Source organism: Balaenoptera physalus (genome assembly GCF_965194825.1).
Source record: "Balaenoptera physalus genome assembly, chromosome: 15".
Classification (NCBI taxonomy): Eukaryota; Metazoa; Chordata; class Mammalia; order Artiodactyla; family Balaenopteridae; genus Balaenoptera; species Balaenoptera physalus.
The window spans coordinates 93,111,946-93,184,034 of record NC_138894.1 but is presented as its reverse complement, the minus strand read 5'-3'; the positions used below and the strand labels follow the sequence as shown (position 1 = coordinate 93,184,034).

The 72,089-nt window shown below is 38.0% G+C and overlaps 1 long non-coding RNA gene across 1 annotated transcript; it reads left to right on the top strand.

Moving 5' to 3' along the window:
* The first annotated feature begins 41,620 nt into the window (after positions 1-41,620).
* Positions 41,621-61,426, top strand: LOC309644135. Its single transcript, XR_014254265.1, has 2 exons — positions 41,621-56,184; positions 56,685-61,426. It is a non-coding gene; the product is annotated as an uncharacterized lncRNA (long non-coding RNA).
* The last annotated feature ends 10,663 nt before the right edge of the window (positions 61,427-72,089 follow it).

The window sequence follows — 72,089 nt, the reverse complement described above, 5'->3', positions numbered from 1 at the left end:
TTAATCTGAACTAGACCCACTGAAGTTCATTAAGGTCCTAGAATGTTCTAGATTCTCTTTGACTCCAGTCCTTCCCACCTGCTAACCCATCTGCCTGAAGCTCTGCTTCCTCAACTCACTTTCACCAAACTAACTCTTACTTAAGATTAAAATCACTTTCTCTAAGAAGTCTACTGCAGCCTCTTGAGTCTGGCTCAGGTGCCCCTGCTGTATTCCTTTAGGAACCTTATCTCAGTGCTCCTCACCCTCTATGTGCTAACAAATACTCCTTCAACAGGCCAGGAGACTTTAACTGGGGAGTAACCTAGAAAATGCCAAACATTTGATTCTACAAGGTAACAGTTAGCACAATACATCATCTCAAATTGATGAGAACAGCGAAGGCAGGTGAGGATCTGGCTTCTATTGTTTAGTTATTTCATAAAAACACAGTTAATTTCGTAAGCAAATTTTTTGCTAAAAAGAGGCTGGATCTTGGATAGTCAAAAGGACTACACATTGTGTGATGAGCCCCCAAAGCACGAGGACAGAACCCTCACACGTGTCATTTTCACTGGTGAGGTAACGGTCTCAATCAAAGGAGAAGCTGGTGATTCTCATGTGACTTGAATTTCATTGCTGCTTTCCTTACATGAGGCAAAAAATTACCAGCAATGAACTAGCTTTCCTTTCTATTTAAATCACTTTACTGTAAAATGTTTCAATTTCTGATCTAAGTTATTATCTCATAGTACTTAGATAAACTTTCTGTCTTACATTGTTTTCCTTAAAAATGTACCTCTCACAATACCAAGTATCAAATTATCTCAATTTCTCTCTGAGGTGATTAGGCTTTTGGTAAGTTCCTGAAGTGTTTATTCCAAACTATTAAAAACCCACCCTGAAGTTACATCTCTGAGTGAGACATCTGCCTTAGAGAATAACAGTATTCCAGGCCTTTTGCCCATTTGCGGCTCACTGCCCAAGGAGCGAGAGGAAGGAAATGTGCCTCTTACCTAAGCATCATGCCCCCCACCCCATATTCTGACTTATTCCTCTACTTGGCTGAGAATTACTGACCATTCCCATCAGGATTGGATTGAACCATGTATAAAATAGATCTACTGTTAAAAAGAGAATTAGGTGAAATCATTGACACATAGAGCATTTTAAACATATTTTAGATGAATTCTATTATATGGACAAAGTGTTTTAGAGTTTTCTAAAGTCTTTCTCCAGACTAAGATATCTCCAGAGACATCTTGATTAGAAAAAGAGGAAGATACTTTAAAAATCTTTTATGATGGGGATTGTTAAAAAAAAAAAATCTCTTTTTGTTTCCTTATTTCAAGTCACCGTTTTTTTTAAGATCAATAATACCCATTATGATGGGCTTCTACTCTTTGGAATTTGCAAAGAAACCAGTTGGGAGAAGGTTCTCAGGTCTTATAATCTTATCCAACTTACAAGTTCACCTGCTGCATAATATCGTAAGATTCTGCACCCCCAGAGATGTGTAGTTTGCATTTGGAGCCATTTTCTTTAATAGGTCGACTGAGACACACACACACACACACACACACACAAAAAACATGAGAGCTGTGAGTTCAGTTTTATTTGAGGACTTTCTGAGGACTATAGCCTGGGAGACAGCCTCTCAGATAGCTCTGAGGAACTGCTCCAAAGAGGTAAGGGGGGATGTCAGTGTATATGTGATTTTGGTAAAGGTGGTACTGTACATGCAATCAAGCACACATCTGGATAGAAGGTTGTTATTAGTCACAAAGAAAAGATGTCCCTATTAATGATTTTAGTGTTTATCTAGGTATGGGAAGATGCAAGAAATAGGGTTCATAAAATTTACTCCTGAAAATATCTAACTATCTGAAGGCCTGTTCTGCCAGGTTTTTTTCCAGGGCACAGAGTGCCTCATTCCTGATCTCCACCCTGAACTCCTTTCGGGGTGTGTTAAGATCAGTGACTGCAGTGGCTAATGACTCAGTCTTTGTAGAGACAGATGGTGAGAGATTCTTTAGTTGCCAAATTAATAAGTGGAGCTACCTTTATGGTCAGATTTGAGGATTACAATCCTATTGATGCAAGTGGAAGATGATTTCTTGCCTGCTGTTATGTTTAATACACACAACTGATGCATTTTTTAAAGAAACATTTCCAGGCTCTTAGGTGCTTAATGCTCCAAACCATGTGAAGAATATGAAGGAAGAATCCACAAAGTTGCTAATATTTGTGACCAATGCGGTGATGAAATTGCATTCCCCAAGGATCTTTCTGCTAATGTAGCTGAGCTAGGAAAGGTCTAAGGCCAATCACATAAGGCGGATCAATGGCTCTTTCATCAGAGGGACCCCAGCTGCTGGCCCCAGAGTGCACCCTACATCTAGCCCCCGATCTTCCAACTGCCCAGGGCTGACAGGGGGAAGGAAGGGCTATTGCCGACATGAGTGATTTGAGCTGAAGAATCTAAGCCTTTAGATAACCGTAGTTCACATTTCATTTCAATTATTTGTGTGTGTGTGTGTTTTCTTTTTGTTGCATTTTTTTCCCTTGTGAAGAAACTTGCCATGTGGTATTTAAGGTGACCTAACTCTGGCGCCGAGAACGTTCAGTGTGGTTTGTCTTCCCGCCCACGCACAACTCGCCTTGCAGACTTGACGGGGATAGATCAGCCCCGCAGAGGAGCAAACAAAAAACCAAAAATACCCTCCTCCAAAAAATACCCCACGGTGTGAAACTCTTTCTGAGAAAGAGTGGCCCGTTTCCTTAAAACAGAAAAAAAATTAACAAAAATAGATTTTTCTTAAGATTCTTATTTACTCAGATGATATCAATTCTGTTTCTAGCACAGCACAACTGACTGTAGTGGCTGCCCAGAGATTTTTAGAAAGTCTGATGGCTGAGAATGCAACGGGGTTTTGCTGTGAGTGACTTGTGCTTCTCACGTTGCTTATTAGAAGGTAAGTGCGTAATTATACGGCACCCTCCCAGAAGAGCAATAAACTTTATGGGGGAATTTATAAAACAGTATGTTTACATCAACGGTGCTATACAAGTAACAAATAATAATAACACTGTGAAGAAAATTAGCTCCTTAGATGCATCACATTTAATATGTAGCTCTGTATAATTAATATCCTGGCAGTTTAATGTGTTACTCATTTTCTTTTTTTCCCTCCCCTTTGCTAGGAAGAAAGAAACAGAATTTGTTTAATTTAATATGGCGTTTTCACAGTAGTATACAGCCAAAATGTCTCATTCTGGATTAATCTAATTTCCTATCCCATAACTTTGAAACTGGCCACTGGTTTATTAATGTACAGTAGGCCCACTTAGGTGATGTGTAAACATCATTCCCTCCTCACTGTTACCTTTCACCTCCCTGCCGACCGTCCTGCTAGACACCCCACAATGCAAAGACAAAGAATTATTTGGCTCAAAATGTCAAGTGTGCTGAGGCTGAGAAAGCCTGAATTAGCTCATTGATCTTTACAACCATCCTCAAAGGCAGGGGTTATTATTATTCCCCTCATTTTGTGCACGAAAAAACTTGCGCACAGAGGATGCAAGAGATTTATCCAAGATGAAATTGCATAGTGCTAAGTTGAGGACTCCAGGCTTGACCTCAGGTCTTCAGCGTCTAAGTCCCCGGGCACCTGCCGTAGCCCTCTCCTTTCACAAGGGCTTTTACATTGAGAACTTGGCATTGGTTGCAGCACACACATATGTGCTGTACAAAAGTGTGTGTGCGTGTGTGTGTGTGTGTGTGTGCACATGCACAGGTATTGATATTTTCCTGACATCCAGAAATTGGTTCCTAGGAGCCAGACATGTCTGACTCCAGGCAAAACTGAAGAAAGCCACATCCGCCTCTGGCCCTGCCCTCCTAATGCCCCGGATGAAGCAGCCCCTATAGAGTCCACCCCACTGTGCATCATTTCCTGTGCTCATCCTCTGGCCTGTGATGACGGTGGCGCCCTCCTCTCTCAGCGCCACCACCCATGTTAAAGATGCTCTCACCTTTTCACTGGAGCATTACGTTGCCGGAACACACAGAGAAAGGGCCCTTCCTCTTCACTATTCAGCTGTCACCGTCACCACTTCATAAACAGTGAAAAGGCAGTGACTCAGACCACAGGTGCCAGTTTGGCCTGGGTGATCGTCAAATGGACCCATCCCAGCTTATTTAGGGTGCCTAAAGGCAGGCCCGATGCCAACACGCCCTGCGAGTTCCAGGAGGGAGAAGGGCAGGAAAAGTGCATGAGGAGTGGAGCTGGGCTTGGTGACATCCAGGTGTAAGTGACTTGGGGGGAGGACTCAGGAAGGAGGAATTCCTGGCTCGGAATCAGTAGGTGATTTATGCGCGGTGCTCCTAGCACATAGTGGTAGCCCTTCTCCTGCAACCTCTAGGGGCAGAACACCTGGCTCTGCCATGGTGGATGCCGACCTTGGCATCGCCACTCCCGCTGTGAAGACAAGGGAGCATCTGGACACTCCCAAGTGTGCTTCGTAGTTTGAGTCATACCGCATAGCAACTGGCTTGTTGGTCCAATCCCTGCTAAGGATGAAAGGCTGCTTCTCTCATGCAGTCACTTAGTGTAGTCAAGGAACCTTCACGTGTGGTTCTGGGCCACATCCTGAATCCCTAGTGGTTCAATAAGGGTGTGGTGATGGACACCTGAAAGTAATTTTATGAATTTTAATAAACCTAATAAGAGCCATTCTATAGCATCCAAACCACAAAACTTACCATGTGCCCTTTATGTGCCAGGCACTGTGTTTGGCTCTGGAAACATTCAAGCATCGTCTTTGAGCCCAGGACATTCAGAGGAGGCAACCAGTTACACAAACCAGTTACACGATCACTTGAGACATAATAATAAGATGATATATGTGATGCTTTAAAAGAAGAGAGGCAAGAATGTCTATCACTTGGAATTTGGGACAGGAGATTTGGAGTTGGTAGCAGAGAACATGAATCACAAATTGTACGTAACATAAGGACTCCAAGTTGTGTGACTCGGAAACAGATATTCTTGACATCCTCAGTGGGGAACATTCGAGGGCATTATGCTCACCATATTCATTCCTGGTCTTTGCATCTATGCCTTTATCTTAATTCCATGCTTATCATTCCAGCTATTCATCTTTCAACATTATTTTATGACACAACATTACCCTGGCTCTCGAGTTCTTGCATGCGCTGATATGATATTCTTTAGACCTGCCTCAAATGTCAACTCCTCCAGGAAGCTTTCTTGGTTCCCTCCGGGATCATGTAGACTACACAGGAAGACCATAAATATTTACTTTCACCTTTTTAATGCACACATCATTTTGTATCTTTTATTATATTATAAGAATTAGGTTTATTGTTGTACAACCTGTTTCATCCAGTTCACATTGTTATCAATCATCAGAAAAATATTTATGTTCAGGAAAATGACAAACAAGCCGAAGTTAGTTTTTGGATCCATCTTCAGTGAGAGCTCACCAAAGTCTTCCATTATCTCCATAGGACACCTGCCCTGTCCCCACCCCACCACATTAACACCTTGGGCTGCCAGAGCATCCTGAATATGCACCTGCCATAGCCCTTTCCACTCCGCAGCTTATTTTCTTTTGCTGTTCACTCTCTGATGAGACTTGAGTCCTGAGGAACAGGGACTGAATCTTGTTTGCTCAGCACCTTGTATGGGACAGGATCAATAGGGGAAACTTAGCCTTTGTGTTCAACTCAACTACACGTAGGTATCTGTTAATCATTTGAGCAAGGGCTCTGAGGCACCAGCACAAAATTCGGTGCTCATCAGCTTGGGCCATTCTACTATTTATCGTAGGCAGGAAAGCAGTGAGAGACTCAAAACCAATCAAGTCCAATCCAAATGAAACCTTATTAGGTTCAAGTTATGCATTACACTGAAACATTCTCACCATGAGTACATTTGGCTTGTACATAAAAAGTTTGTTTGTGTTTCATTTTTTAACTGAAACTTAATGCCATCCAAACTTTAACCATGAATTGACTCTCATCTTGGTACCAAAAGTCCAGCTGAGCAATTAGCATTTGAAGAAGTTCCTGTGAGGAGGGACCCATGAATGATGGCTTCAGAGCCCTGCAATCTTGCCCTCCTATCAGGTTAAACCCCAGGACCACTGTGCACACGGACCTCATTAGAGAGTCCTGGCAGGACTGTCTTCCCTGAGTTACCTATGAAACTCATGATACTTTTTTAGGGTGCTTTTGTAAATAATCACTATACAGAAGGCATTTTTGTCTGGTTTATGAAATGTTCATGATGACATTGCTATAGTAGCCAAGGTAGTGAGTACAACATAATGATGGGAACAATGGACCAGAGTCATGGAAACTGCTCATAGTGACTTACACAAGGGCTAACCTGTGTGAACCTGAGAAAAGGCACGTAACCTCTCTAAGCTTCAGTGCCTTCCTGATCACAAGATGGCAATCAGAATTACCTCTGTTGTTGTGAAAACCGAGTGAAAATACTGTGCATGACCAGCATGAATTAAAAATAACTTTTTAGTATGCTTTTGCTCAATGTCAGTCTGCATTATCCTTTTAGTCACTATTTGGTAGCAGATAATAAAGTGAGATGGAAAATGCCATTTTCTCTTTTGGCTGTTTTGAGGCACAGAGCTAATATCTAATCCTTAATATTCAATCCTTAATATTTAATCACAGTAGTTATGTGAATTTGAATGTCTGTGGCATGTATTTTCTCTTGCTATCACATTATTCTTGTTTTTATTTTACATTTAGATTTTTGAAGCCAATATTTTAGCCAGACAACATATTTTAGAAGTAGGTAAAACATATTCTAGAAATAAGTAAGCACACAGTTTATTTTATATAAACAGAAAATATACATTTCCTGTCATTTAGGACTTACAGTATTGTTAGAGTGGGAAAATACATATAAAGTAAAAGTAAAATTATACGTGTGTGTATGTACACACACACAGAGTGCTGACCTGGCAAATGTAACATCTGCTTCTCCAAAACCAAAAACCCCTCATTTGTAGGTTTTGCCAATTTCCATGGTGTAAATACTCCTATGATGGCTCATTTCAAGCTACCAATAGTTTAAGAACCAGTGTGCACAGTTCCTGAAGCATGAACTGGCTCCAGTGGATAGATGCTAAATTGACACGGACTCAAAGAGGAAAGTAAATTCAGAAAAGAGAAGTTCCATATCTATGGACTAAAATAGCCTGGGAGGTACCAGAGAGCACGGACAATCTGAGCCAGGTCTAAAAGATTCGTAACCTTTGGAAAACACCAAAAACGGTGAAAAAAGCTCTAGCATCTATGTGTAGCCAGCTCCTTCATTCATTATACATTAATTAGTTAATTAAAAACATCTTTTTGAATTATAACTGGATGCCAGACACTTATTATAGGGTTTAAATACACGGAATTATAATCATAGGTGTCAGAGAGATGTGTACTATAAAGCAGTGTTGGAGACACAGTGCTAGGCTGTGCACAAGTGATCACTGGGGGGAGCACTTAACCCAGCCTGGAGGGCGAGGTCAGGGAAGGCTTCCTGGAGGCAGTGACTGAGTCTTAAAGGCTGAAGAGAATCCTCACCAGGCTGAGGCAGCAAGAGAAGAGGGTTTAAGTGAAATCAAAGGGAGAGGGAACGTAGAAGGTGGAAAGCTACAAGCAGATCCAGGTTTGGGGTGCATAACTTGCATGGTGGCAGGCAGGAGGAAGAAGTGTGGCCAGGATCTGGGACAACGTGGATTCTCAAGGAGGTGGTGGTCCTGTTAAGGGTTCTGCAGTTTCTGCTGAAAGCCCTGGCACACGTCTGCTGTGATTTGAGCAGATGTTGAGAATTGCATCTTATGTAGATCACGTGAACAAATGGACCATTATGTGTCGGTTTTGAATGGCTAAGAGCAGGGGTAATGAGATCCCTTCAAGGTCATTGTCATCATCCAGGCACGATGTGATGGGAGCATAAACAATGCACTCGAACTTGGGATGGAAAAGGATCTATTATGGATTTTGTGCAATTCATAAATTGCCTTTACTTTCATCTTTTTTACTTAGCTTAGATTATAAGCCAAATAATATCATTATCTGTAAGTTTAGGCTCAGATTTTCATTTTTCATTAGTTAGCTAGTTCTGAACTATCTTATTTCAATAAATGTCTGTTTATTCATGTTATAGACTCATGTAATAGTCTCGTAGATGTCTTAACCAGGAAGGCACTGAGTGTGCGTTAATTTATAGATAATTTATGATAGAACATACCTATTTTCCAATTTTTTTCTTTTATATTAAACACATTTATCACTAGAGTCATTTTTGTGTCCATTAGATAAAAGAATAATTTAAAATTTCTCCAAATGGTTATTAATCTTTGTTGGGAAGTGTCTCCTACAGTTGGGTCAGTAGAGGAAAAGGCAAGATTAATTATAAAATTACTTCAGCTCTAGAAAACTTAATATGCCTGGAGCTTAGAAGGTTGAAATATAATCTTTTTGATGACCAACAATTAGATAGATTTTTCTGTCTCTACAAATACAATAGAGTAACAGATCTAAAACGACAGACAAATAAGAAAAATCACCATTACTAGAGTCTAAAGAGGGAAATAATATATATATATATATTTTAATGTCTTGGCAAAGCCATATCTCTGGGTTAATTTTACTACTGAAAGTCCCTGAGAAGAATGCATTGTCTTTGCAAAAAACATTGTCCTAAAATTTAAATTAAAATATATTTAAATGATATTGAAAACACTTGAGAGTCATTTGGGTTCGCATTTAATATACAATAATTAGAATTTCCCATCCAAAGTACATTTTCCCCTCTAATGCTTTATGGAATGCATGATTGATTTCCTTTTTGTTAATATAATCAAATAATTTTGTTTTAAAGTGTGTTTTTCATTATAAAATTAATGTAACCACATTACAGGACAGTTGTAAACCACAGAGACTTAGACTTAGACTTGAGTGTCCACTGTAGAATATTGTCCCAGCAAAACAACTGAAGCAGCTGAATGTCCAACAGTGGAAAGATGGTTAAAAAATCTAGAAGAGGATATGATCTGACAACTAAAATAATGAAGCAGATCTCAACATAAAGGTATATATTGACATAGAGTGTCAGTGTCAAGTACAGAAATCGAGTAACAAAACAATCTACATAACATGGTGTCATTTATGTAAACACATAATATGTGTTATAAATGCACTCAAAAGGGACTTCAAGAACAAGCATATCAAACTGTTGAAAGAAGTTGCCTCTAGGATGTGTGTCTATGTGTGTTTGTGCATCTGTCAAGAGGTGGGAATAAATTTAGGGACGGTAATCAAGAGACTTAATTTTATCTGCTATGTTTAAAAATTGCATTATTATATTGTGTGTTGGTTTCATGAATAATAATAGAAAATAAAAGAGAGTAGAAAAGGGAAAAGACTGTTGGGAGGCTCATGATTCCACCACTGTTACACAAAACCCACTAAAATTTCATATATTTCTTCCAGTCTTTTTCTCACTCAAAAAAAATATATACATATATACATATATACAATTATAGTGTATATAAAATTTTCCTCATTTTTTCATTCAATGTTTTAGTATATTGTTACATAGTTTCCATAACTGGGAATGTGCCATAATTCTTGTAACAATTCTTTTTGTGGATATTTAGTTTATGTCTTATATTCTACTACTGATGATTAACATCTTGCATATAGTTTGATCCCTTATTATCGCCAGGCAGCAGCTAGAGACAGATGTGACTTCCTTTGCTTCTAAGAAAGTGGCTTTATTTTTTTTTTAATTAATTTATTTATTTTTGGCTGTGTTGGGTCTTCGTTTCTGCGCGAGGGCTTTCTCTAGTTGCGGCGAGCGGGGGCCACTCTTCATCGCGGTGCGCGGGCCTCTCACTGTTGCGGCCTCTCTTGTTGCGGAGCACAGGCTCCCGACGCGCAGGCTCAGTAGTTGTGGCTCACAGGCCCAGTTGCTCCGCGGCATGTGGGATCTTCCCAGACTAGGGCTCGAACCTATGTCCCCTGCATTGGCAGGCGGATTCTCAACCGCTGCACCACCAGGGAAGCCCTGATCCCTTATTTTGAAGAGTTTCTTTAGGATTTTCTGAACTATAATTAGGTCAAAAGTCATGTGCATTTTTTGTGGTTTTTCATTCTGTATTTCATGAGGAATGTCACTTGTGCTAAAGTCAAAGCTCAACAGAAACATTTTATGAGCTGTGGCTTGTTTCAGATCCTTAAGCAAATCCAGTTAACTTTTTTGTTTTTGTTTGGTTTGCTGAGGAATAGATTGATGCTTAGCCAAATGCCAACAACATAGGAGGACGTCAAATCTGAGGTGGTGGAACCAGAGTCAGGACCCCCCATTAATAAGTGTACTGCTTCTGCAAGTGGCTGCAGGCTATTAGGTGCCTTATACAGTGCTTTATGGAGAGTAGTCAATGTTCAATGTCTATGTATTGAACTAAATTGAAGAGAAATGAGAAATTGGAGTCAAATCCCAGCTAAAACATACAGATGATGGATGCCACGGCAGCCCAGGTGGCATCGGACCAGGCTGCGTGGAGTCATGTGGACAGCAGCTCCCATCCCACAGGCACCTCTCAGGTCATCAGAAAGACTCAGCAGTCGGAGCTGTGCATCTGGCCATGGTTCTAAAGCACCCAAGCGTGACGGTCCATGCTCCATTCAGGTCAAGTCACAATGAGCTCACCAATCTGTGCATCTATGTCAGACTGTCTGTAAGAGGATAGAGCTCTGTGTCCTGCATTAGAACATATCAATGCATCCATTCTATTGTTCATGAGCCAGCTGCCCTACTCCCTTCACAAGCTTTTTTTTTTTTTTTTTAATATTTATAGATTCACAGGAAGCTGCAAAACTTAGTACAGAGAGATCCTGTGTACACTTCACCCAATGATTTCTCCCAATGGTTACGTATTGCATAATTTTAGTACAGTATCCAACATAAGATTTGATATTGGTACAATGTGTCTGTATAGGTCTATGCCATTTTATCCACATGTGTAGATTTGTATGATCACCAGCCCAGTCAAGATTCAGAATTATTCCATCACCACAGAGATTTCCCTCATGATACATTTTTATAGTCCTATCCCTTAAGCCCCCTTCTATCACATACACAGCCTCTAAATCCTGGCAAAGACTAATCGGTTTTCCATCTCTATAAGTTTATCATTTTGAGAATATAAATGCAATCACACAGTATGTGACCTTTTCTCACACAGAGATTGACTTTTCTCACTGAGCATACTACACTTGAGATCCATTCAACTTCATGTGTGTAAATAGTCACTTCCTTTTTCTTGCTGGGTAATAGTCCACTATATGGATATACCACTTTGTTAACCATCTACTTATTATTCAAGGGCTTCGGATTGTTTCCCAGTTTTGGCTATTACAAATAAAGCTGCTATGAACAATCACATTCAGGTTTTTATGCTGACATGTTTTTACATCTCAATAAATATCCAAAATACTACTTGTTCAAATGGTAAGTACATGTTTAGTTTTCTTAAAAAATAAAATAAAAAGGCAAACTGTCTTCAGAGTGGCTGCATCATTTTATATACTTACCAGCGATATGAGAGATTCCGTTTCTCTATATCCTTACCAGCATTTGGTATTGTCACTATTTTTTTATTTTATGTGTTCTAATAGCTGTGTAGGGATAGCTCTTCTGGGTATTAGTTTTCATTTCCCTAATGGCTAGTGTTGTTCAAAAGATGTTGAACATCTTTTAATATTATTGCTTGCTATCACTGACAGGTATCCTCATGTCTTTTGCCCATTTTCAAATTGAATTGTATTTTTTTCTTCTGTTAGGTTTTGAGTTCTTAATATGGTCTAAATATGATGCCATTGTCAGATATGGTTTGCACATATTTTCTCCCAGTCTGCAATTTGCCTTTTTATCCTTTTCATAGGGTCTTTCACAGAACAAATACTTTTAATCTTAGTGAGATCAATTTATTTATTTTCCCTGTTATGGATTATGCATTTGATGTCACATCCATGAATACTTCACCAAGCCCAGGTCCTGAAGACTTTCTCCTATGTTTTCTGCTAAAAGATTTACAGTTCTACATTTAACATTTAACGATGACCCATTCTGTATAACAAGGTTTAAATCAAGGGATTGTTTGTTTTCTTTGCCCATAGATATCCAGTTGCTCCAGCACCATTTACTGAAAGAATATTTTTCCTTCATTGAATTACTTTTACACCTTTGTCAAAAATTAGTTGGCTGTACTTGTGTGGGGCTATTTTTATGTACTCTATTCTGTTCCAAAGATTTTTATGTCTACCCTCCAGAAATACTACACTGTCCTGATTAGTGTAACTATATCATGAATCTTGAAATTGGAAGAGTGCTTCCTCCCAATTTTCTCTTCTTTTTTCAAAATTGTTTATTCTAATTCCTTTGTTTTTCCATATAAATTTTAGATTAATCATGTCTATCTTATAAGTAATCTTGCTGGGATTACAATAGGAATTGCACTAAACCTATATGTCAACTTGGGGAAAATTGATAACTTTACTGTTAAGCCTACCAATCCAACTATATACCTAATTCTTTTCACATATTGTAGAATATATTTGTTAATATTTTGTTAAGAATTTTTGCATCTGTATTCATGAGGGATATTGTTCTGTAGTTTTCTTTTTTGTGCTGTCTGAGCCTGGTTTTGGCATTGGGATAATACTGGCTTTGTAGAATGAGTGGGAAGTACTCCCTCCTCATCTATTTTGTGTAGAATTTTGTGTTAATTTTTTAAACTTCCATTAGAATTCTGCAGTGAAACCATCTGGACCTAGAAATTGCTTGTTTGGAAGATTCTAATTTATGTATTAATTTTCATTAATAGTCACAGAGCCATTCAAATTATTGGTCTCATATTGAAAAAGTTGGGATAGTTTACAGTTTTCAAAATTTGTATATTTCATTTAAATTATCAAATTTATTTGTGTAAAGTTGACAGTAATATTCCCTTTTTATCTTTTTGATGTGTACAGCGTCTGTAGTGACATCCTATGTTTTATTCCTGATGGTAGTGATTTGTGTCTTCTCTCTTTTCTTTGTCAGCCTAGCTAGAGACAAGTCAATTTTATTGATCTTTTTAAAGAACCAGTTTTTTTTCGCCATAAATTTTCTCTGTGTTTCAGTTTTGTGTATCTGTTTTCTGTATTATGTTTCTGTTTTCACTTTCATTGATTCTAATTTTATCTTTATTCCTTCCTTCTTTCTTCTTGCTTTGAGTTTATTTGCCCTTCTTTTTTTAGTTTTTAGAAGTGGGAGCTTAGATTATTGATTTAAGACATTCTCTTTTCTAATAGAAGTTTTTAGTGCTATAATTTTTCCTCTCAGGCCTGCTTTAGCTGTATCCCACAAATTTCCATATACTATATTTTCATTTTCATTCAGCTTATTGCATTATTTTATCTCCCTTGAAGCTTCCCCTTTGCCATATAAATTATTTATTAGAGTGTTGTTTAATTTCTGAGCATATGGAGATTCTCCTGTTGTATTACTGTTATTGATCTCTACTTCAGTTTGATTATAGTCAGAGAACCCATACGTGACTTCAATTATTTTAAATTTATTCAGATTTATTTTATGGATGGCCTAGCATATTTTCTATCTTTTTATATGCTCTGTGGGCACTTGAAAAGAATGTTTATTCTGCTATAGTTGGGTGGAGTGTTCATAACATCTCAATTAGATTCTGGTGGTTGATTGTCTTTTTGAGTTGTCTATATCCTTGTTGATTTTCTGTTTAGTTTTCCTATCAGTTATTGAGAGAGGAGTGTTGAAATCTCCCACGATAATCTTTGAATTGTTGATTTTCAGTTACGTTCACATTATTTTGCAAATCACCACAGAGTTGGTGGCTTAAACAACGGAAGTTTATTTCTCACAGTTCCGGTTGCTGGGAAGTCCAAAATCAAGGTGCTCGACTATTCTGCTCCTGACGAGAACACTCTTCCTGGTTTGCAGATAACATCTATCTGCCCCTTCATATGGTGGAGAGAAGAGAGAAGCAAGTTCACTTTTCTATTCTGATAAGATCACTAATGCCATCTTGACAGATCCGCCCTCATGACCTAATTACAACTCAAAGTCATCTTCTCCAAATACCATGACATTGGGGATTAGGGTTTCAACATATGAATTTTGGAGCAAACACAAACATGCATTTCATAACACTTTTTTATCATTACAGAATGTCTCTCTATATATCTGATAATTTGCTTTAATGTGTATTTCATCTTATATTAATGAAACCACTCCTGGTTTCTTTTGATTAATATTTGCCTGGTATATCATTTTTCATCCTTTTGCATTTAACATATCTACATCATTGTATTTAAAGTGAGTTTCCTATAGATAGCATATTGTTAGGCCATGATTTTGTTGTGTTTTGTTAGTTCAATTTTTTTAAACTATTTTTCCATTCTCTGTCTTTTAAATGGTATTTTTGGGCCATTTACATTTAAATGATTTTTGATTTGTTTGTTTTGCTGTTTGTTCCCTCTATTTTTCACATCTCCGTATTCTTTTTTCTGCCTTCCTGTGAGTTACTTGAACATATTTTAGAATTTCATTTTGAACATATTTTAGAATTTCATTTTGTAATGTGCTTCAGTTTATAAAAATTTGTATAGTTCTTAATGTTCGCTCTAAGTATAACCATATTATAACTTATCACAGTCTCCTAGTGCTAACATTTTACCAGTCTGAGGAAAGTGTAGAACTCTTACATCCCTTAAACTCCATTTACCATCTCCCCTTTATAATAATTGTCATAAATATTTCCTTTATATACATACTTTAGAAAATTTCAGAGGAGAAGGAATTCTATTACATTTACCAATATATTTGGTCTTTCCATGTTCTTTCTTCCTGATGCTCCAAGTTAACTTCTTTTATCACATGTTTTCTATTTGTTAGGGAATTTCTTGCAGCCATTCTTTTAGAGCAGATCTGCTGGTGATAAGTTCTCTGAGTTTCCTTTATCTGAGAATGTCTTCTCTTTTCCTTCATTTCTGAAGTATATTTTCATTGAATACAGAATTCTGAGTTGGCAGTTCTTTCTCTCAGCACTTGTAATATGCTGTGCCATTTCCTCCTGGCCTCCACAGTTCATGCTGAGAAATCCACTCTCACTGGAATTGTTTTTTCCATGTAGGTCATGTGTCATCTCTCCCCTGTCAATTTCAAAGATTTTTTTCCTTTGTTTTCAGTTTCCAAAAGCCTAATTATTGGGTGTTTTGGTGTGGATTTCTATAGGTTTATATTATTTGTGGTTTGTCCAACTTCTTGCAACTGTAGATTTATGTTTATTTCTATATTTGGGTTCAGTCACTATTTATTTGAATACTCTTTTAGTTCCATGAATATGTGATCTTCTGTTATAGTCCTACATATTCCTGATATGTGTTCCTTTTTTTTTTTTTCAGTCTACTTTGTTCTCTGTTGTTAGAATTGGGCAATTTGTGTTGTCCATCTTTAAGTTTATTGATTATTCTGTCCTCCCTAGTGTGCTGTTATAACCCATCTATTGAGTTTTTTATTTTGGCTACTGAAATTTTTTTTAGCTCTGTAATTTCCATTTGGTTCTTCTTTACAGCATCTATTTATTTGCTGAGATTGTCTACATTTGTGTTCATTTTAACTGTATTCATAATTACTTGGTGAAGCATTTTCATAATTGCTTTAAAATACTTGTCAGATCTTTCTAACAACTGCATCATCTTGGTTTTAGTGTCTTATGATTGTCTTTTCTCATTCAATTTTAGATCTTCCTATTTCATAGGATGAAAAATGATTTTCTTTTGAAGCCTGGACATTTTGGGCATTACAGTTTAAAACTCTGAATCTTAGTTATATGTTAGGTTTTAGCAGGCCTCCTATTACAGAATCTTGGTTGGTGAAAGGGGCTGTGCCCCACCACTGTCAGGTGGATGTGGAAGTCCAGGTTTTACTAAGCCTCAGTTGACATCCAGTGAGGGGGGCTTCCTTGTTACCACTGGGTGAGAATGAGAGTTCATTCTCCAGTAGGTCTCTGTGATACCACCTTGGGTGGAAAGAGGAGGGCACATTGCTGCTCTTCCCCAAGTGGCCTCCACTGCCATGGGGTGGGGAGTGGGCCTTGTTCCTTCAGGTGATGGTGGAAGTCCTGAGTCTCCAGTCAGTCCCTCCGAGACTACTGCAGTGACAGTGGAATGATATCCCTCTCATTATTACTGGGGGTATCCAGGCCCCCCAAAAGGTCTTCCCTGACACCCAGGTGTCTGTAAAATACTAATCTCATTAAGACTGTGTGCATTTTAGGTATAAACCTTTACTTTCCTTAAGGATGAAAAGCAAGTTGGGTTCTTGTAAAATCAGAGGCAATCCTATACAAACATAGGCTCCTCGCCATTGATAGGACAGAGTCCATTCTCCTAAGTATACTATCCAAGGACCATTATAATCTGAGTCCAACAAAGCTCTTCTACTCCTTCCACTTCTCCCATCCATGCACTCTGTACTGCAGTCAAGCAGGTGATTTGTGGAGATCCACCTGTGTCCAACCTGTGCCCTCTTGTTACTGAGTCCAAGCGCACTCTGCTAGCTGAACGACAGGCCAATAAATCAGGAGACGCCAATAAATCAGGAGACGAGGTGTTAAGGCAAGGAATATCGACTTTATTTGGAAAGCCAGCAGACCGAGAAGATGGCAGACTAGGGTCCCCAAAAAGATATCTTATTGGGGTCTGGATGCCAATTTCTTTTATAGAACAGAGAGGGGGAGGAGGTGAGGAAGTAAAGTAAGAAGGCCATTGGTTTTGCCTGGCTTGGCCAGCATCAGGGAGGGGATGTGTTAATTTCTTCTTTTCTGCAGCCATTCACAGGTGGGCAGGGTCAGATTGTCTCCCTGTGACCTGAACAAAGGCACTTTAGTGTAACCTTCAGGCAGAGGGGCATGGTTCCCTAAGGCAGGCTATTATGTATGATTATAATAACAAAAGCAATGAAAAACAACATTTAAGTCAAAAAAACAGATCCAACATGGAGTCAAAATTGGCTGTTCCCTGTTACACTCTCTTTCCTGACACTGTTTCCTTCTCCCTAGAGAACAGTCTCTTCTATTCAGTCACTCCCCTCACCTCTACAGGCCTTGTTTAAATAGCCCTTTACTGAAAAGTCCAGCTCAAGCACAGAAATCTTTGACTCCTTTCAAATCCCATGTTATTATCAGCATACTTTTATCATGTACCATGGTGTATTCCTAGTTTACTTTTTCATTTGTAAGTGTCCTGGTTCCCAAACAATCTTATAAAATTTTTACAGAAATGTTGTGACAGTGCCTTGCTCAAGAATAGCATTTCTTACGACTCTGCTTGTGTTCTTTTAGGTCAGTCATTTGAGTGATGGGTGGGAATTGAAGAAACTCAGTGAGGAGGTGATAGGTTAGGACATAATTAACTTTAGTGATCAGATAATTACTGAAAATGATTTCTATAAATGCAGGCATCAGTGAAAGAAAATGAAAAAGTAAAATTGTATGAGTGCTTAGAAAAGATGAAAATATCCCAAGGTTCATTTTCTTATACAATTGCAAAAAGGCATTCACTGCAGGACAAAATTTAAATTCATTTAATCATTTTCTGTATTAGTCACCAAACAGCAATTTCTGGTCAAAATTTAATACACCAGAATAAATAATAATCACAGAATGGTGTTCCTTTGTAATTATAGTTTAAACACTAATTTATATCTCTTCACTTATCAGAAATGATTACCTACACTTTACATGTTGAACATTTTCGTTAGAGTTTTTTTGTATTTTGCTTTCAGTTTATTCATTTGCTTGTTTACTTGAATTTTGTGCTGGAGATGCTCCACGGAAACTGCATACTCTTGTAATTCCTAAGAAGGCATTTGAATCTGAAACCTAACTGAGGCTCTTTGCACCACAATTAGTGGTGCTGGCTTCACATCTTTCTGTCACAATAGAAAGTCTACAATGACATTAATGTCCCAGGCTCCTTCTTGCTTCTGCACTATCATCATTATTTGTGGCTTCTATCTTCCTGATTGCCTCTTGATGGCAAAAGGAATGCTCTATCTCCAGCTCATGCCCTCATTCCAGGAAGGAAGATGATGAAAGTGACAAGACAAAGGTGGTGGCATCTATTCCAGGAAAGTAAAACTTCCCCAGAAATTCCCAGCTCACTTATACGTACATCTCCTTTGCCATAAGTGTGTCGCCCAAGTTGAAAGAAAGGTAAAATGTAATTTTTTTATACCTTTATCCTGGCATACCGCCACTCTGAAGAAAACTTGTGTTGGGTCTCTGAGGGAGAAGGAGAGATGGATTTAGGGGAGGGAACTAGCAATGTTTGCCATAATCAGAATCCTCCTGGTATTAGTACATAAAAATCTATCTAGCCTTTAAAAATGAGGTCCTGGTGTTCCTGTGCATATTGTAGAAATGTGTTTGAGCCTCTTGGGAAGCCCTCTGAGTGTCGGGCAGCCAGTGACCCCAGCACCCGTGAGGACCCGCTGCTCTCCATGCCTCCCCCTCAGGATGGCATGTGTCCACACCCATGTGTTCTTGGGCATCACCCTGACATCTGCATCTTCTTTTCGTGTTAAGCACCAGGACAAATGCCATATTCTCATCTGCTGTTTGTGCCACATTTTGAGTTCAGGAATCTTCTCTTTTGTTTCAAGTGTGGATAACCATGTCCATGACTGATAAAATGTCCAAGGGATTGCTTGTAAGTGACATAGTAGGACCTCCATATTAGGAATTCCACTTTTACCACCCATTCACATCATAGCCGCATGCCAGCACATACTACACGCGCATTGTATTATTGCACATTACATGCAAACACATTTCAGCATGGCGTGTACATTTTAAGATAACCACAGACTGAACAGGGAAAGAAAAAAACAGAAAACACAATCCACCTTTGAAACATTTAAAGTTAGGTGGCTGAGGCTGATGATCAGTCTTCATTAGAAATGTTTCCTTTTGTCAGCATTCTAGCTTTTGTTTAAAAAAAAAAATAAAAGGAGAAAAAAAGTTTCTCAAGTTAGCATAGCAAAGCCTTTTTCTAAAGGGCCTATAAATAATTTTAAATTCCTGGTGCTGCCTCAAATGTAGCTCTTCTGAGCTGCAGTGTCGGCTATTTCTCTGAAACGGGAGTAGTCATTCAAAAATAGTTTCACTCAATTTAACTGCCTATTGAACCCTCTAAATTACAGATATTAAGCCTTTGGTTTCACAACAAACTTAATGAACAGTTCTGACAATCTATAAGCAAGGCCACTGGAAATTCATGGGCCAGATGGAATCACAGATTACACCATTTTCCTACTGGCCTGCAATTTTCTGGCACCTGGATCGACATTCCAGGGATACATATTATGTCTGGTGCAATAGCCCCTGCCCCTAATAACTGAATTTGTGTTTCAAAAAAGCTCATAGCAAGCAGAGAAATGCCTGCTAACTTTCATTCACGATTCTTTGCAATATCAGGATAAAACTCATTTGATATATTTAGATGATATTTAGAATGCAAGGTGATCTAAGGAGAGCCTTTGAGAGGAAATTCATCTAAGGAAGAAGAAAGACTATAGGAATAGGCAGATTAAAGCAAAGGTAATGGAATGAAGAAAGAAATCTGCAAAATCACAACGGGGGAGATAAGGAAGAAAAATACATAAGTTAGCAAAGGAAGAGAAGATTTGAAAGTCAATTTGAAAGTCAAGATATCCATCCCCCCCCCCACCCACTGAAGAAGCTCTGAATTATTTCTTGGGAAAATTAGCATTTGTGACACATATTTTATTCTAAATATCCCACATATCTGCTTAATAGTGATTTTAAGGGGAATGTGTTTAATCACTGCGAGATTCCTTTCCACGCCCTGAAATGTGCTCAGGTGCCAATGACATGATTGGTTACAGGGGATGGGATGAGGCTGAATTAATTGTCATCACATCGTCCCTAACTCCTATTGCTCAGGAACCACAGCACCTATGCCCCAGGGTAACATAAAACTTCCTGATTCCAAAGAACACACATCACTCTTTTCTTCCCCCATCTTTATATTTCTCATGCTGTATAGTAATTGTTTTCAGCAATTCTTCTTCCTCAGAGTAGACAGTGTGCTCCTTGAGAAGATTTATCTTATTTACCTCCTTATCCCTGTGTTAACAGGAGGCCTGAAACAGTGAAATCTTAGGAAATGTTGGTTGACTCAATGTAGGCTCCGAATTCCTTGGGCAAAGTGCATGATTTCCTCTTATGATAACCAGAAAGCATTTAAGGCATGGATTTTTATTTAAGAGACAGAAGAGTGTCCCAAAGAGAAGCCAAGACATGACTTCAAATGTTCAAGTTTGTGAACGGCAAAGAATAGCAGTATGTATTGTCAGTAGTATTGAGCGCTGTTTTTGAAGTTATTTGTGAACATCATTTCATCTGAATGGTCTCTGCTTGACCCATCGTAGGTATCAGAAGTGGTTAATCTGGCAGGAAGCAGGTGATGGATCTCTTGGGTCCCTATGGAATCAAACACATTTGGTGGAAGCCAGAGGAAATTCCATCAGCATTATACGTTTCAGACAGAAATTCATATTAAAAATAACTGTAGAATGCTCTGATATTAGAGGTTGAATAGTCCCTAGAGTATGCAGTATAAATACCTTATTTTACAGATGTTGAGGTGAAGACCAAGTCAGAAAAGGGGGTCAGACTTATCAGGCAGCTGAGTTCACCATGCGGTTAATGGCATGCTTTCCAGCCCTGACTCCCTGAAACCCTTGGAATGCCAAAAATTGGCAAAGGAGGTATGAGGGCTATTTTCGTGTTTACAGGAAGACTAATGGAAGTCAGATTTTTGGTATCCACTGAACAGCCAAAGTAGCTAAAAATTAAGGTGTATTGTAGGTGAGGAAGGAGCTGATATTTCTTTACTTTTGACTGAAATTATGGTGATACAGTTTAGTCAAATTCTTTATTTGATGATAAAGTGGTAGGTGGTGATGTGCTGACAATACCCATATTATGAAAAATGTCATACATTATTTATTAAATGTACTTTTTTTGCTTTTAAGGCAACCTTAAAAATTTTTTTATAAATAGTATGGAAAGGAGTTCTTCATGAGAGAAAATCATCCATGGCTGAGAGAATGATCATCAAACATTCCGTCTTCCCCAGAACATGTCCTGACCTCCTGGCTGCTAGGCAGGGTCAAAGGATTATAACTCACCCATAAAATGTGAGCAAAAGTGGTTGATGTGTGTCATTTCTGCCTGAGATAGTAAGTTTGTTTTTTTTTTTAAAGGAATTCCTTTATTTTTATTTATTTATTTATTTATTTATGGCTGTGTTGGGTCTTCGTTTCTGTGCAAGGGCTTTCTCTAGTTGCGGCAAGCGGGGGCCACTCTTCATCGCGGTGCGCGGGCCTCTCACTGTCGCGGGCTCTCTTGTTGTGGAGCACAGGCTCCAGACGTGCAGGCTCAGTAGCTGTGGCTCACGGGCCTAGTTGTTCCGCGGCATGTGGGATCTCCCAGACCAGGGCTCGAACCCGTGTCCCCTGCATTGGCAGGCAGATTCTCAGCCACTGCACCACCAGGGAAGCCCCGATAGTAAGTTTTTTGTGGAGTCTTCTCATGTTTCTTTACTCTGTTGCAATGACTAAAGAGTGTTCTGAAAGTGGAATCTCATCTTCACCTCCTTAAACCCTGCCAACCCTCTTAGCACGCGTAGCAGAAGAAAGAGACAAATTCCTGTTGTAGTGAACGAGAGAATCGGAATGGTTTGCTGCTTCAGCATACTCTAGGACACCCCAAGTCAGGAGCTAACATTTATCAAATACCAAATACAAAACTGCCCTGTCAAATGTTTTTAAATCACTACTTCATTTGATTTTTACAGAGCCTATGAAGGAGATGTGGTCTCCACTCCTGTATAGAATTTAGTGATGAGGGAACTGAGGACCAGCGAGTGTCCATTCATTTCCAGCGTCCCACAGTGAACAAGCCGCTGCATCAGGGATGGAACCCCGTCCTGCCAGATCCCACCGTCCATGTAATTCGCACCATCCATGCCCGAGGAGGAACAGTTAACATCTGCTGAGATAGCAGCAGAGTCCTCCTGAGTTCAAATCCACTACCCTGTGATGGCTTTGCCTCCCAAAGCTCTGCATTTCTGCCCTCTGGGAGATTCCAATCTCTTCCTGGGTGTCCAATTTGTCTTCCTTCTACACACCAAAGCCAAGACCCAAACCAACTATTAAAAAAAAAAAAAAAAAACAGGTTCAAAAGGAACGTCCGCTGTCATTGCTGCTATTGCCATGAGAGCACATATAATACCTTTCCCTTTGTAAAAGTAACAAATAATAGATTGCTTTTCTTACCCTCGACCTTCAGTTTTGTGTCAAACCTATCAATCACTGTGTTGACCTTTACAAAGGAAGGTTAAGGGAGTTTACTGTGGCGATTTCTGTGATGTGCATCACATCAGATGCAGAGAGTAAGATTTGCATACGTTCCGCTGATTATCGAAAGAGTTTTTTTCTTCCCCTCGCCCATCTTTTGTTCAGTTACGTCTCTATGTTCTTTTCCTTCAAGGGGGTCATGTATTGCCAGGGAGGTGACATGTGAAAGTCAGCAGTGTCTGGCAGAGATTCACGTGGAGATGGAGATGGTCTGTTCTGCTCTCAGACTGATTAAATAAAGGATGCCGTGGGAGCAGAATGAGACTGTATGCATGCTTTAGTAAATGAAAGTAATGCATTAGAACGCAGCTTTAGGGTCTAATTTAAAAATATAATTCAGGCACCAGCAGAAGCCTTTAAAATATTGGCAGATGTCTGTATACTACATTTCATGTAGAGGACAAAGTGGATTAAAAGACAAATGCAATCCACAGAATAGTTCAGCTTCTCTTATATTCACTAGTGCTTTAATTTCTTTCAAATGCATTTTATTTAAAGAGGATTTAATGTCTATTTTTTCCTATGCTACTGTAAAATTACTATACATCCACCTCAGAGATAGTCTCAAATTATTAACTCATGTATAAATTGTCCATTCCCCCATCCCTTCATGTAATGTTTATTTAGAACCTACTATTTGTAGACTGTAAAATGAGGAATGTTACCTTCAGGACAAAAGTGGAACTGATACAGGAAACTGACTGGAACTGACTATCCCTTTGAAATCTCATGGCTTTGTCCCGGGGGTTTGCCCCCGGGGATGGATTCTCCTAAACACACTTCCATTTCCCTCTTGAGGTGATGAGGAGGTGACCAGAGCAAAACAGCTATTGTTCTCTCCTTCTAGCTTTAATTTCCCCCGGTGGTGTTTATCAGGTTCTGCATTTTTGAATCTGCTTCCCCTTTCCTTGATCCTCCTATTTTTAAGTCCATACAAATGCCAAGCAAAGTGCTGATTCAAGCATCCTCGTGCTCTCTGTTTGGAGATGAACTTGGAAGATTTGTCAGTTGGGAAGGTTTTTGTGATACTCAAGTGAGGAAACTGTTTCCAAAGCTACCGATTTTGTAACACTGAGATCGAAGGATTGCCAGCCTTTTCCCGTAGAATGTTTTTCCCGCTGACGGAAGGGAAAGAGTTGGAGAGAACACTGCTGACCTGAGAATCTAGGGGAATCACGGCACCCCTTGGACACATTACTTTGACTTGTGATCGGATTTTTCTTTCTGAGACGTTTACAGGATGAGGCATCTTAAGGGATTTTGCCCCTAGATAAATCAAACTAGGCATGGTGTTCATTAGCAACTTAACGCTGCCACTCACATATTTAAGAGAAAAATAAAACAGAAAAGTCACTTTGAAAGTCTATTTCCTCCTAAGCTATGATGTCTTAAGTGTAAGAAATAACCTTAGTCTGTTTCCCTTAAAAATGAATCAGCAAACAGAAAACTGTTGAATCTAATTCTTAACAGGATTGTGGTTCGATCTATGGAAAATATAAGGAAATGGTTTGCTAAAAACAAGTTAAAAATTAGAGCCAGCCTCACCATGCAGACAACTGTAAACATGGAATGGCCTTAAACATGATGGGTGTTGCTGTCTCTCTTTTGGAAGAGTCAGCTCAGAGAAGAGAAGTGGGTGTATCAGAGATGCAAGCCGCAGAGGTGGATCATCACTTTGTCTCCTGGTCCCCTGCTCCCCTTCCCCTTCTTTCTTCAGACCTAATAATTGCTTGAGATCCACAGATTCCCTGGAACATGACCTTGGTCACAATAAGAGCGACTGTTTAGTTCTATCAAGCACATGTCGGTGTCTAAGGCCTGGCTTGGAGGTTATCTATCAAAGTTTGAACACACAGAAAATGTACACTTCTACAGGGCAGGGAATGTTTATCTCTTCTGTTTAGAACTTCGCCATCGGCAGAGGGCCATGTAGTAAATATTACTTGCCTCTCCTCAGATGGATACATAAGAAATGCTTGGTAATAAAATAGAATTGCCTTCTGAGATTTATTTTTTAAAACATATATTTGGGAATATAGCTACCGTGGAAATGAACAGACTTTTAATATTTTTCCTGGAAGCCTTTGTTTAGAGGCTACAGTATTTCATAAATTGAAAATGTTCTTGAATTTTTGGTGCTGGCTGTTTCTACTCTAACTTTTGTGAAATATCAAGAAAGGCAATAAGATTATCTGTGCCACAAATAAAGTTTATTATTTTTTATGTAAATAAGGATTCCCCTGCTTTCTTTATTGGTCCTGAGTACAGAAAAAAAGAGAATATCCCTTTAATTTTTTGAGAGATATATTTCACTGTATCTGTCTGTCAAAGATGCAAAGTAAATCTCCCTTTTGAAACTCCTGCTACTGAGAAGGAGGAAATACCTGTTCTTTCACATGTTCTCATAGTTGAATGTGGAAAATGGAGCTCCAAGAATAAAAGCAATAAGAACAAGGTTATTATAAAATACAGAAAAGAGTGACCTATCACCGGACCTCATTTGGGGTGCCTGGGGATCTGCTGCTTCAATCCTGATTTTAGTGAGCCACGGAAGGTCAGGAGAGGGATGAATTCATCTTCTGTTCCTTACAGACAGGCTGTAAGCCAAATTTTCTTTTCATTGTGCAGATTTCCTAATGTTTCTTTAATATCAGGACCCAAAATTTCTTTTACTTGTATTTTCTTATAATCTACATTAAAGTTAAAAATAAGCCAAAACAACTGTTATGACCTGAATTGTGTTCCTCCAAAATTCATCTGTTAAAGTACTAATCTCCATGATCTCTGATTGTGACCTTACTAAGAAATAAGGTTATTGTAGATGTAATTAGTTAATATGAGGTCATACCGGGCCCCTAATCCAATATAACTGATGTCCTTAGAAAAAGGACATTTTGGACACAGATACACACATAGGAAAAACATCATGTGAACATTAGGCAGAGATCAGGCTCTACAAGCCAAGAAACACCAAGGATTGTCAGCAAATCTCTGGACGCTGGGAGGAGGTATGGTCCAGACTCTCCCTTGTGGTCCTCAGAAGGAACAAGCCCTGCCAGGACTTCTGGCCTCCAGAGCTGTGAGGTAATAAATTTCTGTTAGTTAAGCCAGTTTGTGTACTTTGTTACAGCAGCCTTAGCAAACTAGTACAACTCTTAAATGTTTTTCACTCTTTTGGATTATTTTTAGTTCTGTGGCTTAATTACAAGAACAAAAGAAACTAACAAAAACATGACCAAAAAAAGTCATGAGAAGACAGGATTGCAGAGGTGTCCTATGAAACATGTTCTGGTCACGTCTCACAGGGCAGGGAAAAGCAGAATGGAAAGCTCAAGGTATGTGAGGACTGTCTTCATTCCAAATTGTTGTACAGACAAGGTAAGCACAACAGAGTTTCAGGAGCACACCTTTTCTCCAGCTTCAGGGCAAGGTAGGTTAAGAGCTCAAAAGAAAAATAGGCAATCGTGGAAAAGAAACATCCTTAAGGAGATAGAGCACATTCTTCTTTGTTATGTTTTCATTTTTTCTTCTTCCATTTGTGCCTCAGAGATCCAGGCCTCCTTCCCCCACAAAATGAGGTTGTTTCTAGTGGTCTGTACATTTCGACCCCCGAGCAAATGCACTGTCGCATCACAAACCTTCTTCCCTGGAGTGAGGAATCTTCCCTCCTCTTACCAAGTCTTACATATGGCAAATCTTATCATTCTTACCTATGGCCTATACTTTTAATATTTCCCCCTTTGATGGAAAAGTTTTTCTTTGCTCGTACTTCATAGCTCTGTCTTTGTCATATTAAAAACAGTTTTTGTAATTTAGAACAACTCCCCTCCCCCTTTTTGGGGAACAAAGACTGTCTTCCAATGAACATTTGTTCTAGGCTGTCTCCTTCACTCCCCTAAATTACTGAGAGCCACTCATTCCATGAGTTGTGAATCTCAGAGAAAGAAATATACTTGGAATAAAAAGTACCTCAGAAAAGAGAAAAGAGTTCACAAATCTTACCCCCATTACATCTTGTTCTGGTTTTGCAGAGGAAGGTTGAAGCTGGTGGGCACAGGATTGTCCTAGCAAGCTTAACCCTGGAAATGCTGCCAAACTCAGAGCAATTGTGGACATGTATGAGTAGTCACCCCTGGGGGTTATTTGTTTGACATAGGCTCTCTTGTTTCAAAGTGACGAGCCCAAGATAAGATGCTCTCTCCTCAGTGCCTGGGCCCCCTGGAGAGGGGCACAAAGTTGGATGACTGGTGAGAGGCCCTTTAAGGCATTCTGGAGCTCCACCTGAGCACAGGTGTGGCAGGTCGACCTGTGATTCCCCCAGGGCCCAGAATGAGGGAGCTGAGAGGCTGGAACCGACACTGTGACATGGCAAGGCTCTAAGGTCACACAGCTACTTCCTCCTTCCATCTTTCCTGAGTGAACCCAAACAGAGGAGAGCTCAGGTGAAGAATCGCTCAGCCCTGATGGTGAGCATTTTAGATCTCTGGGCAAATGGGACTCCTATGCTTAAAAAATACCCAAGAAACAAGAGCATGGGGTCTCAGGACTTACCACAAGAGAATATGGTAACAAGTATTTGAAAGGAAATTTTGATGGTTTTTGTTTGTTTATTTATTTACCCCATAGAATAAACTTGTAAAACTGTGTAGAGTGACCTGGAATTTCCTTGGAAATAGGTTCCAATAAGATAAAATAACATTTATTTTTGGGTTTTGAGTCTCTCCACATCATAGTAACAAAATATGTAAATAAAAAGCCCTTCCTCTAATCCACTTTCTGTTATGTTAGTCCTGGATTAAAGAGTCATATCAACCCGTGACCCTCCCACACATAGGCAGAGATGGAGTGCAGTTTCAAAAAGTTTTTGTTTTTTTTTTTAATAGAAGGACTTTGTAATTTTTTTCAGATTTATGCCAAGCTTTGGAACCCCACACAATTACTATAGGTGACAAAAAGCCAATACACCAGTTTCCTTTCCTTAGTTTTATAAATCTTGAAGTTACTTTTGCTTATTTTTATTCCTTATTTATACATGATCTGACTTGATTATACCTGATTTTCACAAAGGCAGCTTATAATAAAAGAACAGATATGATTAAAACTCCTAAAGGCAACAACACTACGTGAGAAGGAGAAAGAGAATGAAAACAAAAAAATAAGGGGTGAAGAAAAGATGATAAAGACAGAAAAGGAGTATTGAGCTTCCTATCAACCATGGCAAATAATCAAATCTCATGAATTACGTAACATTCACTATTTAATAAAAAAGTGCATTCTATTTCACAGGAGAGAGAAATCATTTCCAGTCCTAAAGTCCTGGGATAAATATGTCATGCAAAATCTTTATGCATATGACATTTAGAATATGATAGAACCAATCTTCAAATCATTCTTCAACAGTCTGTTTCTTTTTTTTTTTTGAATTTTATTTAATTTATTTTTTTTTTTATTTTTTATTTTTTTAAAGATTTATTTATTGATTGATTACTATGTTGGGTCTTCGTTTCTGTGCGAGGGCTTTCTCTAGTTGCGGCAAGTGGGGGCCACTCTTCATCGCGGTGCACGGGCCTCTCACTATCGCGGCCTCTCTTGTTGCGGAGCACAGGCTCCAGACGCGCAGGCTCAGTAGCTGTGGCTCACGGGCCTAGCCGCTCCGCGGCATGTGGGATCTTCCCAGACCAGGACTCGAACCCGTGTCCCCTGCATTGGCAGGCAGACTCTGAACCACTGCGCCACCAGGGAAGCCCTATTTAATTTATTTTTTATACAACAGGTTCTTATTAGTTATCCATTTTATACATATTAGTGTATATATGTCAATCCAAATCTCCCAATTCATCCCACCCCCCCCCCCCAACTTTCCCCCTTGGTGTCCATACGTTTGTTCTCTACATCTGTGTCTCAATTTCTGCCCTGCAAACCGGTTCATCTGTACCATTTTTCTAGATTCCACATATATGCGTTAATATACGATATTTGTTTTTCTCTTTCTGACTTACTTCACTCTGTATGACAGTCTCTAGATCCATCCACGTCTCTACAAATGACCCAATTTCGTTCCTTTTTATCATGGGTTTGTTTCTTAATGGCCTCCAGTGAGAGCCAGTGGAGAGTGGGCAGGACATAATAACCCTGTAAAGAAAATTCTGGTGCTGATGCTGGAGGTGCTACATGTTGGGATGAAGGTGTAGAGGGAGCTAAAGATGTCTGCCTCTGGAGAGCAGCTGTTTTTCTCATCTGACAAGTTACAAAGAAAGCCTAGAGAATCTTGAAAAGTGAAGAGTCAACATGATTCTTAGATTATGCCTTTGGGACACCAGTTGCCTCAGATGGGCTTATGACAAGAATAGCATGCCAGACTCCTTAAATGGCTGTCACTTGGGAGAACCAGAAGGGCAGGCATTTTGTGTTATTGACTGAAAGAATATCAATATGCTCTACCAAGCTGAGAGAAAACAACTCGTTCTTTTTGTGGAAAATGGAAGATTCCAACAAAGAGTCTTGTTTGATGGAAGGTTCTCCAGGTCTGTGGGGAGGGATAAGTGTGTCAGCAGCAGAGCCAGATGGTCTCAAGGAGCAGCTCTCAGGACAGTTCACACCATGGCCAAGCACCTGCATTAAAGGAGGTGTAGATGAAGACACTATCAACCTATGATGCTCAAGAAGGGGAAAATAAACCAAATGGCCAGGGCAATAAAAGTAATAGCAAACACTATTTTTCTTTGTTTTTGATTTTTTTAATGAAACGTCTAATTTAAAAAGAGGGGAAAAAAGCCTGTAGCAAGAGTATTTATTAAAAACCAACAACAAATATGATATTAAATGGAGAATTGTTCAAAGAAGCCCCACTAAAATCAAGAAAAATACAAGAACACCAGTTATTCAAGATTATGTACTACAAAGTACATAATATTAAATGCAATGATAAATATTTTGAATATTTTGAAATAAACTATATTTATTTATTTTGAAATAAACTATATTTTATTGAGAAATATAAAGAAGGCTTAAGAATGACAGGCCTTACTTCTAATTAAAATGCCAATTCTCCAAAACAAATAATTTAATCTAATAAAATTTCAATCATAATCTTAACAAGGGTATATTTGGGAACTAGAAAAATTAATATAAAATTTAGATGGAAGAATAAATGTGTGAGGGTTGTCAAGAACAATGTGAAATATATACATAATTGAGATGGACTTGTCCTATCAGATATTAACATATTCTAAGAAGCTACTCTTATAACAAAATATGACTATTCTAGAAGAACAGAAGATTGATAAAGATATCTAAGAATGCATTGAGTTTAACCTAGAGTACTTAGATATTGCAAATAAATGAGAAAACAACAAGGCTTTTCTATAAATGATGTTGAGAAAATAGGTTAAATGTTAAATAAAATAGGAAAAATAAGTTTTATCCCTATTTTATACCATATATAAATAAACTACAAAATTAAAAATTAAAATATTCAAAAATGCAAGTATTAAAAGTAATATATGTGATTATTTTAAAGCATTTGTGGGAGAAGTCTTTCTAAACACAATAGGGAAAACAAAAGTTATTGAACAAATAAAGGCAATTTAATATTTAAACATAAAACTTCTATAAATCAAAACATAACCAAAACATAGTCAAAGGATACTCTGTAGAGAAAACATTTGTAACATAGGTGACAAAGAATTAATGCCCCTAATATATGTAAACACCTAAAATTAATTCTAAAAGACACAGGTGTCATTGGGAAAATGTTGAGACAGTATGAAAGGCATTTGATAGGACAAGGAATCAAAGTTAATAAGTAGCCAAGGAAGCTCAGCATCATGAGGAGACAGGGAAACACAAATGAAACCATAGATTTAGTGCCCTTGTCTGCCTCCCAGGGTGATGCTCAAATGATTGTTACCATCTAATGAGTGTACAAGGAGTCAGCATTTTCATACACTGTGGAGGCGAGTGTAAATATCCTCATACCCTCACCTCCCTCCTAACCCAGCTTACAGTAGTCATAGTAGTGACTCCTCTGATACGCCTTCAACTGCCCTAAGCCTTCTACTTTCATTGTATTTCCCTGCTGAACACCTAACCCGAACATCATTAAGTCCAAATCTCTGCCTTCTCCATGGCTGCACCCTGAGCAGCTGGATTTTACTGGATGAAACATGTGCACACATGCACACATAGACACTCAGAAACACAGGCATACACAGACACACGTACACAGACACATAACACACAGAAATACAGAGACATACACAAACACACATACACAGAGACATACACATACATTTTGATGAATTCTGTTCTCATTCTCTGCTCCCTCGTCCTTTCATTCTGGCGTACTGCCCCCTCCAATAAATGACCTCATCAACTTTTTACCATTTGTCCCACCCCTTATAGCCTCACTTCCTTAGAGTCTGATGTCCATCATTATAATTACTCCATTGACATACTTTCAAAGGTCTCAAGAGGGTCCCCGTCATGCTCATGGTTTAGCAGTCAGATTTACATTACATTTTCCTGGGTAATTTGTTCAAGTATTCTCCAAAAAGAGTGTTAATTCTTAACATTCAGTGTTTCCAACACACACACACACACACACACACACACACACACACACTCAGAGTGGTTATGGCTCTACCTAGAGAAAATAAAGACAATCAAGCAAGAATCATCTTATTCCACACACCATGTCTGAAATATATCTATACTTAACTCTATTTTAGTCAGGGTTTTCCAGAAAAAAAGAACCATCAGAGAGAGAGAGAGGTTGTTTATATATTATAAGTATTACATGTTGCATATATTACATATAACATATATGAGAGAGAGAGAAAGCAAGAGAGAGGGAGAGAGAGATTCATTATGATGAATTGGCTCACACAATTGTGGAGTCTGAGAAATCATATGACCTACCATCTGTAGGCTGGAGACCTAAGAGAGCTGGTGGTATAATCCAGCCTGAGTCCAACTATGAGGAAATACAGGAACATTTATGAAATCCACTCATCTTATTTCTATAACATCCATACTTACTTTACTTTAGTTTATTCTCTGTGACTTTCCATTTCATTCAGACTAAAAGCCTACAAAGTCCTACATGATCTTCTCAACCCATTACCTCTGGTTTAATTTGTGCCTACATTCTCCCTTCCTCTTCTTCCAGATATCTGTATGATTTCTTCCTTATCTCTGTCAGATCTTTCCTCAAAATGCCATCTTATCCATGACCTTTCTACGGCCACATTCAAAATTGCAATTCCACCCAAAATTCCTATTATGTATCTCTACAGCACTTACCACTTATGTATCTTACAGCTAATATACATTATAGTTTCCTTTTTTATTTTGTCTATTTTACGCCTTCTGCAACTAGCATATAAGTTCCATGAAGATAAAAATATGCATTTGTTTAGTTGACTGCTATATCCTCAGTGCCTGGAAAAGAGCCTTACACAAGGAGACAGTTTAGTAAATATTTCTGAATCAATGTTGTATAGAAGAATGATTGAATGAAAATGCTTTTATCTGTATGTTCAGAGTTACCCAGGGCTAACTGGTATGTGTATCAACACTAGTTACTCAGCTCAGTACAACTAAATGGAATTTCCTGTTTACTTTACGAGAGTCCATAAATTTGGAGTCCTTAGGAAAATATCATCTTGACTGTGTATTGGTAAATTATTTTCACAAATTGACTTTGACACAAAATAGATTATAGACTGAATGTGAAACAAAACTATAAAACTCCTAGAAAATAACATAAGAGAGAATCTAGATGACCTTGGGTATGCCAATAATGCCAAAGACATGATCCATGAAAGAAAAATTAATAAGAGGGACTTTTTTAAAAATAAAAAATTCTGTTCTGTGAAAGACATTGTTGAGAGAATGAAAATACAAGCCACAGACAGGGAGAATGTACTTGCAAAAGACAAATCTGATAAAGGACTCTTATGTAAAACATACAAAGAACTCTTAAAACTCAACAATAAGAAAACAAGGAACCCAATTAAAAAATGGGCAAAAGACCTTAAGAGACACCTCACCAAAGAAGATATACAGGTGGCAAATAGGCATATGAAAAAATGTTCCACATCATATGTCACCAGGAAAATGCAAATTAAAGCAACAATGAGATATCTCTACACACCTATTAAAATGGCCGAAACTTAGAATAGTGACAATATTGGGCAAGAAGAGCTCTTATTCATTGCTGGAGGGAATACAAAATGGTACAGCCTCTGAAGACTTCTTGGCAGTTTCTTACAAAGCTACACATACTCCTACCATGTGATCCAGCAATTTGGCTCCTTGGTATTTATCCAACTGAGTTGAAAACTTATGTCCACATAAAAATCTGCAATGAATATTTATAGCAGCTTTATTCATAATTGCCAAAACTTGGTAGCAACCATTATGTCCTTCAGTAGGTGAATGGATTAATAAATTCTGGTATATTCAGACAATGGAATATTATTTAGCATTAAAAAATGATCTATCAAGCCATAAAAAGACATGGAGGAATCTTAAATGCATATTATTAAGTGAAATAAGTCAATCTGAAGAGGTCACATACTGTATGATTCCCACTATATGACATTCTGGAAAAGGCAAAACTATAGAGACAGTAAAAAGATCAGTGGTTGCCAAGGCTGGGGAGAGGAGAGGGACAGATGAATGAGTAGAGTGCAAAAGATTTTTAGGGTAGTGAAAATTCTCGATATGATACTATAATGGTGGATATATGTTGTTATACATTTGTCCAAAGCCATAGAACATACAATGCAAAGAATGAACCCTGATGTAAACTATGGACTTTGGGTGATTATGTCAATGTAGTTTCATTGATTGTAACTGACTGTAACAAATGTACCGCTCCGGTTCAAATGTTGATAGTGTGTGAAGCTGTGTATGTGTGGTGGAAGAGACTGTATGGAAATTCTCTACTGGTCAATTTTGCTGTTAACCTAAAACTGCTCTAAAAAGTAGTCTATTTTACTTGACTTTGAAATATAAAATCAAGCATACAATTGTTCTGTCCACTAATGATGCATAAAAATTATGCTTCCCCCACCAATTTAGAAGCTTCAAATAATTTTACCATGTTCCCAGATTCTGTGTTTCAGGGTTAAGCACAGGAGTAATGATTTCACAATGAAGACCACAATGTCTGGTCTTCACTTGGAAAAAATTCAAATTCCAGTGATGACTTGGAAGGTGGAATCATCTGAAGGCTTATTCAGCCATATAAATGTCTCCTGAACTAGAAAGATCCAAAGATTGAATGCCTACATGTGACCTCACTATGATTTTTTAATTCTCACAGCATGGCAGATTCAAGGTAGTTGGATTTTGTACATAGTATCACAGGGCTCCAAATACAAGTGTTTAGGTAAATAAGACAGAAGTTGCATCTCATTTTATAACTCATCTAAGAGTCATAAAAAGTAATTTCTATAATATTTTGTTGGTCAAACAATTACTCATCATCCATATTCTTGAGGAGGGGAATTTGAATCCATCTATTAATGGGCAAAGTCAATGTCACATTGTAGAAGAGCAAACAGGAAGGGGATAATAGTTGCAAATATCTTTGGAGAATGAAATTTGCCAAAACAGTTATGTAAACATACATCTAGCTCCTTTGAAATCTCAAATTGAAATAAACATGAAGTTATAAAAGCCAGATTCATATAGCATATCAAGTTTTGATATTTTTACTAAAAATTATATGCTTAAGATGCAGCTAATGCAGCACTTTGAGGAAAAAAATATAGCATTAAAATGCTCACATAATACAGAAGAAAGGTTTCAAATATGTTATCTTCCACATTAAAAATTAGAAAAACAAGAAAAAATTAAACCCAAATCACACTAAAGAAAGAATATAATAAAGGTAAAAGCAGAAATCAATGAGATGGAAAAGAGCAAGGACAACAGAAAAATCAATAACAACAAAAGCTGCTTATTTTAAAATATTAATCAAATTGTGAACCACTCATCAACTGATAAAGAAAAATGAAAGAGAATGCACAATCTAGTAGTATCAGGAATGAAAGAATGAACAGAACTACAGATCCTACAGATGTTAAAGGATAAGGGAAAAACTTTAAGAACTTAGATTTAACAGACAAATTCCTTGAAGACACAAACTATCAAAGCTCACTCTCAAATAATTAGGAAACCTAAGGAATCTTACATCTAATAAGAATTTGAACTAATATTATTACAAAACTTTCCTACAAAGAAATCTCCAGAACTGAATGGCTTCCCTGGAAAATCCTACCTACTATTTAAGGAAGCAATAATATCAGTTCTACACAAACTCTTCCAGAATCTCTAAGAGAAGGGAACAGATTCTAAAAAATATTATGTGGATATGATTACTCTGATACTAAAACCAGAAAAAGACTAAATTGCTCAGGATTTGCCTTTGACAGGAAGTAATTTGAATGGAATCATATAATATATAGCTTTAAGCTTCTGGTACCTTTCTCTCAGCATTTATTTTTGCAATTCATACATGTGGTTTTGTTCCATTTTATTGTTAAATAGTATTCCATTTTACAGACAATGCACAATTTGTTTATCCATTCATCGGTTGATGGATTTTAAGTTCCAGGGTTGACACAAGTTACCATTCTAAATATATTTATGTTTTCATCGAGATACAGAACTAATATAAAAGAAATACTGATATACAGTGCAACCTGCCTGTAATCTATAATCTGTATCCCATAGCCAAAAAGAGATAAAATCACAATAAAGATATTCTGATAGTTTTTGTTGTGAAAAGCAGAAACCAACTAAAGAAAACTTTCAAATACTTTCAATCAGATTGACACCCTTAAGTAACAAATTACTTTTGACCTTGAATCTTTTGGGTCTTGCTATAAAGTCATTTTCAAAGCTCAGTTGTTTAAATGTCTCCCCTGCTCCCCCTTTTCCTCAAATCACACATAAGTCATTAAAGAGTCTCCTGATCTTTCTCAGGATGTGCTCTATATTTTTTAAATAAATGTTCTTACCATTCCATCTCCAAATTAAAATCCTTGAAAATTCCCTTAGTCCTTAATGTAAAATTAAAGATATCCTACAACTAGGCTACAGATTATCTTTCCAGACTCAATTTTCATTTTTTTCAGTTACCTCCTGAGTAGCCTGTTTCAGAGAAATGATTTTGCTCCTTTTCAGTATATACATTGATATTTTAAAAAGTCAAACTATTTTCCATACAGTTTGTCTTCATCTTAACGATGCAGACTCCTCCCATTCTGCATGGGCAAATGTTACCTACTCTCAATTTCAACACAAACCCAGATTTCCAAATAAACTGTACCTGATTTTTCCCACCTGGGAATTATTTCTCTTCTCTTCTTGTATTCTTTATAATCACATATTTAACTAATATATCTACATGTTATATGACAGAAAGTGATAGACGCTTGTGAACATAGTCAAGTTCTTTTGTTTGTTGATTTGTTTCTTAATTACTTTCTAACTTACAAAATTCTCTACCACATCAATCTTTTTGGGAGGTGGAGTTTGCCTCTCTCTATAGTAAATAAGAATGTCAGATACTCAATTTCCCAGACTTCCTTGTTGCAATGGTAGGAGCATGTGATCAGACTTAGCCAATCAGACACAGCCAACCAGGAATTTGAATCAAGACATAGCAATACAGAGAAGCAAACAGAGGGAAGGTTTCAACCTGGCAGCAATGGCATCAGCAGTGGCAACAGCAACATTAGGTGCATAAGTGGATGGAAGCAATAACTTCAGCAATAGCAGTCATTGTCTGCCATCAGCAGCTCTGCCCAGGAAGACCTCATCTATCTCATTTTGAAGAGTGATTTTTACTATGATTCTGACTGCCTGGCCTCCCTCAATACCACCTTTTTTCTCATCATGTTTCTTTAGCCTGCTAGTAATTTTACTAAGAACTCATCCATTGTCTTGTTTAAATAAATACCTTTTTCTGTTTAAATCAGTCTGCTCACAATGGAGAATCCCTATCAGAGCTGCACATCACTAAGTCATTGCAGAAATGCCTTAAGGTGGGTATTAATATTCTCACCTGCATATGAAGAAAATGGAGCTCAGAGAGGACGTATAATTTGTCTAAAAGTCATTCATTTGGCATGTATTATTTATTAACATTCTTATTAAGTATCATGTTTATTCTGCAGTGGGAAGATAATATTTAGAGAAAGTCATGAAATAGCAAGTTGCCTGGGATTTGAAAAATATGGAAAATAATTAAATAACAATTTTAAAAAACAGAAATGACCCTTAAAATTAAGTTTAAGGTCAATATTTTTGATGACATATCTGACTTTATTCATGTTTCCTAATACAGATTTTGTTTCAGGTTGACAAACTTTCTAGTTTCTCTCCTGCAGAGGGTAACAAGGCAGGAACGTGGATGAGAGGAGAGATGAGCAGTAACTGCACTGAAATTGTGGTTATTACAGGGAGTGGGCACAAAATATTGCCTTGGTAGCTAGTAAATGCTGGCTATAGAGCCACAAGATTTCTTGAGGCCCTACTTCTTTTAAACCTTGTAGCCTATTAGGACCACAAAATTTCTGTATCACCTCTTAAAACAAAATCTCACAAATTTTATGAACCAAAATTTAGAAAACACTTTTTTTAATTAACAATTTTGAAAAGTAATGTCCCTTTCTTCTCAAACAGTAGGAGGTGGCAGGATCTGATAGATATGTGGGAACCATGTGCTTCTTTTATTTTATTAAAACTCTCATGCCCATGTCCAGTTTGGTATGTATGCCAGAATGTGAATGTTTTCTTGGCACTTTCTAAGAAATCTGGAAAGATCCAAATGAACATAAGAACTGGTGGGTGATAAGTGTGTCACAACCAGAATTATAGATTTTAGAGCTGGGAGGAAACAGAGTTGCCTATTTTTAAAATATAAATTCCAACTGTTCAAAACCCTGTAGTTTCCAGGATTTAATTAATGCTCTCTTTGAGGGCCCGTTAATGAGGTGTAGAGACTTCTGGGTTAGACTTTATTGGCACTCTAATAACATATATTACATATTTAAAGACTATTCTGGAATGTGTCATTCCTCCCAACTTCTGCAAAAGTGTGACTTCAAGCAAAGGAAATTGTCATCCAGCGTGGATGATTCTAGGGAGGGCTCTTTCTAACAACAGTCCCCAAACGGAAACTATGTATTACAGGTGAGGCTGTGCCCCTACATACCTGTACAAATTTGCTAGGCTGCTGTAACAAAGTACCATAGACTGGTTGGCTTCAAAATGGAAATTTACCTTCTCACAGTTCTGGAGACCAGAGATGGGGGGCGTGGTCCTTCTGAGGCTGTGAGGGAGAATCTGTTCCATTCCTCTGTCCTAGCTTTGATGGTTTGCTGACAATCTCTGGTTTCCTTGGCTTGTAGAAGCATCGCCCAATCTCTGCCTTCATCTTTACATGGCCTTCTCCCTGTGTGCTTGTCCATGTCCAAATTTCCCCTTTTTATAAGGACACCAGTCATATTGGATTATAGGTCCACCCTAGTCCAGTATGACCTCATCTTAATTAATTACATCTGCAACAATCCTGTCCCTAAATAAGGTCAAATTCTGAGGTACAGGAAATAGGACACCAACATATGAACTTTGAAGGAACATAATTCAACCTAAAACAATTCCTATATAGACGAGCCAGTGTCCTCTGGTTCCTGGCCCTTTGCCAGCCCAGCCTCTCTAACCAGACTTCCCTTTCTAGTCTTCCCTCCCCATTTTCTCCCTGCTTGCTGTCATACAGAAAACCCACAACTCTCCTGAAGTAGATTTCCTTATAATTTTCTGAAGGCTTTCCAGAAAGCTACAGATGAATATTAATCTCTCCTTTTTCAGTCCATTCATCTCATTTACAAATTTAACAACCTTTTCTCATTAGTCATCTTTAATTCTTTATCTCAAAAAGTTGCTTATCTCTTAAGAGTGGCGATCATTAGGTCCTTAATTTGGTGTGTCCTGTACTGTGTTCCATAAGTGGATTTGTGGTTCTGGGGCTCAGGAAAACATGGCTGTCCTACAGCAGAGAGTAGGCATTTGCTGTCTTGATTAAAGAGAAAAGACAAGAGAAATGAAAAGAGGGAAAAAGAAAAGAATAGAAAAAGGAAAACACAAACTATTTCTTAAGCGAAAGCTAAAGAAGGTGCTGGACATATGTTCTTTTGGAACATTTTGCATTTCAATTGTGAAGGTGGCTGCATTGCAAATTAACATAGATATATTTAGCACAAAGAATATACTCTGATACAAGAAGCCTTTCGCGGTAAATGCAGCTCTTAGACATTGAGCCAGTTTAGAGGGCAGAGGTGTTGTTCATTCAGCTTTGCTAAAGGCATTTGGTTGCTAACTGACTTTTTGTTTCTCATTATATTTGCAGCCCTAGATTCTCCAAAAGAATCTCTGCATAGCAACTAAGGTATCTTGAGTGATGAAGTTCTAGGTAGTGTTGCTGTAGAACGCTTTGTTCTGAGGAACAAAGCCGACACTCTGGAAACTGGAGGAACAGTGAGTGGCCAGAGAGTGTTAACTGGATTCTCCAGGGTGCAGAGAAGGACACTTTACCATTTCCTGTCCTTTCCTTTACTTTATAAACTCACTGTCATTTTTCCCCCCCAATTCTTAAGTGCAGTCTCTGGCATATATCATGGATTTTCTTCTGACCCTTTTTGTCAATTAGAAGTCATTTTCAGATTTAAGAAAAAAATACACTTTTAGGTAAAAATTGGTTCTTTTTAATATTATTCCTATCAGAGCTAATGTAATAGTTAATGAAAAAAAACAATTTTTAATATCCACCTTTAAAATCCTTCATCAATGATTTCTTGCTTCAGATACTGAGTAGTCTTGATTCCTTTTGTTCTCAGCCTCAAGGGCTCTCAATCTGAGTCTTATTTTAACATACTTTTTACACTATACTTATTGTACATGTCTTCCCTCCAGACTGCAGGTTCTTTGAACGCAGAGGTAGACTTTTTTTTTCCTTTTTATCCTCATAGGTCAACATATCCTTGCCATCCATAAGTGCTCAAAAAATGTTTGTGAATGAGTGAATGAATAAAAGTGTTTAAAAAGAGTTACGTAGTATTTTTTAATTCAGTGCCAATGTACACTTAGCAATGTCGCAGAGGATAGCAGCTTGCTAGGAAAAGTAATTTGAGAATGTCTGTGTTCAAAGACTAAGAGCAAAATGATGTTAAATAGTTTTTCACTGGTAAGTCTCTGGAGACAGTAGGTGAGCCATTGCTAGTTAAACTGTACTCCCACAAAACATTATGGTATTAGACTGTAGCCTGTAATCAACCCCAGCTGGAAGCCCATATCAGCATTTCTGTGTTTCTTGCCAGTTCCTTGTTAATCCTTTAAAAGGGTAGGTAAAAACAAGGCCAATGAGTTGTATTACAAGGGATGATTTATGGATCCTGGTTATTCAAAGATTCACTCCACATATTGCACATGCTAAAAAAAATTCATTTCAGAAATGTTTAATTAACTGATTACACCGTGCAGCATAATTGGCTGAAGAGTACGAAGGGCATCTTGTTATAGACTTTATGTGTCGTTTTTCATTTTTAAAATAATTTAGGTTTCTCATTCATTGATCATAGTGACAAAGGCTTTCAGAGGTAGAAGAGTAGACCCTGTAAGCCCATGGCCTCCCCTATGTCTTCCAGTCATGACCCTCAAATAAATATGAGCTTTTAGAAAGAACTTGATGCATTCACTACTAAGCATAGATTTAGAGATGAGCTTTGAACTCTTCTTCCAAGGTCACCTGGTAGCATTAATTTCGAAGTTGATATACGGCAAAGGCATCTTCATATCAACTGAAGATATAATGGAAACATGTTGAAACTCTTAGAACAATAATAGATATCTGAAAAATTTCTAGCACCAAATAAAACAATGTATTGTCTCTTTATCATTGAAAATAAAGCTCTAGACCTTTGAAATGGAATTTCTAAAGTGATATGCATGAGCTAATGAGGGGATTGGAACACTGAAAGAATGATTTTTGTTTTCATTATTTATAAAAATAATAATAGTACATTATTATACTCATTTTTAGTTGGTAAAATAATTTCAATGCAATGAGAATTCATTGAGTGACTCTCATGTACCAAAATCCTAGGGAATGCTTTCTTCACGGAGCTGCAATCTTTTAGGGAAGGAAGGAAAAAACAAAGAGAAAAGATGCCAAATGTTGTTTTAATATTTTTTTCTTTCAAAACATAATGTTCATTAAATAAAATTTGTAACAATACATATAAATATAAAGAAGGAAATTAAACTATTTCTATGAGAAATAGTGTTTATTAGTGTGTTCATATTTTGGTTACATGTGTGTGTGTGTGTGTCCGTGTATGTGTTTATGCAGAACAAAATACATTCTTACTTTTTAACTTAAACTCATTTTATGGGTATATCACGGTATTAGATTTTCATGAATATTTATTCATGGTTTCTTAATAGTCTATTTTGCAGATATATCAGAGGTTATTTAACTGTAACTGGGGTCTTAAGTTTGTACGTAAGTTAGAATTCAGATATGTTTTTTCAGTGTAGGACTCTGGTAGACTAGGCCCATCAGGAGTTAGTTGGTTACATGAATTACTTTTTTGGTAGAGAGAAATACATTCTCCCTCATTGTGCAGTTGCATCTGCCTGTAATTTTTCATAGAGATTGTTGCCAATTCCTGGCATAGGACACAGGGACTTGAATGTTCCCTGGGATACCCAAGGCCTGGTGCAACAATGGCAGTGCTTGATGGAAGTCTGCCCATCTCATAGATGTAGGATGAGCAGTACCAGCTCCTGTCGAGAAACTGCACTGTCATTAACAGCAGAATTTCCCAGGGGATTGGCAGTATTGCCCAGTGGAATACTGTTTGAGAAAACAATGGTATAAAGACACCAAGAAAATGTAAAAACTCATTCACTTTAAGTGGACAAAATATACAAGCATTTTGTATAAGAGACCAAAGATGAGCTAGAAAATATGTTGCTTGATGTATTGCTGCTCAGCTCCCAATCCAAACTTTTTTTCCGCTTTGTAATAATGAATCTGGGCCCTTTAATTTTTTTTTTGCTTTGCTGGCTGGCATGATGTTAAGCTTTGTCAGTAGACGGTGCTGAGGAGACATTGCAGGAGGAATAGATTTTGCTTTCTGGTTCTGGTGTTTGCTTGGCAGGCTCCTGCAGGGCGCCCAGCTCTCCCATCACTGGGTCCCTGCAGTGCACAGTGGCTCCCAGCTTCCCCTGGTGTGCCCCCAGCCCTGGGCATATTTTAGCAGTGTGCCCCTGTTGAGCAGCTTAACACAAACAGCTTTCTCCTGCAACCCAATGGGTGCATATGCTGCAAGTCCCCAAGGGCAGATGTCCAGCAAGTTCTGCCAGCACAGCACCACAGTGACTTGTCTGTCATCCAGGGAACCACAGCTGTGTCCTCTACAACAAAGTCTGGAACTCAGCCTGGGGAAAGGAGGCATACTTCTCCCTGGACACTCTGTCTCAGCCCTAGGGCTACAGGTGGTTCCCTATGTCTTCTATTTCTTAGTTCTTTTGAGTTCTCTTTACTCCTGATTAGCTATTCCATCATTATTCCAATCCCTTGTTATAGTTAATAATTCTTTATATTAAACTTTCTCTGTTTAAATTACCATGTGGCTTTTCTTTCCTTATTGGATATTTACTAATATAATGAGTTACCAGGGATTCAGGGAAAGATGTAACAAGAGTGAGCAAAAAATAAGAAAAAAATGCCTGGAAATGGAAATTGAAATGGAAAGTTTAAATCTTCTTATGAGACAGTAAATATAAAAGCACAACATAAAATCACCTCAGTAAGATGGACCACATACAAGGGAACCAACAGTCCCATGGCCTACAGAAAACCAAGGTGAATAAGATCTGCCTTGTGGTTGAACAAAGCAGTAAAAACCTTTAATGAGTAAATTTATTTATTTTTTAGAAAAAATTTAGTATTTTACTTTTCATTTTTTAAATTTGTATTCATTTATGTTTTATTGAAGGGTAGCTGCTGTACAATATTACGTAAGTTATAGGCATACCATATAGTGATTCACTATTTTTAAAAGTTATACTCCCTTTATAGTTATTATAAAATATTGGCTGTATTTCTTTGTGTTGTACAATATATCCTTGTAGCTTATTTTATACCTAATTTTTTGTGCCTCTTACTCCCCTACCCATATATTGCCCCTCCCTCATTCCCTCTTCCCATTGGTAATCAATAGTTTGTTCTCTATACCTGTGAATCTGCTTCTTTTTTTGTTATCGTCACTGGCTTGCTGTATTTTTTAGATTTCACATATATGTGATATCATACAGTATTTGTCTTTCTCTTTTGACATATTTCACTTAGCATAATGAGTAAATTATTTTTATATCAATGTGTCAGAAATTATCTTATGCATAGTAAAAATAAAACTATAGTACTTATTTAATAAAATTCATATTAAGAGGCATATTTAAGGAATTATTACAGCCTGATTTTGAAAAGTATATTTTTCCAGCAAAAACAGATGATAGTGAATCGAGACATTTGAGTTTTTATTTGTTGTACTAGAGCAGAGGTTGGCGAACTATGGGCTAAGGGCCAAATCAGACTTCTTTCTGCTGTGTAAATAAAGTTTTATTGGAGCAAAATCTCACCCGTTTGCTTACTTACTGTCTATGGGGGCTTTCACACTACGATAGCAGAGCTGTGTACTTGCAACATAAATTGTATGACCTGCAAAGCTAAAATGTTTACTCTCTGACTCTTTACAGAAAAGTCTGCCAACTCCTGACCTAGAAGCAAACGTGTGGCACTGTGTTGAGTGCTTGCCATGTTTTACCTCAATCAGTCTAGACTATGACCCTCGGAGGTGGGCGTTCTCACTACACCAGGTTTGCAAAGGCGCCTGAAGCTTAGAGACTACTAGAGCCGGTGGGAAAGTTAGAAGGCTTGGGAGTCACACCCGCAGGATTCAAGTTCTGCCTCCACTGTTTAATTTGTTCTGTCAAATATCTGCTCTCTCCAAGCCTCTGTGCCTACAAGGAGGATACGGAGGAAAAACAACTGCCACAGAGAGCTGCTATAACTAATAATTTAGCTGTTTTAAATGAAGAGCTTAGTTAGTACCTGTGATCTGGAAAATGCTCAGTTTGTATTATTAGAGAAGTGAAAACACTTGACCAAGACATCATGGTCAGTAGCAGAGCTGGCATTCCAATACAGCATGTCTGAGTCTGAAGCCCAAATTCAAAACCAATATGGGAAACTACTAAGTGCTGAAGAACATCTGAGATACACTCTTTTCTCCCCTTTGAGCTCTCTTATTTTCCCTTCTTATTATTAACTTTCATTGGGCACTTATCATACACCAGCCCCATTTTAAATGAGAATGTATTGATATTATTTTTATAGTAAGAAATAAATTATTGAAAAAATAATGACTAGATTTGGTTTATTTTTATTGATTATAACTGAGTATATGAGAAATGCCAGTTCTTGGATTAATTTCATAGTCTTTCATAGCAGGAGTGTTGAGTTTGGCTCAAGAGCAGTATTTTGTGATAAAATAATTTGTTAAAGGCAAGGAAGGAGGAACAGTGGCCTTGTGAGTTGAGCATTTGTGAGGTGAATTTTGTGTTTAAAATATATAATGGCCTAACAGTGGCAGATGCAGCTCTGTGGTAATGAAATGGATAAATACTGGGAAAGGGAGAAGGAAGAAATTATCCAGCAGGCCGACCAAGGTTGAGCTACTACCTGGGTGGTAGGGTGCTGTATAGTCTCCTTTGCTGCTGTAACAATTTTCCACAAACGTAGTGGCTTAAAAATGTAAATGTATTACCTCACAGTCTGGACTGGCCCTTCACATTGCTCTGTTCCTGGTTTCTTTAGGTTGGATGGAGGTGTCAGCTGGCTGGGCTGTTATCAAGAGGATCTCAGAAGAATCTACTCCAAAGCTCATTCACATCGTTGGCAGAATCCATTTTCTTTTGCTTTTAGGACTCGGGTCCCTGTTTCCTGGCTGGCTGTCACCTGGAGGACATCCTTAGCTCCTGCGAAGCCTCCCTCTGGTCCTTGTACATGGGCCCCTTTGTCTCAGAGCCAGCAATACTGCATCAAAACCTTGTCAGACTTGGAATCTCTGTGACTTCTCCTTCTGCCATATCTTTCTGACCCCAGCCAGAGAAGCCTCTTCACTTCGAAGGGTGGATGTGATTAGAGTGGGCCCTCCCAGGTAACCTAGGATAGTCTTCCAGTCCTAAAATAGATAACCTAATTACACCTGTGAAGTCTTTTTTTCACCCCACGCAATGTCGCATATTCTTACATTGGGACACAGGCATCTTTGGAGCCATTATTTTGCTCACCATGGATGCACTCTTGGGAAGCAGCGGTCAAGTCTAGCACAGGGTTCCCAAATATGTTCAGCAAGATTTAGAACCAGAGGCAGGGGTTGTAGCACACGCCCTCTCACGTGGGAAACAAAGACCTAGCACAAGCCCTGTAGTTTGCTGTGTCCTTAAAACCCAGGTTAAGTTCAGCTTCTGCTATGGCTACATACTGGCCACGTGTGGGTGCGGATGTGGACCCAAACTTGCATGTGTGGATCTCGGGAAAATGAATTCCATATCCTTTTTGACAAGATGAGGGTAAGAAAATGCAATGAGTGATAATCTAAGGAGTAATGATATACTTTACAGTGATTATCTTACAGTGATTAAATATGATAATCCATGTAAAGAGCCTTGCCCATAGTGGATGCTAAACAAATCTTAGCTCCTTCTCATCCTCTCCTACTCTTTTCTCACAAGAATCTAATAGTTATTTTCTTCCATGAAATAATTTTTTAAAATAATACAGGAAAAATAATATAGATGCCTATATATATATATATAGGCATCTATATTGTTATATATATATTATATATATATATATAATATATATATATATATTTATATATAGGGAGATGTATACTACTCAATTTCTACCTGGTGGTTCTCAAAGGTTTTGAACGTACCTGTGGACACTAATAAATATACACAATTGAAATATTGAATAGTTAAGCATATGACAAATAAAATGCTATAATTTGTACCTGTGAAATGCTATGTTGAAATAAATCTCAGAAGTGTAAGTAAATCACGTGGAAAGATCTTTGATAATTTTTTTCTGCCTGTATATGGAATGGTTAATAGCAGTTTATTCTGAATTTACAGATGTGTAAAAGTTCATAAATAATTCACACAATAGGACAATTGAGAATAATTTGAACTCTATTACATCAAGCACTATTGTTTGTTATAAATATCTACATGACATTGAAACTCCAATTGCTTCTGCGACCAAGCATTAAAATTATTACTTGGCAATTAAACCAGTATTTCAATAATGTTTGCTCAGACAATATGTAAGGAAGGACTTCATGAAAACAGATATTCTCAATGGCAGCTGGAGAGTTCTTGGTTCATAAAATGTTGTGCTTTTGGGAAGATCAGGAGAAGTCAAACTTTTAGTCCCGCTCTGATATCTGTTCTTCCCTAAGAAGCTGGTTCTTGTTCCTCTCTTCCCAAAGGCCCAGGCTCACCCCTTTCCTTGGTGTTTTCATTATACATTGAATATTTCTGTTGGAACTTTCCTCACTATATTTGTGGGGTTTTTGGTTGGTTTGTTTCTATTTTCCCCATTGGACTGTGAGGTCCTCAAGTGTAAAAACCACATATGTCACTTCTATTTGTAGGTCTTGTTTGGTTTTCTGGGTTAGACATGGCCCCCAGTAAAGCACTGCAGTTAAAGGCACTGAAGAACTTCAGTTGCAAGTGGCGGGGGGCATAAGAAAAGAATTTAAGACAATGAAGGTAGATCTGGGTTAACATACAGTATAAGAGGGAAAGGGAGTTTCAAGACAGAATCGGAGAAATGTATACTTAATTTCAACTCTCTTACCCTGGCCTCAAGGTGTGTTCAAATTTAGTTAGTCTATTGAATCTGGAATACATACCACCATATTTTTTCAGAAGTATTTTCAGTTGTCTAACAATTCAAAATCAGCAATAATCCTAATAATTTAAAAAAATAAGGAAAGAAAGAATAAAATATAAAGAAGAAAGAAGAAAAGACACTTGTGCTAGTGATCTACTGATCTGAGGTTGTGATCAGAATATTGAAATTAAGAGCTAGACTCCAGTAGGACATATACTTGCCTTGTACATCATTTTTTAAAAGGAAATCCAGCCTGTTTTCCCCAGAGTAATTATTTAATGAGGCTGGGAACACACACTACATGCTGGCCTCTGGCTCTGAAAGTATGAAAGCCTAAATCTTAGAGTTAAAAGCATTTCAAGTTCACCATCGCAATCAGATGGGCTATGTGGCTGAACCAGTGATCTGGGCCATATTAACAGTTGGTTCTACCTCAATGAGCTAATTATACATAGAGAATGAGGAAGACACAAAATTAAAGTTATTCCGAAGAAGTGCCGTGATAATCACCCTTAATAAAAACCGATGAGACTATTCCTACTTCCTGAGGCTTTTATAAATAACCAACAGGTGATGCCTGATAATAATCAGAAACTACCATTTCAAACAGTTATGATATATTCTATATTATGCTCAATCCAATGAACTGGAGCAGCAAATGCCTAACCATATATATATATATATATATATTTTTTTTTTTTTTTTTTTTTTTTCCCTAATTTATCATCTTGCCACTGGTACTGGTTCTGGACTCTTTCACTACGTATTAGTTTATAACATAATCCTTTACTCCTCTACTTCACACTTGTTTATCATCTTCTCAAAATTTAGATTGAACATATTAAATCTTAGTAAAAAGAAAAGTGTCCGATTCCTCATTATAATTCCCAGCTAAAAATATCTTCCACCAGCAAACATATTCAAGATGTTATTTAGCACTCATAAAATATTAATATGTTCAAGATTAGTAATTTTATGGGTCTATCCAGAGGTTGGATAAACTTATTTGTTCAATTTCTATTAAATACGTGAAGAGCTCACGCTCTGTAATAGCTAAATTCTTAATAAAGGCATTTGCATAAGAAAGCAGTGTTCTTTCAGAGCCAGGCATGACTTTAGGCCTTACGCCCTGTGACTCAGGGCAAGGGTTTGGATTAGTCAGACAAAATGTACTTTTCATTGTACAACTAGAATGGCCAGTTGATTTTCCAAAGTAAATTCTGGCTTCAAGTTTAGCAAGACTCACATTTAGAGATGCTACAGAACAAATAGTCTTCTCTACAGCAATCAAGATATGATTGTGATTTCTGTAAGTGCACAGGAATGCAGTACTTCCCTGGAGCCAGTACACCACCGTGTTCCCGAACGACCTAAAAACAAGAGGGAATTATTGTTTATATGGCACTTCCTGTCACTATGTGGCAGATACTGCTAAATGACAAAACACTACGCAAAAAAAAACAACAACAAAAAAAAAAACACGGCTCCTGCCTGCAAGCATCTCACTGTTGACTAAGATGAAAAAAAAAAAAAAAAATCACTTTGCATGTGATACATATACTAGTAGATGTTTGTAGAAAAGTCCTTTGGGAACCTGGGGCAGGGAGGAACTAGTTCTGCCTAGAGAGAGGGCAAGACATTTTCAGAATTGACATTCCTTGGAAAGTTTACGAAGGGATAGAACAATTAGGGTGTGAGTTATAGATTGCTTCTGCCTCGGATTCTCAATGTGACAGGTAAATAATGCAGACTCGTGGATTGTCATACAGTTTTGTATACATTTGCCTCCTCATTTGTAAAATGGAATAATAAAACCAAGTTAACAGATGTCAGCTCCACTCACAGGGCTGACGCAATTATCAAAGATAATAATGTTTGAGAAAACATTATATAAACCTTATGACAGTATACTTGCAGAAGATTATATTAGAGAGATAAGTTGAGGACAGATCTGCGGGACCCTTAATACCACCTAAGAAGTATGTATTTTGTCTTGTAAATGGTCCTTATTTTGTAGGTCATTTTTGAGATTGACAATGAATATGGAAGTAATACGTAAAAGAAAGTATAAAACGGTGAGAATAAAAGTCCAGGAACCAATTGCGGATTACTGTAAAAGTATAGATTAGAGGTAATAATTGCCTAAGCTTAAGTAATAACAAAATAACTGGAAAGAGAAGGTGAATCAGAGCTAAGCTGAGGAAAGAGAAGCAATAAGACTTGGTAACTGATTTAACGTGGGTGACAAATATGAGAGAGGAATCGAAGATGATCATATTTTTAGAAGGATGCTATGGCCATTAACCAGAGGAAGGTACCCAAGATGTGTGGGGAAGGTGAGTAACATGCCCAGATACAGCTGGACTTCTATGTGAAGGGCACAGGGACAGGGCTCGAGAGGTAGATGGGAGATGGAGAGACAGTTTGGAGATTCATCGATATAGATATTAACATTTTTTAATTGAATCAAATAAAAAAGTTGGACTCAAATCCCAGTCTTCCGGTGGTCATCAGGGAGCTCCACTACAGATCAAAGAAACTTTCTGAATTGTATCTCTTTTGGGGAAGTGGTTTCTATTTACTTAGTAAAACGATACTTCTTTGAGAAGGTGAATTTCACAATTCTAGAAGGTGACTGAGGGACTTCCTCTTTTTAAAGCCAGTGTGAGCAGGAAGACTCTGGAAGAAATTGCAATGAGCAATACTTGAGGATTAGAAAAGCATTCAGGGTCAGGAGCATCATGGCAGGAGGACAATGGGAAGATGATAAATCCAGGAGCAAGTGTGGTTGGGAGATGAAGCAGCCCAGCAGTCATCCAGCCTCAGAGCAGATGTTGTCAGATGGCATCAAAGCCCCTGGCACTGAATATTGGGTTTGAGGGCATTTGTCTTGATTTTGAGACAACTTTTGCACAACGGAAGCAGGATTTCAGCCCTAGAAAAGGACTGGACACTATTAATGAACAACATTCAATCTTCAGATACAAGGAGCCAAACCTGGGCAGGCAGAGGAGCCCGGATTTCAGGATCAAGCAGAAGAAGATCCATTTATCACATCGAGAAGCCAGGACAGCTGGTGCTGTGTCACAGAGTGTTCAGTCTGACGACCTTGCTTGATGCTCAGAGTGTAGTTCATGGTTAGGCACGCTTGACATCCCTGAGGGTTTGTTAGCAATGGAGAAGGAGTGAAGATAAGGTGCTCCTGGTGGTTCCTTCCAGCTTTAATCTTGCTATACAGGAACTGGGTTGGAGTTTGTGCTGGGGCATAATGGAAAATAAGCATAGGTAGGTAGGTTGGATCCACCCCTTTTTTAAACAAGGCAAATAAAGAATGAAGACTGGAGCTGTTAAAAGCCATGAAAGGAGGCAGAGAGCACCCAATAAAGCCTGAGAAACATAAGAGGGGAGGGAGAAGCAAGGGCACAGGGTCCTAAGCTAAGGTCACTGGGAAACAGTTATATCATCAACATAAGGATGCATGTTTAGAAGGAGACATTTGTTTAGGGGGGAGGACTATAAACTTTATAAACCATTATTTAAAAAATGTCACAAAAGAATTTGAAATCAATACTCTGCTGCAATTTACAGTGACACATTATATAATATAGCAACCTAAATGTTTGAGGTAATTTTTTTTTTTCATAAAATGCTGATTTTTTTCAAATTCTTCACCCGAGGCCCAAAAGGAAGTATTACACATTATAATATTTATACCTACATACATATGACATTCATATCACGTAGTGCTTAAAATTTTGGTCCCTTATAAATAGTAAAGTAGAACAGTGAAAATGTTTTTTTTTTTTTTTTTTTTTTGCTTAAAATGAATGGGGATTAAATATTATTCCTGGGAGACAGAATTTCTATTTTTTTTTCTTTCTTATTTTTCTCTGCTATTTCATTGTAGCAGAGAACAGACTTCAAATATAAGTGGCATTGCACTAAATATGGCAGGGCCAGAGGGAAGGCATTAAAAAAAATTATTCTGTGGAAAACAGTTTGGATGAATCAGCCCTCTCCCTTCGTTTCCAAGTCTGGATGCCATACCACATCTCGGCACTTTTCAGCAACCCCCTTATGAGATTTCAAATCAGATTTCCTAGGTGCTTGTAAAATCTCCTCTTCCATTCTCCAGATTCTTTAACACAGACACATATTTCCCTTTGTATGATGGAGAACCTGGGTCTTAGTGCTGAGCTAACTGGAGAGCTTCACATAACTTAATTTGTAGCAAAAAGCATTAAAGCAGAAATGTCAGTGCAAAAGGCAGCCTGAACTTTTCAAGTCCAGAACTGGGCTCTGCAAGGCTCCCACTCTGTCAGACTCTAAAGAACAATTCGCTTTGTGCAAGTGTAAAGGCAGCAAGAAGACCACTGCGGCTGCCACTTACAAGGGACGCTGGCTTGTCATTTACTGTAGAAAACTAGTGATTAGGCCACAATAGCAGCTGTAGCTTAGTGATTTGCCTTTAAAAAAAAATTTTTTTTTTAAGCAGCACACAGAAACCGGCACCTGGACAATGTATTTCCCACCTAATCATCGTCAGAGAAAGGACGTTCAGTCTGACAGGTCGAGGATACCTCTACAGAATTAAGGTTTTTATCTTAAGGGTGCATAATGGCTGCTAATTTGCCGGAGAGGGGATTTGTTTCTGAGTTTCAAGTCACAAAACTAGGTCTGGAGCGCTAATCGTTTCCTACATCCATCCATCCTAGCACAGTTTGTCAGAAAAGACAGATCTTAAGAGTGGGGAGAGTACGGCACACCAGTTCCTGTAGGGATATCTGATCCGTGTTCCTCTGCCTTGTGATTTCTTCTATGTCCTCTGAAACTTGAATAATGTAACACCGCTTGGACATGCTTACACCGGAGGGTTTAATTAAACCAACAACACCAAACAACAAATCCAACCCACATAACAGTAAAAGTGAATTAAATTATTACCGAAGAAAGACCTAATAGTTACACGCATAGGGGAAAAAAAATTTCTACGAAACAAAAATTTGAAAACAATTTGAAAAGAAGTCCCTCATTTTACCAGAAAGAAATCTGAGGCTTAGATAATTGGAGGGATTTTCCCAGATAAAAATGTCAGTAAGGGACAATTTGGAACCACAAATATTTGAATACTTTCCACGTAGTTATGTCCCGGACAAAGCTCTGGGGTACCAAGAAGGAAAGTCCCCCTGCCACTCATCACAGAGGTCCCAGTCCAGACGAGCAAACAGAATCATGCACAAGGTCCGCATCCCCTAGAGATGGAGGGATGGGAGCTGGGGCTCTGCCCACTGCACCATGTGGGCTTCTCATCCACTGCTCTGCTCACAGAATCCCATCAAATCTGTTACCACATATTTATTTTCATTAATAAATATGCATTAACAGCTACTAAGAACGAGACGCTGAGTTACAGAATATAGAGCAAACCCAAATCAGGAATCCATAGGGAGGGAAAGACACTAGTGAAGGGCAGATACAATGCAGAAGAGTGGCAGCAGAAGGTTCCAGAAGGCACATGCCAAACTCTCTGGGGCTTTATTTAATTATTATTTTTATTTATGTATGCATTTTTATTGAAGTATAGTTGATTTACCATGTTCCAAGTATATAGCAAAGTGATTCAGTTATACATATATATATTCCTTTTCAGATTCTTTTCTATTATAGGTTATTACAAGATATTGAACATAGTTCCCTGTGCTATACAGTAGGTCCTTGTTGCTTATCTATTTTATATATAGCAGTGTGTATCTGTTAACCCCAAATTTCCAATGTATCCTTCCCCCCTGCCTTTCCCCTTTGGTAACCATACATTTGTTTTCTGTGTCTGTAAGTCTGTTTGTGTGTTGTAAATAAGTTCATTTGTATCTTTTTTTTAGATTCCACATATAAGTGATATCATATGATATTTATCTTTCTCTGTCTGGCTTTAAAAGAAGAGAAAAATGCTTTTGGTTGGACAATTAGGAATTTCTTCAGGGATGAATGGTATTTGAAACGGATCTTGTAGGATGGGTATAAGAGCAAAGATGGGGACAGCCGATGTATCAGGGCAGAAGGAAGGCGGTGTCTTGTGGGGGAAGGTTATAACTAGAGCATCTGCAAAGGCCCAGGAGCAGGAGAGCTCAAGGATGTTCAAGAGACACCGTGTTGCTTTGTTGGGCTGGAGGGCATGGAAAACATGAAGTGGAAAATAAAAGCTGAAAGCTGGATTTATGCTCCACTGTGGTAAGAGGTGAAGGCAGACCGTGAACTCATTTTTAGAGATTCGGATGATTTTTTTGACGTTTGTAAGCAGGAAAACTGATATTCTTAGGTTTCAGATATAGGAAATTTGAATGGACCCTACTAGGAAGGCCAAATTGGACTGGGTTAAATATATAAATCTTCATTATAGCCTTTTAGCCAAGGTGCCTAAACTTCTCACTGCATAAGTAATGCGATTCTACTCTCATTGTTCCTCAGATGATCAGTTCCATATACTCCAAGGATTATAGTCTTATAGTTGTTAATGCACAGGTACTTCAGATATAATTTACGCCAAACCACTCATATCAACAGCAACAAACGGGGGCTTAAAAAGAGCGGGAGTCAGGGCTCCCTGAGAAAACTGAGTCAACACTAAGTGGGGTGGCTTTAAATGGGATTCCCTTTTATGCCCGTAAAGTAAACGTTCCTACGATACACAGCACACGCCGCCTAGAGAATGTTGTCTGTGTTCTCAGGCCTACAGCTTTTCAGCTCTGTCCACAGCGTGGCCATAAGAAGGATGCTATCCCTTTCCTTTTATCGGGAAAATTAATTTACTGATGCCGCTTTGGCAGAAACATGAATCTATTGCCCATCCTGTGTAGGCTTTAAAAATACACTTAATTGCTAATTGTTATTCATCCTTTTGGATTCTCTGACATTTGCAATATTTCATAGTTTACCTAAACTCATAGAAGATCAAATATTTAAGCTAAATGCACATGGTCAATAGGCTGACTTCAAAATTTAATTTATCCTTTGTTTTAGTGTATTGCCAATAGTGTAAGTGCCACTTCTTCCTTACATTATGACACTGAGGAAAAGTGGTGCTGTTATGTGTCTTTGACTAAAGAAGCATCCTCTAAAAGCCAAGGAAGGCATGGTGCAGACATGAGTATGTGTGTATAAGACATGTAATTCTCTGTATTAAAAAATGTATATGGTTGCCATCTACCTGCCTGCACCTCTTCCCTCTCACATAAAAACAATCTACATAAACGTCCTGGAGCTGAAGGGAGGAATCTACGTTTGGGTCAGAAACAAACACTATAGGACACCAAATACGATGGAACTCAAAATTAATGTGGCAAATGTGAAATGTGAATCAGGTCTCAGCTGCAAATTTAACCAGATAGATGTGAGAAACAAAGAAAAAGAAGGAGTTGCTTCTTGTAAAGAGACCTACCACCACCATTTCAGACCGTGCTCTTGAACCCTGACTCCCACTCTTTCTAAGCCCCCGTTTGTTATTTTTACATATCTTCTTCCTAAGTCTCTGCTCCGGGGGGTCAGCGAGAGGTGAGGCCAGCTCCATCAACGGAAGGGATTCCATTTACTTGGAAGATCATCAGAGTCAGAACACGAGATTCTTCGATCTCTGAGTCTGTGCCGAAAGCCGGCTTACGTGGGCCTCGGACCGATGTGTTTGGTGTTGAGAAACGTACACCTTGCACACTTGAGACAGTGAAGCATGTCACTACTGCTGTCATCCTTTCAACAATTCATCTACTATTAAAATTTAAAGACCATGCTGTCCCTGAAGTGAACATAGTAATTCAACCTCATTCACGGTTGGAAACATAAAGCGAAATATACAGGAGACAATGTAATCCCAAATACCCACCAGCTAGCTTCTTACTGCCTAAGCAATTTATTTGGAGTCCTGCAGTCAACCTTATCTTCACTCTTAGATACTAGGCAGGAATAATATTGAGAACAAATTATTTTGAATCCCTTCACTGGAGACAAAAAAGGAAAGAAGAGAAGAACATTGTGCAAAAGCAACATCTTGCTGCCAGGACTGTTCTGAGAAATGACGAATGGGCACCGGCTGTAGATTTTTAACTCTGTATAGTAATTATTAAAAAGCACTCAGCTGCTTTGCAGCCTGGATTTCTCTCCAGAGTTTGGGGAAGAAGTAACTGCAAATGTCAAGAAAAGACTTCAGTTCAGTTCGGTTCTTTGAACTTTCCTGGGACACTCCATGTCCTTGATGGGATGGGACTGGGTAGAGGGCCTTAGACTGTTTGGTTGACCCGTGGCCAAAATGAATGACAAATGGGGCACACAGGGAATGCTTGGTTGATATTTTAATTTGAGCCGTATTCCTTTGGATTCTGTCCATAGTGTTTTATTTTATTTCACCAATTTGTAATGTACTATAGTGACAATATGAGTTGTCATATTTTGGCTTTTAGTTATTGCAAACAAAAAGGCTTACGTAGAGTCAGCTTTCTCCAGAATTAGGATTCAGTCATCTGTGTCCTCACTTTAATCAGCTTCCTTTTTCCTTAGATTTCCTTAACAATAAAAAAGGTCAATGATGATTTTTCATGAAGTTGCCAAAAAGTGTCAAAATTGCCTTCTCAAAACCTGCAGTGCATTAAGGAACATACGTACTGTATTTGGGGGAAATGGGAGCAGACTGGGTGTGTTTACTCTGGGTTGAGTCTACAGCCATCCACCCCTCTGAGCCTGCAAGAATCTGCAGAGTCATCTTCAGCTCCTCTTAGCAGGGTCTTGAGAAACTGCACCCTGGTGATGCTCCGTCCTAAATAAGCTTCCATCCCTTCCCTTCATTGCTTCCTCTCTGCGTTCACTCTCATTGGCTGGGCATCTTCCCTTACTCAGCTCACTCTCACCAAGTCTTCTACCTAGAATTCCTTTCCCCACCCTATCCTCCTCTCTGGCAGCCAGAGTAATTTTATAAAATAAAGATTCAATCATTTTTACCCCCTTACCCTCTCTCAGTATCCATAGGATTAAGTTCTACTTCTTTGGCATGGCTCATAAGCCTCTTCTAAACTGACTTGGAGCTTTACCTCACTAGCTTTTCTCTGTAGACATTCTCCTCTAAATACCTCTTCACTGTTTCCCAAACCCATCACATATTTCACAGCTTTATGCCTCTGTTTTTACTGTTTTTTGCCTGATGTTTTCTCTTCCTAAACTCAGGTACTCACCCCTTATCCATGTGGTGAATAATTATTTATCTTTCAGAACCCAATGGTCAAGATATACAACTGTGCCTTCTATCTTTCTGTGACAGCTGTGCCTTCTATCTTCCTGTGACAGCTTATGTCCACTTAGCTCTATTAGCTGTCTTTCTGCAGGGTTTTAGGAGCAGCAGTGTGTGCTACACCCAGACTTGGGGTTTTGTCCCAACTTGGCCACTGTATTAGTCAGATAATCTTATCCATTTATTTATGCTTTATTGGTCTCAGTTTCCTCATCTACAAGGTAGAGATAATAATAATGGTTGTTTCTAGGGTGCAATGAGAATTAAACCGAGATAAACGAAACACTTGTCTCAGTGCCTAGAACAAGGTAAGTTCTTAATAAACAAAACTCATTGCTATCATACATTTCTATCACTGTAATTTTATGCCATATTATGTCTGTTTAACCTGTCTCTGTCCCTGCTGGATTGTGTATTTTCTAAAGGAGGAAATGTACCTTCATTATCTTTCCATTTCTAGCACGTAACATGGGGCTACTTGTAAAGTTGGTGTTAAAGTCACCAGATAAGGTACAGATGCTTGGTTCAATTTGAATTTCAGATAAAGAATATATTTTAGTATAAGTATGCCCAATATATTACATGAGACATACTTTTAATTAAAAAAATAGTTTTAAATATCTGAAATTCAAATTAAATCAGGTGTCCTGTGTTTACATTTGCTAAATCTAGCAACCCTCAATGATGTTCTTCATCTAAATTGTCAGGTTTGGAGATGAGGAGTCATAAAAGACTCTTATGATGGTGTAAAGTGTTTACTTATGACAATAATGTGAGACATCACTCATTTCCTGTGCAACTCTCCTAGGATTACCAACACTTCACTGGAGATCTCACTATTGTGAAACTAACACAAAGAAGCCGACTGGAAAAAAATATCTGTCACTGATACACATCTCCATTCACCAGAATAAGGAAACTAACGAAGTAAGGTAAAAAGAACAAGATATCATTTTCTTGAACCTCTGTTTCCTCATCTGTGAAATGGTCTAATTGTAACACCTGCTACGTTTTTTAACATTGGTAAAGAAGTCCATTAAATATAAAGAATAATGGAAAGAGAGAAAAGAAGAAGTATATACAGAATGTATTCTTATTTTTAAACCTAACACTTATTTTTAGCCAAATCTTTCTTGCAGATATGTCTGGGTTTTCATACGTATATTTTCCTTACACATAAGAATTTATCGTCACAGAGCAAATATTCATCATGGTGCGGTGGAGATAAATAACACTGATCATGGCATTTGAGAAGACAAAGTGGAATATGAAGAGACAGGGATGAAGATCAGGGCAGACTGGTGTAAACTCCAACTCATCCCTTATTGTAAGTGAGATGTTGAGAAAGTCTCTTAAAATCTGAGTCTCAGTTCCCTGACCAGTAAGACGGAGGCAGTAATACTGACCTCACAGCATAGCTCGGAATTCAATGTAAAAAATGAGATAATATGGAAAAATGTCTAGAATGATGCCCAGCCCTATACAAACACTCAGCAAAGGCTAATCTAGTACTCTTCAAAGTTGAAAGACATAGGTTGATTGTATTAGTTTTCTATTCCTGCATAACAAATTGCCACAAAATTGCTGGCTTAAAATCAAACCCACTTATTAGCTCACAGTTCTGTAGACCAGAAATCCAGCATGCTGTAGTCACGTGTTCGGCTCAGGTTATTATTAGACTGAAATCAAGGTGTCAGCCAGGCAGAGTTCTTGTCTGCAGACTCTGGGGGAAAATCCACTTACAAGTCCATTTTTGTTGGAAAACGTCAGTTTCTTAGAGGTGTAGGATTGAGGTTCCTGCTTTTCTTTTCTTTTTTAATTTATTTATTTATTGTATTTATTTATTTTTGGCTGTGTTGTGTCTCCGTTGCTGTGCATGGGCTTTCTCTAGTTGTGGCGAGCGGGGGCTACTCTTCGTTGTGGTGCGCGGACTTCTCATTGCAGCGGCCTCTCTTGTTGCGGAGCACGGACTCTAGGCACGCGGGCTTCAGCAGTTGTGGCTCATGGGCTCTAGAGCATAGGCTCAGTAGTTGTGGCGCACAGGCTTAGTTGCTCCGCGGCATGTGGGAACTTCCCGGACCAGGGCTCGAACCCGTGTCCCCTGCATTGGCAGGTGGTTTCTTAACCACTGCGCCACCAGGGAAGCCCAGAGGCTCCTGCTTTTCTTGTTGCCTGTCTACTTTCTTATTTCTTAGAGGTTACCTGAATCCCTTGCTGTTTTTCCCCTTCCATCCTCAATCCAGCAAGGGGACATCAGAACTTTATTGTGCTTTGAATCTTTGACTTCCTTTTATACAAGTAGCCAGAGAAAACTCCCTGCTTTTAAAAGGCTTGTGTGATTAGGTCAGGCCCACCCAGGTAATCTTTCTGTCTTATGGTAAACGGTGCCAAATAACATCACCTGATCATGAAAGTGATGAGTCAACACCTTCACAGGAGTGGGGAATATGCAGGGTTTGTACACCAGGGAGGTGGGAAAATGAGGTGGTCCTTAGAATTCTGCCAACCTTGCTACTTTCTAGCTTCATGAATTTGGCCAAAAGGACTCTTCAGCTTTCAATGGCTCTGCCCTCTGCCACACCTTTACAAATGGGATGGGGTGGGGTGGTGAGATCAGCCCACCTCAAAAGATTATTGTGAGTTCCAAACAAGAGAGAGGCTGAGCATTTTGTAAGCTGCAAAGTACCTCCTCTGAGTCATACATTTGTCTTTGTAAAGCATTTTAAAATTCTTAATTCACGTTGCAAACATTTGTTTACATATCTATCATTTTCTCCTGAATTCTGAAATGGTTGGAAGATAGGTTGTTGATTTTTACTTCGGTATTTCCATTATTTTTATCCCTGCTCATGTTACAACAAGTGCTCAGTAGTTATGAAATGAATGGACACCACATTTTATCCCTACCTTTTCATGACTCACTAGGGACTCCAGATGGGCAAGAACCAGGAGAAGTAAATAGGTCCAAATTCTTTCTCGGAAGTATTAAAAAACAAAATGGATACTTAGCATAGAGCAATTTGATTTTTTTATTAAGTACTTTGGTAAAGATGCTACTAGGTATCATTTACCTTGAAATTAACCAGTCTATAGATATGATGCTAGTACAAAGTTCTATGTTAGTAAATTTACATTAAAAATCATGCTTGCCTGCTACCTGTTAATTTCTTACAGCATCTCACATATTGATGATATCAGATGGGCCTCTTAAAGCAACTGCTGTAAATTCATAAATACGAATACCATGGATTCTAAAGGACTAATTACAGAAGAACTTACTTTAATTTTTTTCCTTCAATTTATCTTTTTTATCTTTCTAGAATTTAAGGTCAAGAAAAATTGAAGACACAGTGAAGATATACAACAAAATGCAATAAAACAAGCGTGGATTTGGCATCCAGACAGACTGGTTTTGAATTCTATTTCTTTCACTAGGAAGGGGTATTTCTTAGTCTGTTTTTTCTTCTGAAAAAGTGGCTACTGATGTCTATCCACAGAGTTACTGCGTAGAGTAGATATAAACCTTATAAGTTTAACTGTGCTCTGGTTAAATTGGCAGGTTGTCAATAAATGACAGCTGATGTTATTATACGTACAATCAGTAATAGTATTTTAATAGAGGTAAAGTCTAGGTGTGTTCTAATTAGTCATTCCCAAATCCATTAGCTGTCCCAGAATTTCCACCAAAAGTCTAACCAAGGCTTTGAAAGAAAAAGCAAGTTGCTCAATGCCACAATCCAAAGGCTCATCTGAATTCAGATCGGAAGCTCTTCTTCTTAACGCCCAGCCAACCCAGACATCCCAGTGACCCAGGGCTTGCTTTTCTTCGGTCAGTGTGGAATCATCATTTGTGTAGTCATAAACTTTCTTACAAGTTAAAAAATGTACTTTGGAAAACCAGAACATAGAATCTTTTTAAACGATCTTTATTTTTCCCCCTCAAGCATCTTCCTGAAACAGCCAGCTAGAAAAGACACATCCCCCTACACAAAACCCACACAAGAATATCAAAATCTGTTTGATAATGAATTTAAATTTTAAAAAAATCCATACGCGAAAATCATTTTTATTTTTAATTTTTCCCTCTTTTTTCAAATTCACGGACATAATGTTTCTTATTGCAACTCAGAAACATCCCAAAATAGCTGCCAAAATCTTACAAATAAACATGAAACCAAGGCTTTTGCAGTACAAAAATAGTCCTCACTTCTGCTCCAAAGGTTGGTTGCCCTTCTAAATCTCAGTTAGGGCTGGGCCTCCACTGGCAGCTTAGGCTTGCAGCCACATTTAAGCAAGACTAACTTTTCTATCTGGAAAAATTCATACATATGGGAGTTTGTGCCTCCAGTCCCAAATATGTATGTGCATTAAAAAATTCTAAAACGAAAAGAAGATGACAACTAGAAGACTGAAACATACTGATGAACTAGTTTCAATTGCAATGCAATTCGTGCAGAGTTAGGTTGCATCGTGGATTACTGTCCCCAAAGTGTACCATGATTGATATTACATTTTAAAGTGCCAACAAATTATTTAAATTGCTCCCATAATTAAATAAGGAGTTTTCTTCATTACAGCTGACATTTATGATCCCTGCTACAAGGTATAATAGATCCTCTCTCCCACTCTCTTTCTTTGAGGTACTGAAATTCTGCATCTATAACTGACGAATCTTCTGAAAAGAAAAGACAGGTCGTTCTGTTAGCATGTCATTGAACCCAAGCCCTGGAATATTCATCTTGATTACAGTTTTTTTTTTTCCATCAATTTTTCTGCTACATGGTAGAAGAATATCCCAGTTTGGGTTTGAGTAGAATAGGTGCAGGTTAAAATTGACCACAGTTAAATTATTGGAATTTTATATGAGAGAGTAAACATTTTTTAGTCCCTACACCTTATATACAAAATGAAAGGCAGAAAATTAAATTACTCTTTTTCTTTATGACTCACTACAAGGCCTTAGAAGACAGTCCATGATATGGCCCCTGCTTCATTTCCTACCACTTGTCCGTTAGTTCTAGAAAGACGGGCTTCTTCTTATTCCTGCAACCTGCCAATTTTTCCCCATCTTTTAGCCTCCAGGTGTGTGTACTCGCTGTGCCTTTTGACATAAGATTTCATGGGAGACAATTCTCCACCATCTCCTGTGTTATGCATATTTTATGAGGAAAGCACTGACTGCCCTGTGTCAGGCGAACATTTTAAGAATGTGTAGCAAGTGAGCCTGGAATGTAGAGATAGTGTCTCTCTCTGGGGAAAAGGGCAGGCATGCTTACTGCCCATTATAAAAAATGTGGGTTCCCTAAGCTCAGAATTGCTCTTCTGTAATTCAAGGCACTGCATTTGCAGGTGCCCTCCCCACCCTCCTTTGCATCGTCTTATGGGTATTGGGGCTTAGGCACCTGCCAGTCTAACATGTTAATTTGCAAATAAAATCTCACATCTTTCACAGGGCTTACAGTGTCAGTTATAAGATAGGATGCTGATGGATATATGACTTCCTGGAAGAGGAAGGATAGTAACCAAACAGCTTTGTTTGTCGAATGGAAATGGTACACAGTATTGAAGAACACAGCTGACCCGGCCGCAGCAGTAGACATCAAAGTGGCAGCTCTCCATTTCTGGGAAACTTCATTCCCATTCATCATGTAGATGCCTATAATAAGGGCCTATTCTTTGCTGATACTAACTGAGATGGTTTAGCTACTGGAATAGGACATGCAGATTTTGTGCAGTGCACCTGAGGTGGGAACCCCCCAATCCTCAATAGGAATGGGGAGAGAAGGACATCAGTGACCTGTGTCTTTCATAATTGTCCTTAGAACCTTCCTCACAAGGCAAATGACTTGATGCAGCTCCCCCAAACTGTTGCCCGTGCCTTAGATTTAAATGACTGCTAGGTCTGCCACTTTTCACTAGGCAACTCTAATGACTATAGGACTGCTATTCCCCTTAACTTTACTGAGATATCTATTTGAAACAAACAAGGGTGGCCCTTATCCTGCACTTCCCTTGCAGAGCATCTGCCAACACCTCCATTCGAATATCTTCCACACCTCCATTCTCTTAGCCATTGCTCAGTCACCAAGAGCAAACACATGCCCCTATGGGGAAGCGGGCAAAGAGGACAGGCTAGACAAGCTTCCCTCATTCCACTGCTCCTCAAACAAGCATCAAACACAATTATTTAACTGAACTGTGCAGTCTAATGACTTTGAGCTGGTGGGGAGGTCATTTTGGATTCATCCTAAACCTTATGGCTTATGGAAGCATGGGGTTCCTAGCAATTTTACATAATACTTTCTTTCCAGGGACATCATGTGCACCCCAAGCTATACTTGTATAGGACCGAGGCGCTAACTTGCCTTCCCCATGGAAGCATGGTGACTTAGGGTGGTCAGAAGAGAACTTCACGTGTTTAAGGAAACCAGTGTGGATTGGTGTCACTCAGATGACTGCAGGTGGGGAACTTCATGCAGGGGTAACTGAGCCTTTAATTATGTGCAGGCTGCAGGCAGTCAACCTTGGATGGGAGTCATTTAATTAGAAAAAGTGGCACAAAAAGTGTCCCTCACTTTGGTTGAAGTGGTCAATGACATTACTTCAGCCCTGGTAGGCTTTCAAGTCAGTCTCAACTTACTGACCAAGGGTGTTACTGATGATACAATTTCCATTGCCTTCTTCCTTGCAGACTAAGGCAGGGTTTGTGCGATTACTAAGATGTTCTGCTGTACCTATATTAATGCCTCGGTTGAGTAGAAAGATCAATGCAGAAACTTAAGAAGAGTTTTCTAAGAACTCTTTTTAGGAAACTGGTTTTCTAAGGTAGACTGGCGGTTCACAGAATTTGTTCTACTGGTTGTATTTGTGATATCATGAGGCATGTTTGAGCTGAGTGTTGTAAGCTGGCCTTATTTTGCTACTTGGAGTCTTGTTCTTAGTATCAATAGTAGTAGTAGTAGTAGTAGTAGTAGTAGCAGTAGTAGTAGTAGTAGTAGTAATTAAACAATATAGGAAGCAAATTGAATGGATTTGGTCCCAGACTCTTGTCAGTAAGATTAATCTGGGTAGCTGATAGAATGGCGTACTCTTGGGAAAACTGGCCAGAATTCAAGACTATGTAGAAGTGAGGGGTAGCTACTATCAGGAATCAATTTTTCATGGATCTCTCACATTTTCACACATCTTGTAAGCAAGGAGCCAATTACACTTGGTTCCAGAATATCTTTTCAAGGATCTTTGTGTAGTAAATATTTGGAAGATAGAGACGGTAAGATCAGGCATTTTTACTGCGTATTATACAAATAGCTTAGGGGTTGCCTAAGCTCAGAGTTTCTGTCCTACAATGCAACCCACTGTTATTCAGGGGCCATCTGCTTTTCTTTGCCCCTCCCTGTGAAAATCGGGGCTTGAGGAAATAGCTTCAAAAATGTTGATTCTTTGGTATAGAAAACTTTGTGAATAACAAATTGTCCTCCATCTTTGACCTTGGAGTCACGTGCCTTCTTCCAGCGTCCGTGAAGCTGTGGGAAGCTAACACATTAGTTTACGAGTAAGAATATTTCCAATTTTCTACAACAGCCCCTCATCATTCTGATCTCTACTTAAGTGTTGTCTCCTGAGAGGCCATAGCGCCTCACCCTCAGTTATCCCCTTTCCCACGAAATGTTCTTTCTTCTTATTGTAGCCCTTATCTTTAAAGATATTCGTGGTTACGTATGTGTACATGTGACCCTTGAACAAATGTTTGAACCATGTGGGGCTTCTTACACACAATTTTTTTTTTCAATAACAATACAGGTGGCCCTCTGGATTCACAGATTTGGAGCCAAGGATGTAGAGAGCTGACCAGAAGGGACTTGAATAACCATGGCTTTTGGTATCCATGGGGGGGTCCTGGAACTAATCCCCTGTGGATACCAAGGGACTATTATATTGTCTACCTTCCTCCAATTGAATATATGCTGTGTGAGGGCAGTAACTATGGACTCTTACGTCCATTCACTTTCTAAGGCTCAGAGTAGTAGCAGGCATTAAGTAGGCATTCAATAAATACTGGTTGAATTTATTTGGATTCCTTTAGAGAATCATGGGGATTTATAAGACAAAGATTTCATATGCTCTCCCTTTTCTGTCTGTCTGAATCATACAAGAAATGTATCAGATAGATAAATATCTTCTGCTGTGCATATTTGGATTCAAAAACATTGAACTTATTGCAGAAGGAGGTGGTTTTATTAAAGATGGTTTAGCCAAAATATGGAACATTTCTTATACCATAAAATGTTTAAACAATTGTAAATCAATCAGTTCACAAAGGAAACTATTATTCCATAACTTTATCCTCAATCTTATAAATCCACATGGATACCCAATAACAATATAATTTTTCCATTGCAATGACTTTTACTGGAAAAACATAAATTTTCATTGAAGTAAAAAACCCTTATTGACCAAATCACTTGCTGGGCTACAATTACATGTTGTAATCAGAAGCAGAGGCTTGGATCATTTCAATGGAAAGAATGGATAGAATTGGGGATCAAGTCACCACATCAAAACCAAAGCAAAACAATAGATTTGATCAAAATCAGTCTTATAGTAAGACATATGCTACGTAAGAGTCAATGGTATGATTAAGTTCAAGAAACAGAAATGTAGATAGACTTTGGATGCAGACCATTCTTATTTGACAGGCTCTGCATTTAACTGTTTTTATCTCATCTTGACATTCCTAGCAATTATAGTTGCTTTGTATGTTGAAGAAACACAGGCACAGTACAAATCACAGAGAGCTCAAAATTATGTCTAATGCCAAACCTTTTAATAAAGACAAAACTCAAATTACTATGCCTTCTTACCAAATAAAGAAGATGACAGAGGCACCATCTTCCCAGTCTCCAAACTGTACTGCAAAGCGTCACTTCAAAAAACCTAAAATAAATCATTATTATCATGTTGAGAGTGTCTCAACTCACTCACTAGTTGTTTTTCTTCATTAAGAGACATTATTTCTTAGAGAAGTTTTAAATTTACCGAAAAATTGAACAAGAACAGAGAGTTCCCATATACTTTCACGCCCACACACCCTCGCCCGTATTTCCTGTTATTAGCGTCTTGTATTGGTGTGGCACATTTGTTACACTTGATGAACATATGTTGATACATTATTATTAAAGTCCGTAGTTTACGTTAGGGTTCCCTCTTTGCGTTTTATATTCTGTGAGTTTGCTGAATTGCATAATATCATGTATACATCATTACAGTATCATATAGAATAGTTTTACTGTGCTAAACGTGTCCTGTGCTACACGTATTCCTCTCCCTCCTCCCTCTCCCTCCTCACCACCAGCCCTCCAGATCCTGACAACCACTGACCTTTTTAGTGTCTCTATTTCTGCCTTTTTCCAGAATGCCATATAGTTGGATTCAAACAGTATGTAGCCTTTTCTTACTGGCTTCTTTCACCTAACAATATGCACTTAAGGTTTCTTCTGTGGCTCTGTGTGGCTTGATAGCCACAGTATTCTTTTCCTGTTTTAAAATAATGTCCTTTGAAAATAAAGTCTATTAAACAACACCACCAAAAAAACCAAAAACAACAAAAAGCATAATATTCATAATGCTGGATCGTTAACTCATTATTTAGCAGCACTTGATCTATTAAATTATATACAATATTATTTTGCCAATAGTCATGTTATGTCTAATTGTTTCATCTTCTTAGAATGTTAGCTCCATGAGGTCAGAAACTGTACCTTATGTGGTCATTCCCTAGTGATATATCTAAAGTTTTATATATATATATAACATATATACATACATATACATATATATAACATATATATATATATACATATACATATCTTAGCAAAGGATCTACTTTTAAAGTCCTTAAATAAAGTGTAATGCAAATAAATAATGTAATGTAGAAAGTTTTCTGGATTTTAAATGTAGTTAAGTAGGTAGCCAAGAAATATTTCTTAAATAAATAAAGTAAATTTAAAAAAATAATGTCCTCTGATGCACAAAAGTTTTTGATTTTAGCAAAGTTCCAGTTATCTAGTTTTTCTTTTGTTGTTTGCACTTTTGGTGTCAAATTGAAAATCTCTTGCCAAATACAAATTATGATTTTTTCCTAAGAGTTTTATGACTTTAGTGCTTATATTTAGGTCATGGTCCATTTTGAGTTGTTTTTTGTATATGGTGTGAGGTAAGGGGTCCGATTTCATTCTTCACATGTGGATGTCCACTTGTTCCAGCACCATTTGCTGAAAAGACTACTTTTTCCCCATTGAATGGACTTGGTGCCCTTACCGAAAATCAGTTGGCCATAGATGTATGGGTTTATATCTGGACTCTCAATTCTATCCTGTTAGTCTATATGCCTACCTTTATGCCAGTGCCACAGTGTTTTGATTACTGTGTCTCTGTGGTAAGTAAAATTGGGAAGTGGGAGTCCTCCAATTTGGGGGCTATTACAAATAAAACTGCTGTGTATACCCATGTACAAGTCTTTGTGGACATATGCTTTCACTTGTCTTGGGTAAATACCTAGAAGTAGAATGAGTCTGTCATATGGTAGGTATATGTTTATCTAAATAACACCCCCCAAACAAACAAAACCTCCAAAAAAACCAAAACTACTCAACAGTTTTCCAAAGTTGTTACACCATTTTATGTTCCCAAGAATGTATGAATATTCCAGTTATTGCACATTCTCATCAACACTTGGTGTGATCAGTTTTTTTAACAGTACATATATTACTCTATGCATATAGGTATATTACTATGATTTTAATTTGTATTGCCCTAGCAAAGAAGTAACAAATAAGTGTCCAGAAAGAAAGTGACTTTAAAATGTCAGATTTTCTCTTTGGGTTTCTCCACTGTGGAAATTTTCTCCCTTCCTTCAGTCTTGTTTACTTGTAGTTCTCTGATGCCTTCAAATAATTTATTTTTCTGAAACTCAGACTTTTTAGTATTTCTTAATAAAAGTATTGGTCTTCTTCAAGCTACTACATTGAATACAAGAGCAAAAGTTTTATATAACCCCTCATCTTTGACTTTGTAGATTAATCTTATTATTTTATCTTTTCTCCCAGTTGAATCTATTTATATCTGTTGTTGTTTTACTTTCTAGATTTTCTTTATATTTTCGTCCATTAATATTTAAATGTGTGTGTGTGTGTGTATGTGTGTGTATTCCTTATACTTGCTAAAATTTAAACAGCATCCACTTCTATATTTGTGTATATGGTATATTCTCTTCTCATGGATGCAATACTTTTTTTTTCTTTGAGATTATCATAGCATTTCTGATATGTGACATGTTTTTCTGCCCCCACATCATCTCTAGGTTCTCAAAGTTCCACTTTCTGTCTCTTATTTAAAATTGCTGTGTTTCCAGCAGAGGGGAAGCCTCAAGGTGTGGACATTGCCAACTGAATGAGCCTCTCTTTATTTTATTTTAAATCAATCCAGCCTTACCAGCTTCTGTGGTTTTCTGCTGGCAAGGAAACTTCCTATCATTGCAACAAAGGTCTCAGTAATGGGGTGTACAGACCTCTAGAGGAAAAGGAAGGGGAAGAAGGAAATATATGCATAAATAGCCATTTAATTTTTTTTACTGTTTATCTCCAGAATTCATTGTGTGAGGTCATCAAAGTTCTTTAGGGGTCTTTACATGCCCTATGCACCCCAGGAAGCTGCTTCACATATTAGTAGGAGTTCAAGGGATGCTTGTTCAATTAAATCCCTGCTGGAATTGTGGGGCAACATGCAACTAGTGGAGAAGCTGCCAAAAGTGCTATAAGGGCCTTATGTCAACAGCTGAAGTATATGTGATATGATGTCAAAAATTAAATATGAAATAGTTATGCTTTAAGAAATAACATTCTCCATGAAGATAAGAATTTTATTTCATTGAGCTGTGTTAACTTTTCCATATAAGTTAGAAATCTAAAAATCGACAAAAGTGAAATTAGGACAGGAATTGTTGTAGTCATTTTTGTCAAGTGTACACCACACACACTTATTTATTAATGAGTTATAGGTTGATTTTTTTCCTCTTCCTTTGATGCTTTCTCTGATCAGTATGATGTATTCTTGGACCACCTTTGTATGTTCTTTTGGTCTGGCCAAGATGTTGTCCACCTTATTTTGATATAAAAAGGGTGTGGGACAAGGAGAGGAACATATCAGTGCTTAATTTTGTGTTACTATCTCAGGTATTCCAGATCCTTAATTTTATGATTTTATTTACTGACAATTAGAGTGAAAAAGCAATCAAAATCAAATTGCCCAGCTGGCACCTGCATAGGCCTGGAAGTGATTGTGGCATCACTGCTCTCAGGCTCTTCCTTTGGATGTGCCCTGTGCTTTGACAATCATCACCTCAACTGGACTTCATCAGGTAGCCTGTGCATCAGATCCAGGGCTGCTGGGGGCAACCCTGTAACTCATAGCCCTGCTCTAGTCCTCTGCTGAAATAGATGTATTTTTCCTTGGCTACAATCATGCAGAGGTGACTACGATTTCCTCAATATTAAGATTGTAAATCCTTATCCATTTCAGATCCCATGCTTACCTCAGTTTATTTAAATAGGAATTGCATAATGCTAGAGAAATTTGTTCCTACTTTGTGTTATCTTGGTTTTATTTCCCCTACTCAAAATGGAGGTACAGACATGGCAATCATTCCTTGGTTATCCAAAGAAATGGTAGGCTGTGAATAGCTTGAACCATTATTGTCATAATAAAACCATCATCATTGTCATTTTCTTCTTATTTAAAATTGTTATCATGTATTACTTAAGTGTATTTTTTCAATATACAACGTATATTCATCAAGTCTACTCTAGGCCAGGCACTGTTCCAGGAGTAGAAAATACAGTGGTATTTAAATGAAAAGTGTTCCTATTCTCCTGAAGCTTTTATTCTAGTGAGGAAGATAAACAACATAGAATCCTTCTCTAAAAAAGTACTTTCTGATATTGGTAATTGCTAGGAAGAAACTAAAGCATGGCAAGGATAAGGGCCAGTATTTTAGATAGAAGTGAAACATTTGAGCTGAAACATGAGTAAATGAAGGTTTTGGAGAAGAGCATCCAGCTAGAAAACATAGTGAGGGTAAAGATCTTGAGTGTAGCAGGAGGGAGAAGTATTGAAGATTACAAGCAAGAGCAGTATGCCTTGAGTGTGGTAAAAAAGGAGAGAGGATACTTGGAACCAAGGATGAATATGTGAGCAAAGGGCAGATCATAAAGGTCCTGTGGAACATAGTAAATTAGATCTAATTAGATCAAAGCACCCTCTGGTTAAAAAATTGTTAAAAAAAATTCTCATATACCAATATGAGAATTCTCCTATACCAATATATGAGAATTTTTTTAGCAGGAGGGTGCTTTGGTCTAATTCATCTTTTTAAACGTCATTTCCTGTAGGTGAGGATGGGGGAAGTGGAACCCTTGTGCACTGTTGGTAGGAATGTAAAACGGTGCAGCCGCCATGAAAAATAGTTGGACATTTCCTTAAAAGCTTAGAAATGGCATGACCATATGATCCAGCAATTCCTCTTCTGGGTGTGTACCTGAAAGAACTGAATGCGAGGTGTCGAGGAGATATTTGTGTCTTCATGTTCGTAGCAGCATTATTCACAATAGCCCAAAGGTGAAACAAACCAAGTGCCCAACAACAGGTAAGTAAACAAAATATGGTAGATACATGTAATGGAATATAATTCATCCTTAAAAAGAAAGGAACCTCTGACACAAACTACAACAGATGAACCTTAATTAGGGACACCGTGTTACGTGAAATAAGCCAGTCACAAAAAAAACAAACGCTGTGTTTCCACTTATATGAGGTCCCTAGAGCAGTAAAATTCATAGAGGCAGAAAATGGACAGGGGCTGGGGGGGAGGGGTAAATGAAGACTTGTTTAATGGGTATAGAGTTTCAGTCTGGGATGGTGAAAAAGTTCTGAGAATATTTAGACTATGGTGATGGTTGCACAACAATAAGAATGTAGTTAGCCCTACTGCACTGTATACTTAAAAATGGTTAAGATGGTAAATTTTATGTTATATGTATTTTACCACAATTAGAAATTTTTTAAAACTGAAAAAGTAAAAGATTATTTTCTGTTTCTTGTTTGTTTGTTTGTTTTAGCACAGATTGCAAGAAAGAAAACATAAAAGCATGGAGACCTGGTAGGAAGGAATGCGTATTTCATCTCTAGCCCAGATGTGATATAAGCCTGGGCTAGTATGTCACTAGTAGCCTTGACTAGATAGCAAATGCAGACAAAGGTTATAGACAGCCCATCGTAGGTGGTTCATGGTAAAGGTAAGCAGAGAATTGTAGGAATGTTTGTGTATGTGATGGGAGGCATCTTAGCACTACACCACAAGTGCTGATGGGAGTATCCATTAGAATGAAGAATACTGATGCTTCAGAAAAAAAGGGGTGAATAAAGAAGCAAAGTCTTTCATTAGGCATTTGGGAATCCGATTGAGTTAACATTTGGAGGAGTTGCCCTTAAATATCAGGGATGAAAAGTCATTTATGGTAAAATCCAGGGTAAAAAATGGAGAAGGCAGGGTATGGGGACCAATGCCATAGGTCAGTAGCTTGGATTTCAGAAAGATGATATTGTTCTCATGAATGATTTCTGCTTCATCAATGGAATAAGAAGTAAAGTTATTTGGGAGTAAAGAAGGGGACAGCTGATTGTTGAAGGTTAGATTAAAAAGTAGAAGTATGATATTGCTGTTTTGGTGAGTGAGGAAGAAAATGAATTAGGAAAATGCAATAGGATGATATAGCAGGCCTTAGAATCCATTTGGGATTTATGAGAAATGTACATAATCTCCTTCACTCATCATAGCATTCCTACAAGATAGACATTATTTTACTCAAATTTATAAGTGCAAAGCCTGAGGCCAAGAGGGTAGGGTAAGCCATAAATCCCGTGTCTTTCCATGTTCTTTCCATTTTGTCAAGGTTGCAGCTCAAGGTGCATTGCTAAGGTTCTACCATGTGCCAAGCATCTGACTTTTCTCAATTTTACTTTGTCATAACAACATCCTTGCCTCTGATAAAAGAGAGCTTCAAAGAAAAGTCTGGGCAACTTCTCAATGTCATAAGAGGCAGAGGAAGTTTCAAATTATTCTGGCTCCGAAGCCCACTTTCTTCCATCCACACTCATGCCCTCTACACAGAGAGAGACATTTCAGGAAAGGCAGAGAGACCTGCAGAGGGATAACCCAAGGCCCATGTCCTTTATTCTCTGAGATCACAAAGAAGTGCTATTGCACTGTATGTATTTAAGATTATGGAAAACATAAGCTTTGGAAAGTTTATAGATTAAGATTCTAGGGATGGTTAGGTTTTAACTCTTTGTTGAGAAATAAAATAATCTGAGGCCCAAAGTCGAGCAAAATAAAAACTACTGCCAGGTTCCCAAAGTTCCAGTTCCATACTCTCTCTTCTTGGAGTTACTGGTAGAATGCATTTTTTTTAAACAAACTGTATTCTTTGGAAATATCAATTTTAATATGTTAAGTCTAATGTTTTGTGTGGTGCTTTCCCAGAGAAAAGGCAAGGTGTCTCAGTATAGTTAAGGGTCAGTGGATTTCTGTAGTAGAAGTCAGAGTAGCTGGCTTCTCTCCTGTTGGGTCTGATGCTTGAGTGTGACCTTGAACACACCTTGCTGCTCAGCACAGCTTCCATCACCAACTCACGTCTCCCGAGCACTTTCCAATCACCATACCTTGTCACAGTCTGACATGTAAAGAGCTAAAGATTTCATCTCAAAAAGAAATATTTCATAATTCTTCCCTGACGTAACTTTTCACATCACTGGATCTGAAATTAAATTGATTTACCATTTGTAAGCATAGCACCAAATGCAGCGTGATAGATCTGATTATATTTTTTAAAGCCATCTATATGTCAAGACTACTATAAGCAAAGTTAAATAGCAAGGTGTGAAAAAAAATTGCAAAGTACACGTCGAAAAAATCAGTTTTACATGTATATATGAAAACAGAAGTACAATTACATAAATATGATAAAGCATATAAAAATAATTCACAATGAGAAATACAAATGATCAACAGATATAAACATTGTTCATCTGACAAGATGAAAAATGCAATGAGGTATAATTGGTATCTAGCTGATTAGGAAAGAATAATGTTAAATTAAAT